We start from the raw sequence: 67,644 nt of genomic DNA, 5'->3' as shown, positions 1-67,644 counted from the left end.
TCCTCTAATCTTGTTAAAAACACTGTCAAATTTATAACCTTTGTCCTTTTCGATTTTTGATTGTGTTGCTTGTTACAACATTTAGATATTCGCAGGTTGTTTTTAAATCATGCTTAGAAACTCATGCATAACATGGTTGAGAAAGGAGTAGCCCTTTGGGGCCACTTCTAATTTTGAAGCTTACTAGAGGGTAGCCTTCATAGCTACAATTGACATTTTTTAGATATAGAAGGGTGCCATATAAAGGGGTCACTTAGATATTTAATAGAAAAGGGGTGCATTTTATTTTTATAAAATTCACAGATAAGGGTATTTTTAAATAGGCATTGAATGTGTATGATACAACATGTTTACATATAGTACCCCCCCCCCCCCCCCAACAAGACAAGAAAGTACTTATTCTACATCAACAATACTAGCTTGCATTGCAATTTGCATTTAAGCAACCTTTTGTATGCACTACATCTTGTGTGAACATCAAACACCATTGTGAAACAAAATTTGGGGGAATTAACATATCAATACCTCAATTCTTGCTAATGTAACAACCTCAAATATTGATTTTTGGGCAAAAAGAATGTTTATTAACCATCCATAGAAATACCTAGCACCATTATGGTTCCTAAGAATGCCATTGCATGCAGGATAGTTGTTTAATTGGTGATATAACCCTTTTAGGTCTATTTAAAATGTCTTGGCATCATCAAATCAGTTTTGAAGGTTACCATTATCTTGACCAAAGTACGCTTATGAAATAGGATGTGCATTATGGAACACCTATGGCTTATGGACCACCCATAATAAGTCTACAAAAAAGTAGTAGAAAGGACGAAAAATATGTTAGACACATCTAGATTGCTATCATGATCACATTGACTAAATGGTTATATCATATAGAATGCCACATTAGAGAAAAAAAAACAATACAAGATGCAATCCTTGCTATCACTCTTTATGTGGGATATATCTTAGGGACACATACTATTCAATACCATGCAAATGAGCATATTTTATGGTAAAATGTACAAGTCTAGGTATTCAAATGGATCACCTCCGTTGGCCTTTAGTTTTACCTTGATTGCCCTTTACCTTTATTGACTCACCACCTTAACTGACATACATTACCTATGTTTCTAGGAGGCATAAAAAATAGGAATGATGCCCTTAAATAATTCTTATTTATGCATTGAGGTATGTTCTCAAGGGGATAATGGCCTTAGATGTCTCTTTTGGGTGGTAAAAGGAAAGTAACATTTTTCCTTTCCAAGCGTGAGACTCAATCTTTTGTACAACTCTAATTCCATCAGTACAAAAATCCAAAACATATGGACCACCTTATATGTAAATAGTCCTTGCTTGCAATCTTTTTCATAATTCTACATGTTATTAGAGTAAGATGATGTTTAGAGGTGGGTGTTGGATATTCTCATAGTGTTAGACTAAGCATTCCACATATTTTGTGAGATATTATATTCATTTCTATTTATTTGAATGATCAAGTTTATTGGAATAGAGGCTCATGAATGGATTTAGTTAAATGTTTACAATGTTGATGGCTATTAGGTTAATGAGTGCCTTGGCATTGGACAATTAGTTTTATTTATCCTTAGAATTCAATTTCTTTTTTCAAAAATGAGGATTCATAAACCTCTGCTCAAATAAACAAGAAATTTTACTGAAAGCTTGTTTTACATTTGTAATGTTCTATTTCTAAACGAACATAACTTTAGTTAACTACATACATGCATTGAGGATAACCCTCTCTATGCATTGGGAGATATTGCACCTAATCTTGTGACATGCACTCTCTTGTTTCATGCTCTCTTAATTTTCTTATCTTTTCATCCAACTTTTTTTCTTTAATGGTTGAGCTATGGGAGAGAATTTATCAATCTTGCTAGAGCACCACTACTATACCACATAGACCATCAATGTGCTATACATTTCACTCTAGGCAATCCATCACCTTACATAGAAGCACTCAGGGTTTTATATAAGGTGGTTCTCATATTTACCAATTTTCCAACCAACTCAAGGTGGTCCTTTACTTTTACCAATTTTGCAACCAACTCAACTATGCACCACCTTGACTCAATCTATTTTGTGCTTAAGGTGAACAAGCACAACTATACTCAACATGTTTCCTAACGTTAACTACATCCATTTAGAATATATATTATCCAATTTCCATTGTGCTACATCTAATGAAGGCCATCCCAAAGGTGATCACCATCTTAACTGCATCATGTCTACCACATCCAATTACCCCGATCAAGGTGATCCATACACCCTTGTTGATACATCTAAGAAAGGAGGTAGTCTGAAGCTACTTTAACAAAAATTCCATTGGAGATACTATTCACTTTTGAATCTCACTCTAGTATTGTGATGCCACACATTCATGCTTGAAAAACCTAGGTTGCACTTGCTAAATAAATAGAAGTACAAGATGGTTTATGCTAGGATGAAGCAAAGTTTAAGTTGCAATGCTTGACATAAGGAAGTGAGGAACTTATGAGATGGTCAAGCTAAGACATGGATATATTAGTATTGGCACCAAGCGCAACTTCCTTATGGTGGCATTATTATATACACCGTTATACCTAATGAAGTGGGAGCAAAAATAAGTCTCTCTACTAAGTATTACTTACACTGCTAGCTTTAGGCTAGCTTTTTGTCATGCCTTGGATGTGATTGCTAGAAAGGTTAAAAGGCAAACATGCTTTTTGAGAAAGAGATTGTGCTTTGGGAAAATACCATGCATGCACTATTATGAAAGGTAGTTATGTAGTTCTTGGAGGGAAAAATAAAACATGCATTATTGAATGTGGGAAAGCTTTTGGCTCTTCACCACCTTTAGCACAAATAAATGAAGCATTGCCTCAGAAAGAAAAGAAACGAGGAGGCTATTGTTATCCTTGGGCCGGTGACAGCTGTCTGGGTGGTTGCCTATGGTTTGGTTGCACTCTCTTATCATTCATATAGAAAAAAAAAGCATGGAGGCTTAAGAAAAAAAAATTAATGCATTCAACAAGTCATTATCAATGTAGGTGGAAGATCGATGTGATTCCATCAACTTAGAAGGAATTGTAACATGAAGTTTGTTTACTTGAGAGCCTCAAATGGTGGAGTTATTCTTATAGGTAGTGGTGGATCCAATGATATAAGCACAGCTAAGAGATAGATGTGGAAGTCTTGGCTACAGAACGACATTGTGACACCCATGATCCCTCCTACTATATCATGCCTTTTTCCACTCCACTTGTACCTCCAGTCTCTCTACCTACACCCACTCATGTTCCTTCTCTTTCCATGCATGTAACTCCTATGCCTATGGTTGTTCTTCATGCACCTTATGTGCCTCCTTCAACTCCAATGCCTACACCTGCTTCTACCTCTATGTCTATGCATGTTCCTATACCTTCGACTACATCACTAGCTTTTGATGCACTGCCATTAAATATCGATATTGAGTTAATTAAAATTTTTGAAAGATCTAAGAATTGATTTTCCTAAATTTGTAGGGCAACAAAAGCAAGCACCTTTGCCTCTTAGAGATCCAATAAGAAATAATAACCGGTGATGTATTTGGTGTGATAATCCTAAGCATTATTACAAGGAGTGTGAATCTTTCAAGGAATCAAGACAAAAGAATTTGGTACTTTGGGGACTTGAAAAAAAAAATTGTTTGAAAGAGACTAGATTACCTTTCCATCCTAATTCTGGCAAAGGAGGAATGAAGTAGGTTCCTAAAGAGATGACTACTTGAAATTCTTATGTGGCTAGAAGTCATGCTTCTGCTATGGTATGAAAGTTGAGAAGAGTTCATTGAATAAGTATGATTTATGTTCTTTAGCCTTGGATATAGCTCATAGGGGAAAGATGTAGCAATTAGAGTAGCTACTATAAGTCACAAAATAAAGAGAGAGATTCGTTGGGATGCACTAGTCGACACTTACTTGATTTATATCTTTTTGGAAAAGACCCAAGGAATTGAATTATAGGTGGAGGAGAAGAGAAGACGAGAAGATAAGGCTCCTTGTACATCCAATAATACTAGAGGGGGTGAAACGTCCACTCTCCCTTCTAGGCTAGTTTCAAAGTAGGTTATGGATGATGTTTAGCCCAAGGAGAAAAAGTAGAATACACAATCTAAAAAGAACCTAGCTATGGATTCTTTTTTGACATTGAGAATGCTAAAATACACAATCTAAAAAGAAACCTAGCTATGGATTCTTTTTTGACATTGAGAATATTATAGACCTCAAGAAGGTGTTTAGGATCGGATTTTAAATAGCAAATTGGAGTTTACTCCTGGTAAGATGTTGGGCATTGCAAAGAGGGAATTTCATGAAGAGATTATCAACATCATAAAGCAAAAGAGACAAATTGTGAAAACTCTTGAAGGACAAGGAATTGAAATAGAGTTGTTTGACAAGAGCAGTGATGAGTTACCTGAGGAGAGTATTCATGTATACTCATCACATGTTGTTTAGTAGTCACAACCAATTATTTACGACGAGAGTGACACACCTATCCTTGTCTCTCATAGTCACTTTTCTAAGTATCATTGGGCTCAGACTACTACAAAGACTATGGTAAAAATTGGCAAGAAGGCTTGAGAGAGTGTGCACAAGAGGGAGAGAGAGAGAGCTCAAGTAACATGATCTTGTTTAGTCAGTTGCTCAAAGTACAACTAGTACACTCTCCTCTACATTGAGTGTGTACTTTAGGCTGTTTATATAGCCACTGGAAGAGTTAGGGTTAGGCTTCCCCTGTCCTCCAGCCCTTTTACACCTAGCTACCCTTATCCTCTCTAGTGTAAGGAGAGTTCCTATGCTTATCTTTCAACACCCCCCCTCAATGCTAGCTGGCATTGGATAAAAACATAATAGGATGCCTCCCCTTAATTCTCAATGAGATGCCTTTATAAATCAGGCTACAAGAAAAGGTTATAGGTAGAGAGTGTTAAAAGACTCAAAAGAGTCACTCACATGTGGATTGGGAGGCAAAGTTGACCTCCAAGTCCTTAGGTACTTTTGGAATACTAGGACACTTACTACTGATATGCCCGATCTTTTAGCATTTATTGCACCTCATTTTGTCAAGATATTTCTTCTAGCAGTTGCTCATTATATGCCCCTTTTTGTGACAGAAGGAGCACTTAGTAGAAGTTGTATGAACTAAAACTTGCTCATGGGAAGTAAATGTTGAAGACCCTTTAGTATGGTTTCTCTTATCTTCATATAGGCATGACTGGATGGTACTTGCTAAAGTTGGGTTCGGGATATTAGTTAGGGTAGTCACAAGGGTTGGAAAAACCTTTTTCACAAACTTTAGCAAGATGGCAATGGCATCTTCATCATGGATAGGTGCCTAAACGGAGGCAAGCTGTGCCATAAGCCTCTTCATATGTGAAATGAAATTGCTTAGATCTTCTCCCTGTTTGTATTCCAAGCTAAAAAGCTCAATCTTGAGAAATATCTTGGAGTTCTTCCCTATAGCACCGTAGAGCCTTTTGAGCTCTTCCCATTTTTCTTTTGCAGTTAAGAGCTAGTCAATGTGATGAATTAAGGATTCATCTAAATGAAGCATTTTGATGGCCTGAGCCCGTTCATAATCTTCTACATCAAGGGGATTAGATGGGTCAATTACTTTGGTTCCTTTATGAAGAGCCAATATCCTCTTTCCATCATTTTGTATTTGATCAAAACCTACCAAGGATGGAAATCGTTTCCATTAAATTTCCGAATTTGAGGATGGACATCAGCATATGTTGTTGCCATTGGGAAGGTCTTACCACTTGTTAGAATAAGGGCAGTGTCTAGTCCCTTGCCACTGAATGTGGAAGCAAATTAAACAATTGATATCAAAGTTGTAATGAGGAAAAAGGCTGAAAATCATACATATGTAATATTTCAAAATATGACTTGGATGGTGCTTTCTTATATGCAGTCTTCTTCTAAGGTTTAATGGTCTTTTTAGGCTTCAATGATGTGACCTATACTAGACTTCGGGCTCCTTGTGGTATGGCTTAGTTGATGAACCTTGTGTTGGACAAGGATGGTCTATCATTTCATGCTTGTTGTTGATGAGTCCCGAGGAGAGTCCAATGACACTAATCCCTCTGATTTCATTGACCAATGTACTTGAAAAAAGCCACACAAGACATGCAATACAAGTTTAGGGTATGACAGTCTATGTGTTTATGATTGTACACATAGCCTTACAACATGAAGTAAAGCACTCAGTTGTTTTAATTTTTCGATAAAAACAGTTAGATTGTGTAAGTACTAGCAGCAATGTTGATTAAGCAATGTGCCTTAGTGCTTACAAGCACTCATCTATAGCTCATGTTGCTAGAGATGGTAGATGTCAGTCTTGATGAGCTTGATGATGACCTTCCAAGTACAATAACCTCTGAGATAAAGTTCCCAGATCCGTAATTGACTCAGAAAGAGTTGACTCAGTGATTAAAATCACCGTTAATGACCAAACATTGAAAAAATGAACACTCTCCTCTACATTGAGTGTGCACTTTAGGCTGTTTATATAGATACTGGAGGAGTTAGGGTTAGAGTTTCCCCTGTCCACCAACCCTTTTACACCTAGCTACCCTTATCCTCCCTAGGAGGGTTCCTGTGCTTATCTTTCAACATAATACAATCTTGAGCAAAATTCCCACAAGATGCTTATTAGTACTCTCTATCTATCCATTTTCTTTGACATTATAAGGTGTCGTTTTATTATGTTTAATCTTTAGAGTTTTATTCAATGCTTGTATGGCATATGTCATTATTCAAGAACTATGTTCCTCAATCAAACACAAGCTCTTTGGGTGAACCAAACTGATAAGTGATTTTCTCTGGGATGAAACTCACTATTTTCTTGGCATCATCCTCTTCATCATAGCATGAGCTTCCAACTACTTCGTAAAGTAGTCTATCACCACAATAATATATTGATTTTGTTTTGTAGACAAAGAATGCATAGATCCAACAAAATCAATGTCCTACAAAGGACAAGATCACTAGAATGGAGTTAATACGAGTTTTTCTAGCGTCATACCTCTGACAAATATCACAATGCTTTACATATTTAAAGGCATCTTGGAAAACTACGGAGCACCAATATTCTACATGCAAAGCCTTCTAGGCAATGAGATATCTAGAAAAATGACCCCCACATAGTGAATCATGGCACTCTTTGAAAATAGATGGCACATCATCATGCATCATGCAACGATGTTATACCTCATCCACTCCCTTTTTGTACAAGACACTAGCTATTAGAGAAAAGAAAAATGCTTGTTTCTTGATCTTCCTTTTTTGAAACTTGGAAAGATTTTCTACCAAGTTTCCTATGGAAAGATAATATAATGGAATCATAGCACGATAGGATTGAGGCTCCATCAATCTTACAAGGATTCTTACAATCAATGATATCAGCCCACTCCTCCTTAGGCTCACCAAAATCTACTAAACATTCAACAATTCCATGTAAATTTGGAGGCTTGCTCCGAATCAAATAATCAAACTCTTGCAAAGATATTAGCCACTTGGCTAGGAAATCAAGACGTTGAAGTTTATTCAACAATAGGCATAACTCTCAGTCTTGGTGAAAAACACCACCTTCTTTAAAAAATGTAATGTCTAAACTTCTTAATGGTGAATACCATAGCCAAAAAAACCTTCCCTAAATAATTGTATCAAAGCTTTGAAATACCAAACTCATAGCTTACAAAAGTGATAGCATGGTATAGTCACAGCTTCCAAATGTTGGATAGGCAACAAATATATATCATGTCTTGTTGCAAACATGAAGATATATAAAACTTCACTCCTTTTTGAAGCCTTTACACTAATTTTTAGATAATTCCATCTTCACATCCTCAAGCACCACTTTTCATGGTTCAATCCACTCAAAACTATAGCTTTGTGACAAAAGATTTGTCAAGGGTAATGAGCACTCAACCAATGCATTGATAAGCCTCCCATAATAACCCATAGATGAAACCAAATTGTGGACTTCTCTAGGACTAGCGAGTGGACGCATTGTGACAATAATAGCTACATTTTAAGATCAATAATAGTTCCAAATCCACTCATAATATGACCCAATAGTAACCACAAGAAACCCCAAATACATACTTTGAAGGATTCAATGCTATATAATAATCATGGTGTTAGAGCATGTAGCGTGTTAGAAGTATAGCATTAGAACCCTATGTAAGCAATGGTGTATGAGGGAAGGTGAGGTGTGAATAGACTAGAGGACAAGATAAATCCTAAACCTAACTTCAAGTGGCCATATAAACAACCCTAAGGGTCACTCTCAGTGTAGAAGAGAGAGTGTACTAGTTGTACTTCACGAGCAACTAAATAAGAAATATATTCTTATTGTCCTTTGTGAGCTCTCTTCTCCCTCTTGTGCACACTGCTCTATGTTGCAACTCTAACATTCCACCATGATATCATAGCTATCTGTGATCCATTTAGCTTCGCTTAACCTCATCTCACCCTAAGAGCACATGAGAGTTCTATTTTTCATCTTACCTTCTAACCTCCATAGGTAGTTCTAGAACTACAAATCTTGGAAGAGTTGGTGTGGCCAAAGGAGGGCATTTCAACTCATGGTCTTTTCTAGATACTTGTATTTGTCACTTTAATCCACCACATTGTGCACTCTCTGGGCTGGCATTGTAAAATAACCCAAATCTGGTGCTATTTTTGCTACTAAAAAAATGACCTACTAAAACTCTCTCTAGGAGCTTCATTGAATGGGATTTCATAAGGCATTTGGAGCCCCCTAAGAAGGTTATCTCCCTCTAAGAGGGCCTACAAAAATTCATTCTCTATTGGCCACTATGGACTAACCCTTATTATCACCCTATGTAGCAACCATAGCCAAAAGCTTGAAGCTTAAGTTTTTTGTTTTTCTTCTTAATGAAGTCATTAACAATGATTCTAGTCACTAAGTGAGAAAAATTCAAGTTCATTGCAAATCTAGAGACTCAATACTTAGATCTTCTTGTCCCAAATGTGACTCTCAAGCTTGCCATTTAATCAAAATTCGAGCGCAAGCATTTTACTAAGCTTAGATATTAGTGTTTTTAAACACTACTCATCATCAATCTGGCTATCATTGCTTGCTAGTTATTCATAGTAATCTAAAGGTTTTTAGATCTTAAGCATATTCACTAAGCTCTTAACTATAATCTTCTCTCTCTCTCTTGACCATTGTAAGGTTATGTGTTTTATATAAACACATAGACCAGTTTACCTCCTCTCCATAAGTGGTCTTGCTGATTTCTTAATCACTTTTAGCCTATTCCTCATTTGATTTAAACATCATTTCATTTTCTTCCACTCTTATTGCCCACATTGTAAAGGGTTAGACACTTCCATTTCCCTGTGCAATCGGTAAGACCTTCCTATCATGGCCTATGTTGATGTAAAACCTCAAATATGTAAGTTCATTGGGAGAGACTTTCACCCATGGCAAGTATTAGTGAAATATAAAATGATGGAGAGGTGTTACTAGCTCTTCATCAAAGGGACCAAGGCCATTAATCTATCCATTCATATAGACATAGAAGATTATGAAAGAGCTCAAACAGTAATAATGTTGCACCTACACGAATCCCGAATCCACCACATTGATCAACTTACAACTTCAAAGGAGAACTGGGATGAGCTCAAGGAATTGTATGGCGCAAGAGGAAATAACTCCAAAATCTCCCTCGAAATAGAGTTTTTCAACTTAGAATACAAGGGGAAGACTTGGGAAAGTTCATTTCCCACATGAAGGGACTAATGGCCTTCAGTCAAGCTCTAATGTACTAGTTCTACAAATTAGTAGCTCATCCTAAGAGTGTTTAGTTACTAATCTCCAGTAAATGTTTTATGTAAATTGATAGAAGGCATACTATTATGCTTAAATTTCAATAAAGGTAGTGTTTCAAATTCTCATACATTTCTATCCTTTCTATGAAGGTGTGATTGTAAGTATGACAATTGAGCTCCTCAAAAGATCAAAAGTATAAGTTATTCTCTTATCCTTAGAAGTGGATGAATTCTCAATGTTATGTTAACTCAAAAAATCATGGCCATAAAGAACGTGCTCAAATTCATGAGACAAGTATTCCAAAAAGCCCTTGCGTTTATTTTTCAAACCATAGAAATGATATATATCAACATGAATAGAAAGTATCAAAATCGTATACAATTTCACTTTTAGAGTACACTCACTATTTAAACTAGTTGAAGTTAAGGGATTATTCTTTTTGACAATGCCTTAAAAAAGAAAGATTTGTATTCAAGGTCCATTTCTCTTACTATTCTTTCTATTGTAGGTAGACAAAAATATTTTCATGGAAGCACAATGTATCATAACATCAACCAAGATTGTCATGACATCTTTCTATTTTATTTTTCTCGTGAAATAAAAATATATTGTCATGCCATCTTTCTAACCATCTCATTTTTTCTTTCTGATCTGAAAATTTTCTAAAAGATTTATGGCATCTTTGTAGATCGTTGGTTGGAATTTCATATGAGCTTCAAGCAAGTCTGGATACACATGATTAAAATTGGTAGGTGCATTTGGTCCTCTCAAGATTATGCTTGCTTTGTCATATGCTTTTGCAGCTTCTTCTGGAGTTTCTGTAGAACATTTGAAAAGGTAAAAGTTTCATTCATGTCTAAGTTTCAAAATTGTCAATATTAAAAAGAACCTATTTTCTTTCACAAACAAACAAAATGCTTACCATTTTTATAGTAAGGAGGCTTTATAAAATTATCACAACTAAGAAAATAAAGGCAAGTGTGTTACCATAGCATCCTAGGTGGATATCTTTGTTCTCAAATTTTCCTATTTTAGCACACCATCTGTTGTTAGAACGTCTGTCATGTGACCATATGGAATATGAGTAATGGTTCCAAACCCACAAATGTCTGATTCTACGACTTTAATATATTTCAATAATACATTGCAAAGCTACTAGTGTGTGTAGATATATGTTTCTTCTATGATTTTCAACAATATGTGTCATTGACTCGTTTATTAATACTTTGCTCTATACACAACACCTTGAGAATGGAAAACAAATGTTTTCTACCTAGGCTATACACTTTTATTGTCTCTATTATTCTAGTAAAAGGAGCATTGGTTGAAGTAACAAAATTAGCAATGCATAATTACTTATAATATGCAATGCAACACAAATTTTTTTGTAAGTACTACTTCTACCACACTAGTATCATCACCACTACCACTACCACTACCACTACCACCACAAGCATGATGACAAGAACCACAATTATCAATAAAATAATTATGAACACAATTGCTATGATTATGACCATCACCATGGTGACAAGCATGCCCACATCCATTTCTACTAAAATTTTAACTATGCTTACTACTACCACTACCACTATTACTAACAATCCTATATTTACTAGTACAATGCTACCACTACCATTGTACCATCCTCATACCATCCCTTTTACAATAGAGTCATCAGTGTCACCACCACTACTATTTGCAACAATGATTACAATTTTTCTTACTATAATTACAACTAATAGTACCACTCTCAAGCCTACATCATCACCGCCTTCTACCTTGTAAACTAACCCCTCTCTACATCTATCCCAAGGTACAATATAGAGGATACTTTCAGCACAATGGCTATGTTTTGGAGACTTTTTGAGTGGAAGGCCTAAGTTTCCAACTAGAAAATTAAATATATAGTCCTATGTATAATACTTGATACATTTTAGCTTGATAGTCACCCAAAACACTCCAAGATAAGGTTTTTCTAGAATATTTGCTAAAATTTCTAAACTTTTGACTTTGACTAACAAAAGGTTTTCCCACCTATTTAAAATCAAAAATCATGGGGGGTCCCTTGATTTTTACCTATTCCGTTTGCTCCATTGACCTCATCCACTTTTTCCACTCACTATTGAATATATCAGTTTCCATCGCAGAACTAAAAGAGAAATAGAGTCTAACACTACCCAAGACCTAAGCAACTAATAGAAACTCCAATCTATTGGAAATCCTATACACCCAAGAGTAAGGCAATGGTCAATGCTCACATATTAAATCTAAAAAGAACCATATCCTCTTGCAGCTCAGAAGGGCACAATATCACAAGCTTTATGCTCATGTTACAACTTATAAGGGTGTTCATAATGCTTCTTTATTTGTAAGAATTTGTACTATCGATCACAATCGCAAGATACCTCACTCCTAAAATATACGGGGCGATTCAGAGGTTGTCAAATTTAGTGCAATGGATCTCATAGACGGAGATCAAGACATCCTCTATTGAATTCGCAAGGTAGGTAGCCATGGAGATCGTCTGTCTCTTTGAGAAGTACCTGACCACTAGCATGCTCACAATACAAACCCACCTCTTGGTGTATCTTATAGATGAAGTGTAGTTTGCGGGATCCGTCCATACGCGATGTATATTTTTCTTGGAGCGCTTCATGAAAACCTTGAAAGGCTTTGTGCGACAACGAGCTTGGTCAGAAGGTAGCATTATTGAAGGTTGGCTGGTATCAGAGGCATTAGTGCATATTTCATAATTGCTACCAATGGTGGATTCAGACAATAGTATGCTATGGTCTCGCTGAAGGATGATGATAAACTGACCTTAGATGTGGTGGTTGGAAATGGGGTAGGAAAAAGGATGGATGTTGCAATGGAGGAAAAAGTGAATCGTTTTTGTATATTGCACCATGCATCCATGGAGACATGGCTCGCTAGGTACGAGCAAGCCAGGAAAGATTGGGACGAAGTGCTATTGGAATTTTATCGTAATACACATCATCGACTGATTTGATATCTCGATGGCATGGAGGAGATGCCATGGTTTATGTCTATGCAATGGTTACATGAAGCTTTGATTGTAGCTTATCGCGAAGGGGTGGAGGTCTCTACTGAGGAGTGGGAACCCTCAAGGGGATATTGTAGTCTGAAGGTGACCGTATGTTTTATAAGCTATCGTATCTGGATTTTATATGTGACAACTAATCTAACCGTTTGAATGTACAATATAGAATCTACAGTGTAGTGTGGTCATGAACGCGACATTCATTAGGAGAAATATGGACTCTCTTTTTTGCCCCTTAAGGAGTGAATAAACAAATATAGGCCTAACCAATGAGAGAGCTGGGATTCCAGATTCATGTAACATGAATCTTCTAGCCATATCTTGGACCAAATCTTCCCTCAGCAATAAAATAAGGGAAAAGGGGAGTACAAAGTTGTCACTTCTTGGAAGTTTGTGCCTCGAATTTTCATTTTCTTATTTTTTATGTTTGACTTTTCTTTTCTCCCCTTTTCAGTTTCCCCCTCTTTTTTAGGCGGAACTCAAATTTGTCATATCTCTTTCCCCACTTCTTCTTTCCTGACGAAATTTTACAGCCTCACTATTTCTTGCCATGTCTGTAACCTTGTAAAATTTCATTTGCTTTGCACAAGCACAGAGAGAGATTCATGTGTTTCATGAGAGCAGAGCTTGTTTTACCAAAGCCCTAAGATTCTCTTCACAAAACTCTACAGGTATATTTTTCTCTTCCATAGATGTTCTATGGTAAAGTTTTATCTCGTTTGGAGAAAACCTGTGCAAGTTATGTGCATTCTCTGACATGTAATTTCTTTTGTTTTGATGCTCTAGGAGTCTCTTACAGTCAATAATAGTGACATTTTGAATACTCAACTTCTTCTTCAACATCTTAGGGTTTCTCTGTAAACAAAGTTACAGGTATATTGTCTTGTTTTTTTGTTGCTCCACTATTAAATTTTATCTCGTTTAGACAAAATGTATACAAGTTACATGCATACTGAGTTTTCCTTTGTTTTTTTACTCCAAGAATCCCCGAGGGTGAAGAACAATGATTTATTAAGAACTCAACTTCTACAATATCTTTGGGATTTTGAACACTCAATTTCTTCTTCAACATCTTAGGGTTTCTCTGTAAACAAAGTTACAGGTATATTGTCTTGTTTTTTTGTTGCTCCACTGTTAAATTTTATCTCGTTTAGACAAAATGTATACAAGTTACATGCATACTGAGCTTTCCTTTGTTTTTTTACTCCAAGAATCTCCGAGGGTGAAAAACAATGATTTATTAAGAACTCAACTTCTACAACATCTTTGGGATTTTTTGCAGAGAAAGCCACAAGTATATTGCCATTTTTTACTACTGTTCCATGGTTAAATTTCAACGCATTTGGACAAAGCCTATATAAGTTATATGTATGTGTTGACCCAATATTTCTTTTGTTTTTGTACTACAGGAATCTGTCAGTGAAGGAACAATGGTCTTGCTATAAGTCAACTTCTTGTTCAACATATCTAGGGATCTTTGTGAAAGAAATTATAGGTACAATGTTTCTTTTTTAAATTGATCCATTTAAATTTAATTTCATTTGGAGATAACATTTGCAAATTATACACATGTTGATAGGTAACTTTTGTATTTGGTTGTTACAGATGTCTTCACGGAGGAAAAATATCAGTAGCATACTTGCAGTGGAGGTCTTCAACAGGAAAGATAATGGCGGTAATTGGATTTGTGATAAGTATTATAAGTTGGATTGGATTTTGATGCACCCAAGTACTCGAGGGAGTTTCAAGGTCAAGCGCAAGGATGTTGCAAACCCTAGCAAACATTGGAAAGGTAGAATTCTAGAGTTCAGAAAAGTGTTTAATGGCACAAGTGCAGTAACAGAAGTGTTGATTCAACATGTTTATACGCATAAACAAATCTCTGTACACGACGAGAACAACATTGCAAATTATAAACAAAACAGTAAGTTGTTAAATTTTATCATTGATTATTCTTTTGTATCAGAGTTGTTTTTAAAAGTCTTTGCAGTATTCTAATTCAGTCTTGTTTGATTGACAGCTCTATATCCATCGACTTTGCATGAATGGCAGAATGTGGAATGTTTAAGCGGCAAGATACATGTTTGGCATGAAGAGATAGGTTCTTTGATCTATGATAATACCTCTACAAGTCAACTTGCCACTCAAAATATCTTTTTTTATAATTCATTGTATGTGGTAGAAAGCCAGAGATTGCAGGATGTCCCATTGCCGCCACTGTCTAGTGGTGAATGGTTCATTGGTAGCTTGGAGTTGTCAGGAGCTTGCAAGTCGAAGATAAAATCTGACATCAATAGTGCTATGAAACCCACCACAGGCTCCAAAGATGTGCATCTTAATTGGTTTATTCCATTCTCATTGTTTGCACATTTGTTTGGTTCATGTGATGTTTTGAAGAAAACAAAGATTACTTATCAATGCAAGTGTCCATCCGAGGAATGGATGAGTCAGCTATTGGGTGAGTCTTGGGAAGTCAAAAGAACACATTTTGATGAGACGATTGAGTGCAGGGTCAACCAATCTGATATTACATTCAGGTAAAACTTTTTTACTACTTTGCATACCTTGATTTAATTGACATAGGTCTCGCTTAGATGAATTGTTATGTTAGTTGCATTGATCACTTACCATTATTTTTGTTTTTATTACAGGTATTTCATTGCTAGACAAACTCTGTGCGTTCGCTTTCGATATAGAAGATGGCGACTTTTGCGAGGGGAGTGGATCAGCTTGGATCAAGATATCCGAGATGACACACATACAGCGCTCGTAGATGTGGTAATCTTGTGGAGTGGTCATAATCCTTTCGTAGTCAGTGCAGAGAGTCATTGGCCCATTTATTTTCTAAGACAAGAAATCCAATTAATGTCTAGTGAGCCCCTCTACAACTTCTATTTCAAGTTAGATAATAGAAAAGTCAGGACTCGTAGTGAGCAATCCATGACATGTAAACAATGTGCTTCTCCACATATCCTTGAGATAGTGGAATCCTTGTAAAAAAACTTTATAAAGAGCGAATACATACCTTTTTTGAACTTCTGAGTACTTTAAATTTTAGTTTACTGTGATCCAAGCGTGCGATAATACATACTGTAATTACTCAATCGTGCAGTTAAAAATCATAATTAAATTGCAGGTTAGAGGTCTATAATCTAGAGAATATTGTCTTTGCACAATGATATATTGTAGCACATCTCTGCTGCTCGTTTATTACATTTTAATATTAAATTGGATCCAAAGGGAATTTCAAGGCCTTTTAGATTTATTTTCTTTAAAAATTTATATATTTTCTCTCGTTAGACTTGAATATACTCAGCGACCCAAACATATTCGAGGATATAATAATGTAGAACGAAGCGTTTGTCTGTATGAGTAATTTTAACAGTGACTTTAAAGTACTGAAATAAAGAAACTAAGGTAAGAGTTTTAATTTGAAACTTTAGAATTAATAACTTTATAAAGAACCTTTATTTAAAACCCTAGACACATAAAAGCTATAACTCCAAACTCATTTTCGCTTTCATTCTCCACTTCCCTACACTTGTGCTCTCATTCCTTCTCTCTTTGTGTGCCATGGCTACCACTCCCGCCTTCGCCGCATGGATCAGTTCCACATGCTACGCGCACATAGGGGACCAGATATACCCTAGGTTTTGCGTGACCTTGAGTCTAGAGAGCTCACTTTCCGCTGTAGACCCTGACTCTAGTATACTAGCATCATTTTGTGATGCAGTGAACCCTCTCACTTGCTCTATTCCCGACTCCACTCTTAGGTGGGTTCCCATGGATTTTTTGTATAGTTTGTGTGCCGGATCCAGCCATGCAAAGGTGATAAGTCGAGCCCTGGTGCATGTGGGGCAACATCTCCGTGCTAGAGCAGTGCCCACCTCGTCACAGGACCACGTCACGATGGATCTCATTGAGAGGGATGCCGCCTTTGCCATATATGTTATGTGCACTGAGGTGCAAGAGGACAGTGACGAGGACATCGATGCACCCTCTCGGCCACTATTAGAGTACTTTGAGAGGGAGCCTGAGGAGATCACTCTCGATCTGAGTGTTGAGGCAGCACAGAGCTTGGCCATTGTGCACCCACCTCCCTGCCCTGATGAGATGCCCACGAGCGAAGAGCCACCCCTCTCTTCTCTCCATGCTATCACCATCGAGGGGGTGGAATATCTACTCATGCAGGATGTGCTAGAGTTGTTGGAGCTTAGGGAAGAAGAACTATACTGTATCATGGTGCGTGATGCACCTAGTGATTTCATAGATTTTGATTTACAGGATGCCCCACCACATGTTGATGAGGTGGCTCGTTATGATGGCACGAGCATCGATGACATCTCTGCCATTGTGAGCATCCAGGAGCAGATTGAGGATGCGGCGCCACAGTATCAGATCTCTGATGAGGAGTTCGAGCGGTTGCAGGAAAGCCTTTTTGGTCCTCGACCCGACTATGTAGTGCCTACCCAGGAGAGAGACGAGGGCAGCCCAGTGGCAGGAGCAGACCTGGATGCTCCATTACAGCGGCAGATAGATGATGCAGAGAAGGTAATGTTCTCGGTTTCATATGAAACTTAACCAGTAGGGCCTCTAGGGCATCGGGAGCACACACATGTGTTTTTGTCGGGATCGGGCCCCCAGAAGTGCCCTGGCCGGAGGCTCGCGCCTGGGGGCCTGAATCTGCAGATTCAGGCCCCCAGGCGCGAGCCTCCGGCCAGGGCACTTCTGGGGGCCCGATCCCGACAAAAACACATGTGTGTGCTCCCGATGCCCTAGAGGTTCATATGAATATGATTTATATATCTTCAGCACACTCCATGCATAGTGAGTCTGATACTGAACTTGTGTGTTGCAGGAGATTGTCTATATAGATGAGTTTTCATCTAGGCAGGGTGGCCGATCTGGTAGCCAAGGAAGGGTGCAAGACTCGGCATTGAAGGAGTATGTTGGGCAGCTTGTCAACGACATTATTGTATTTCATAAGACATGCTCCCCTGCTTTTGCAGAGAACTTCTTGAAGTTGAGGGCACTAACAAAGGCTGGGCCCTTCAAGACCATCCTGACCAACTCCAGCCTGGAGAAAGTAGTGTTGCTTCGACGTTCGAAGCTTCTCTACTTATTCACGAGTACTAGGTCTGGCCCACTTTTCTCCATGGTGGCCCGTGGCATGGTTGCCGATGTTGAAGACCCCACTGTCATTAGACAGGAACTATTGGGGCAAAATGTATTGTTGCCTATGATCAAGAATAGCTCTGACCATGGGGAGCCTAGCTCCAAGAAGCCTAGGAGAGAATAGATGTACTTATTGCCTACTGATATCGCATCACTGATGTACTGCACTTTGTAATCTTCTCTTCAAGTAATGAAAATTGATGTTTGTTGGATTCGCGTGCAATGTAGTTTGTGATACGTGTCATTTACTGTTTTTTTAAACTTGAATGTTACATTTATTTATCGAATTTATACGTAACACAATTCGTACCCTAAATTTAATACACAGTGCTTTATCGAATTCGTGCGCAACATGTATTTGTTCGAACGCATGTAACGATAACTCAACGACGTAAATAAAATAAATATCAAGTGACTAAACAAAAATAAGACGCGCCAAAAACTTTGTATTTGTATTAATAACAATTTTACATGGGGTCCATTACAACCAAGGCTTTACAAAATGTCTTCAGAAGCTACATTCCATGTGCTTTTGAGTTTGTACACCTCTATCCTTGCTGACCTCCGCGAGGACTATCTTTCCATCGCCGAAAGAACCTGACTATTCGCAGATCCCTCTCGGTGACAGTGACCCTCCTTGCATGCACCGCTGCATAGACTGAGTCTCCAAATAAGTCGATGAGGTAGGCTTCAGCAGCTTCTTGTAGTGTGAGGAGGGCCTGGGCAGTCTAGCGATCCGGTTGTTTCGCGCGTGATGTGTTTGGAAACTGGTTCCTGTTGTTCATGATCACTATGCCCTCCATGATCTCCCGCACCAACTTCTGGAATGGAGCCTTCGGTATCAGGAGGTGAGTGGTCTTTTGGTAGTGGCGGATCTCGTGAAGAGCCACTGTGCCTGGCTTCCATCGACGCTTGCGATGCTGGCGTGGTGGTGGTGGTGGTGGAGCTGGAGGACGTGGCTGCCGTATGGAATTTCCAGGGGGGTATCTCCAGGCCGCTTGCTTGGTGCGTACCATGTCTTCTAGGAGAGAGAACTCAGAACTCAAAAGTGAAATGTGTAAAAGGAGGTGAAACTTTAAACTTATAGCCAAACTTTTCAAAAATCCTAAAATTTCAATTAATGAATCCACGCTTAGGAAAAATATCACCAGTGCTCCGATTCACATGAAATTTTACTTGTAGGCTCCTCAAGGACACATCAACCATCCAAAATTTTTTTGGCCCCAACAGAAGCCTCTGGATGGGGCCAAATTTTTAATATAAATGAGTTTGGATGGTTTATATGAGTTTATATCATTTATATAAATGATATAAACTTTTAATATAAATGAGTTTATATCAGAGGCTTCTGATGGAATCTGGGGACCCAGAGGCTTCTGATGGGGCCAAATTTTTAATATAAATGAGTTTTTCTAATGCCCAGCATGAGGGTGAAGTTTCACCAGATTCCGATTTATAAATTTGACGGTTCAATCTTTTTTTGAAAATGCGTTAACTGCATTATACTGCACTGATAATGTATTGTCAACCTCGCAACTGTAGATTAAATGTATTGATAATGAGTGTGTGCAACTGCAGATTAAATGTATTGTCAACCTCGCAATGCGAAACATTGGAAACTTAAAAATTGACAAAAAATAAATCATGGGTAAAATGGAATATCGCATCAGATATACTGTTGCCAAACCACTAAATATAGTAAGGATATAGTGCATCGGCCCATGTACAACTGATCACCGACGTGTACGTGGTTGCACATTGAATTTATCCTCAACAAAACTACTTACAAAATTGGAAACTTGAAAATTCACACAATGCGAAACATGGTCAAAATAGAATATCACATATTGGATTTAGCATTGCGAAACTATGAAATACACGGTAGATAGTGCATCGAACCAAGTACAATTAGAGCTAGGGAAAATTTAGCTCCATTTTGCAGGCCACTACTATCAAATACTTGAAGGTCTATTGGAAAGATAACCCAAAACTAAGATCCTTACAATCTACAACCAAACCTGAGCTTAAAACATAGATCCAATTACAAGGTAGCTTCTCAAAGCATATTGTTGACATTAAGATTAAATGCATCCTTGTTATTGCCGATCCTGCGAACAAGAACCAGATCTATGGGCTTAATAGTGATACGTCGGGCATGAATGGCTAAAAGTTGACCATCACTCATTAGATCAATCAAGTAGCTTTCAACTGCTTCTTGGAGAGCAAGCAAGGCTTGGCTTGACCATCGCCCCACATTCCTTGCCTGGTTCCTCGAAAAGAACTTGTGATGATGCCCTGACTGTAGATCTTGCAGTATTTCTCACACCAACCTGGAGAATGGTGCCTTAGGAATAATCAAGTCGGCACTCTTCTGGAATTTCCTTATCTCGCGTAGCGCAGCTGTGCCTGGTCTCCATCTTCGCTTTTTATGTGTTGGAGGGCGTGTATTACGAGTTGGAGCAGTAGTGGGAGGTGGAGTAGCTGGAGCATGTGGACCACCATTTCTGGACAATGGCGAACCATCATTATCGACCATACTAGGGCCACCATTGTTGGCCATAGTAGCGCCACCATTATTGGCTGCAGTAGGGCCACCGTTATCGGTCACCAGGGGATCTTTGTCACTCACAGTACGCTCACTAGATTCGGAAGAGTGTTGAGCTCTTGCTCTCGCAGGCGCCTTTTTGATAGGAAGCTTGGAACGTGCCATGGCTGTGATGATGAAGGATAGAAAGGTGGAGGGTAGAGTGGAGAGCAATGGGAAAAAATGAAAGGAGAGACGACTTAAATACGAAACTTTCAAACTTATTGTGGTGTAAATGAATTTTAAATTTATCATTTCATTTCATTTCTCCACCCCATCCCTACCTCTCTCTATCTCCTGACACCCCCCTCATGCCCCCCTCTCTCTCTAGGCCAATGAATGTTCCAATGTTTAGAATTTTCATATCTTTGTCTTAGGATTTCAAAATGGACTTTTCATAATTAAAAAACAAAGTTCGAAATCGACTTTGAAAAATATAGTGACAAACCTTTGAAATTTTAAAGAAAATTTATAAGACATCTCATGTTAGAGATATGAGTATTGATGTGTCATATCCTTGGGACTTGTGCTCTCTTGTGGACTCTAAATGCATCAAAATTATTATCTTTATCTAGGTCTCCATTTTTTGCCATCTCTCTCTTGGGTTGCCAACCATTCTGCATGCCGTTGTCTAGCTGTGCTGTTTTCATATCTTGCTTTTCTCACTTCATATATTGCCCTACTTATAGATTCTGCTTGAGATGTTTTGGACTTCTTTTCTTTTTCCTCGTATCGTATCTCTAGTCTCCTATACCACCATTGGAATAATTGCCTCATAGAATTGGAATCATTGATGCCACCTCCATGATCACTTGCCTTTTGAAAAGCACAGCGAGCTTGCCAGTGAGATCTTTCCATGCCTTGAGTTGACCATATTGCCAAACTTCCTTGATCTGCAAAGTATGGACCATGTGCTTCAAGTATATGCTGCACAAGAAAAGAGATTAGAAACACAAAGTAATTCGAAATGATGATTTTTTTTTGCAATGGTGATAATACTGACCATGTAGTGTGTTATGCTATTTCTAGTCCATGCCTCCACCATGGACTTATGAAATTTAGCAGCTGTCTCTTTAAATGCATTGGCATCACCATCCATAAACCCCAACTTCTGTAAGAGAGCTGCTAATCTATCTAGGTCTATCCACACTTCTGCCTTCGCAATCCTCGTTCGTCCCCCATTGCTCCAATCTGAAACAGCAAGGTGCAACTTTTTCCATGCTTCGTACTTCTCTGGTGTTTTACTAGTATATTGCCTTCCCCATCTCGAGGTGGAGATAAAAACTTCCTAGCCTTGGGTCCGCCAAAGCATGGTTTACAAGGAACATTTCCACTCTTCCCCGATTTTTTCTCGTCCTTTTTTATTTCTACTTGGCCTCCGTGCAATCCAACTTCAGAGAGGACTTGTTCTACCTTCTTGCATGTAGCATCAGATTCTGACACGGGCTGCATCTTGTATGCAAAGCATATATATTCATATACTAGCTTCTCAATTATTCTAACCAAACAGTGCAATGTGCAAAAGTGAACCCTTGTTAGTGGTATTTCCAAAATAGGGCGCCAGTTTGGATCCACTGGAATTAGCATTCCATTTCTCATGACTTTCTGATCACGTGTCGGAGCACCCTGTTGTCCTGCCTTGGCAAGCCATTCTTTCTTTCCATCTTTCCCTTTCTTCCTAGTTTGCATGCAGTATATGCACGGAAATTTTGCATTTGCTGCATTTGATAAACCAAACATACACTTCAATGTTTTTAAATCACCTGCAAGATGCCATTCAACTTGATAGTCTCCAAACCCCTCAACATGTAAAACTGCTCCATTATTTTGCTGTTGAATAACACAGGGTATATTAGTGAGGTTAAAAAAAACTTTAAGTACTTCATGGTCCTCCTTTGGTACTTCAAATGCTGCAAGCCACCATATTTCATTCTCCGATTGTACACTGAAGTATAAAGGATGTTTTTCATCGATGTTGGGATCCAATGCTCGATTCATAAGTGTTATACTCACACGCTCAAGTTTTTGCCCCTTGATAATCTCACTCTCATCAAGTTTGAGGACAAACTTAAGCTTGCCTCTACATTCTTCCATAGACATATTGTAAAACTTGACCATAGCAATCTGAACCCTACATATATCCAATACAAAGTTGTTGGATGCATTCAATACAAAGGCAACTTCTTTGGAACCATACTTCAATATGTGTGTGTGTTCCAGATGCGTAGGCTCACCAATTAGTTCTAAAACTTTCTCATTTAGTTGTTTTCGAGCCTTCTTCACGTGAAATGGTTTTGGCAGAGGCATTACTCGCTTAGTATTGAAGACTTGCTTAAAACCTGTATCCAATTGTTGATAGAGCATACTATATGACTCAGAACTCATTCCCACCTTGTCACATAATCCCTGAGCATCTGTAGCAGTAAACAAGTTGCTCACATCCCTAAGACATTCACTAGCAACACCATCCACAATGTCCCTGAATTTACGATTTTCCAATGCATTTTTGACCATATTCTTGCTAAGGACTTTGGCAATAGTATCATTCTCTGCATGAGGAAACATATTTCTCATTGTAGTAGATTGAGCATATATCCGTCTATGATATTATCCACTTCCTTTGGCTAATTGGCCAATTGGTTTAACGGATCGGATGCGCCGACGTGCCTCTTTGGTTTTTAAAGTGGGCCCAATCTCCAAAGTTTTTGTGAGCTTCCTCTCTATGTTTTGATTCTCCTTCTCCAAGTCATTGACTTTAGACTGTAACTCCATATTCTGCACGTGTGTAGCATGCATAGCATCTTCAATGACAGACATTGCTTGTTGTAGGTTCTGGTTCTCTCTATCCTTCTCAGCCAATAATCTATCCTTTTCCATCAAAGACTGCATATTCCCTTGTAATCTTGTCTGCATATTTGTCAAGGTTTGATGAGCCCCTGCTATTCCTTGTGTGACAAGTCTGCATGTGTATCCATACAATCCTTAATTGCCTTCACAAGCAAACTTTACAAATGATGTAAGCCCTTCAAATTGTGGTGGCCTTCGAGTGAGTGGATCGGGTGGATAAATGCACCCATCAACCCAAAGGTCCACATTTTTTTTCCCTGCATTTCTTTCTTGTTGCATCCTGCATCTTATTGCATCATCTCTTTCCACAGTTCTTTTGAACATTGGTGCATATTCATCCTCCAATTGAAAGTGAATATCTCTCTTTCTCTTGGTACATCCTGCACCTGCATTCTGCAAAAAAAAAAGTATGCAAACGTTAACTTGGATTAACATTCAAATAGCAGAACTACACCCCTTTGATTCACTATATCTGTGTTTTTTTAAAAACCCAGTTGGTTCTGCCTGTAATCTTGGCTTTTAATCTACCTCTAATTAGCATCAAATCTTATCTTCTGTTCTATCCAAAATATTCTCTCTCTCTCTCTCTCTGTTTCTCTCTCTCTCTCTCTCTCAACAAAAATTCATCAAGGAAACCCTAAACACATTCATACTGAAGCTTGGCTAGTGGAAAACAATAACATCATCTTATCTTCTACCCTAATTTACTATCTGTCACTCTATCACTTATTTTCTTTGTTCATCTCACACAGTCCTCTCTATCCCCCCCCTTCTCCCCTCCTCTCTCTCTCTCTCTCTCTCTCTCTCTTCCCCTCTCTCTCTCGCTCTATGAATTGATGCTTAAGGACTGAACAACAACTGCGAAGAATAATAACATCACAAAGATTTAAAAAATAAAGATACCTCCATTATCACTGGATTGCTTGTAGTATAGACTGTTGAAGACGAAGATTTCTTACTGCATATTTCTGAAGAGGAAGATGGCTTGTAGCAGGGTAGAGTGTGTTGTAGATAGAGATTCTTTGATTTCAACAAATGGTATCAAAACTACTCCTCAATGTTGCTTCAGAAGAACTCGTATGCAAGAAACCATATTCTGGAGGGAAAGAGAAGAATGCACAAAATTTGGGACAAAACTAGAGCTTTCTGAGGGAATGAAAAAATGCCCAGAAATAGGTATATACTTGTCCAAAAAAGATGAAAATTTACAAGGAAACTCTTGAGTCAAAAAGGTGTCTCTGGGTAAAAAATAATCTTAAAATATGATGTGTACGTCATTTTATATCGTTTTTTAACTTCCGCCCTTTTAAGAAGCGAGAATGAGAATGATTGAAAAGTCATGAGGGCACTAAAGAGGGCATTAAAGAGTCATGAGGGCATTAAAGAATGATTGGCTGCGTTTTTAGAAAAAATAGAATTGTATTTTTTTAGTTATGAGGATTTTGAGAAAAAGTGACCTTATCCTGCAGTTTGGGAATAAAATAATAGGTGAAATCTATTGAAAACACAAAAACGAGATTTTCTTGATTGTAGAAGATCTCTTTTTATAATATTATTTTGGAATCTCTTTTTAGAGAGAGAGAGGTGAGAGAAACCCCTTAAGGGGCAAAAAAGAGAGTCCATATTTCTCCTAATGTTCACGTTGAGCGCATCGACAAAATGTGCTCCACAATGGATTGTGGTGTTATGGCAAGGTCTCAGCAAGAGAGCTCATGGAAAGCCACGGATCCAAGTACCATTATAGATGAGATGAAGTATTTTGGAAACTTGCAAAGTGTTATCTCACTGGATTACTATAGCTTCTCCATGATCATATTTGATGTATAGTGATTCAAAGTGATACTGAAAGGAGCTGGGGCAATCGTTCAATGAGGTCCATTTGGATTTCTAGAAATAGATTCCAAGAACATGGACAAATCTGCGTGACACATTTGTCTTGCTACCCCATTGTGAATAGGTATATGAACTATTTTTTAAAATTTTTTCACGACATAGAACATCACAGATATTGAATCACTCTTATATATTATTTTGAACAAGTAATTTTCTATTCAAACCCTTGACAATCTCGATGGTGGTATATTGTGTCGTCATCCCCTCGGAGTGCAAGAATATATGATTATGTTCCCAACCTAGTTGAGGAAAGTATGCAGATGGAGGGGTCGATATTGTAGAGGGTGGAGATCGAAGAAGGCTTGGAGCATGTAGAGGAGGCAGATCTAGGTAACGATGACAGAATAACAATAGGCCAAAAATTCTTTGAGAATGAAGTGGACTTATCCTTCTATGCTGACCTATCTATAGACCTTCTAGTGTACATGGAGTTGTGCTAGGATATTGATATGGAACCATAAGCTAGGTCATACTTCTTGCATTCACCTACTCAATTCATTGATGAATGGCTTTTAAGGGTACTTTAGAATATGCATTTTAAGTAGCATTGTCTTTTTAAGAGTTATATTATTGCGATTTACTTAAATCTTTATATTAATTATACTAACATCATTTTCTATTTATGCAAGTTACCTTTGATGATATTTGGAGAGCAAGATGAGTCGAGGAATGAGCGATGAGGAGTTGTAGGAGATATTCACACATATGTCTCCAGATCAGATGGCTCGATACAGAGATATGGCAGACTACGAGCTGTCTTGAACACCATTAGGCCGTTCCGTGAGATCTACTTTGGCACACTTTGATGCTTCCATATCTAGTAAATGACATCCATGCTCTAGTCTGGGCGCACATGGAAGGAGTGGTTCTAGGGAGTGTTGTGGAGATGTGGATGTTGTGAGCCCATGGTCGGCTCTAGATAGGGATGCCACTCCTCACTCTCATACATGTTCTAGAGAGAATGGCTCAGATGGATGTTGTCGAGTCACTAATGCAGTGTCTCCATCTCGTTATTCTGGTGGAGGTATGTCATGTGTAGGATTTGTCACACTTGTGGAGATATCTACTCCAGTGACTCTTGCTTTTTCTCAGCCGGGTCCATAAGTGGCACCTCTATGGATGCTACTCCGAGAGATACTCTCCCCATGGATACACCAGATGTACAGGGGTCTCCTAGTTATGCTCAAGAGTGCGATCATAGGTGGGAGAGGACACACCTTAGACATATCCTAGAGGGGTATAGATACCTCATAGATAACATGATAGGTTCTATGATCATGAATGATGAGGAGAGAAGGGTGATGTCTCGCATGAGAGAGTTGTGTCAACAAGTTTTTTTGCACAATGTGTTGGACCATTGGAAGAGTATACTCGAGGGGAGCAAGGACTATATAGTAGCATCCTTACACGAGGAGTTTTCGGTCCCTACCATGGCAAAGAGGTTTCTCACTACGTGAATAATGGAGTGTATGTGTACATACATGTCACATAGACGATCAAACACACACAAGGCACTCAAGAGTTGCACCTCAAAGCTCGAGTGGCTAGACACAAATGATTGGTGGAGACTCAGGGAGGAGGCTACAAATTCTCTAGAACATTGGCGACAATAGTGGAAGTAGCAAGGTCACGATTAGAGACAGGCATCATGCATCATTTGGGGAGTGGCGATTACATGACTTATCTGGAGGACTTGCATTGACACTCATATTTCTAACAATTGTATTATGTTTTCTTTATAGCACTACATTACAAATCGTGATCCCATCGGCTCAGAGACTCGATATATGTAGAGAGACACGGTCTCACTACATTGATCAATAGACTATATGCATGCCGTGGCCCAGTAAGTAAATCATATTTCTTGTCCGTAGTTACTATGCTTTTAAAAATGCATTTTGTATGGTGGACTGATATGTAGTTGTTCACTTTGTAGAGTCTGCATTCAATGTTCCTTTGCATCCGGCGGACAAGCTTTCTAATGGCGAGGATATCTAGCTTGCACTTGGATTCGTGGAGTGCACACCCTCTTATTTTTTGGTCTTGTGATCTGTGCAAGCATCTTCCATGTACTATTCCTTAGATGTACTTATGATCCTCTGTATCTTGTGATAATTCCATGACTTTTCATCAGTGGTCTTGTACTTATTCTATGTATCAGTCTTATGGATTCAAGTATATTTTGTGCCCATCTTGACGACCATTGCGTACCCAACATGTAATGCATTTGTAGAATACTATATAGCACATGCTGCTATATGTGACAGGACAATAAGCTGCCCTGCCAAATCTTTTTTTCTGTATAACCATCACTAATTTCTTTGCATATATCGCTATTGGCGTCACAATATACATCACAAAGCGTCACTATATATGTTGCTATTTGTGTCGCAACAACGACAAAAATAGCGAGGCACATAGCAACGGTTTTATAGAGACACTTATACCGACACTTTTTAGCGATGATGGGGTAGTTTTTTTAATGAACATTTGCATCACTTTGAATGTCGGTATGAGCCTTGTATCTTGTAGAGTGAATGAGGTTAAGCAACCAACCTTGATAAGAGTTACGAGTAAAACTTGCAAACAAAGACTAACAACAACCAAGGAAAATCCCAATGAACAATAGTGAATCAAAGTTGAGATCTCAAAAAGGGGGACTTAGGAACAACCAATCCAACTAAAAACTAGGAGAAAACCCGATAAGATAGTGAGAGGATCAAGTTAGAAAGAATTACCTTTAAGTTAAGATCTTGCTCAATTGCATCTCTATTTGTGCTTGTAACAATGCATATAAGTTTAACTTGATGCACTTAGAAAATTGATTGAATAATAAAAAGTTCTAATACACTAAGTCAGAAAATGGATAAAAGAGAAAGTGCATTAGACCTCCCCCAAGGCTAATTGTAGGTCTCTTTTTCAAGGAGAAACAAATTGCCACCTCGGTGAGTTTTGGATTGATCCCAATGGCAAGAGGTCGCTTTGTAGGGGAATCCTTGGGCAAGAGGAGTTAAGGGTGCTAGGGGGGACTATGGTTGATAAACCCTTAGACTCCTAGACACCATCTAAGCTCCTATATGACTTAGGATGGATTCCTCAAGGCCTCGATACTAGTTAGGGGAAGAAATCTTGGAGAAATAATAGCCTTCGTGCTATTCTTCTATATGATGGGCAGCAGGTGAACACTTGTATAAGAAATTTCTATCAAGTAAAGAAGCTATCTTTCAAAAAGGGTTGTTTTCATTATTTGTGTGTTATGATTTTAAATTACATAAAGGAACACTATGATTAAAAGGGTTAATTAAAGAAATTGATTTTATATGTACAACTTAAATGTGTTAGACAAGTAAATAACTAAAACTACCCAATCAAGAGAAGCGGGAGGGTGTGATTCCTAACTGGATTCGCCATAAGGCAAGGTGGTCTCAATAATCTAAGAGCTTCTCACAAATTCGATGAATTAGAGTATAAAAGAATTTGACTCTTAGAATTAATTAGGACCTTGATTGCGTATTGTTTTAGGGGAACGGAGTGAGACTTTGCCTTATGGGTGGAGGGACTGACGTACTCGTATTCCTCCTCATTTCTCACTCTCCTTGAACCGAGTGCAATGCAAGTCCACTTTCATTCGAGCAATCAATTGTAAGCCATTGTTCGAAGACCAACACTATGCTTAGTCTCAAATAGCAGACCTTAACTTACCTAGAAGTTGAAATTTAGGTCAATTCTCATGGGAACAGGTAAGACCATCTATTGCAAAGTGTACTTGAGAGAGTCTAGGTAGCAAACCCAATGTTATTTGAAAGAGTACTAAGTATTGTTTCCTAGAGAAATCATCTTGATGGACCACTAAATCCTACCCCAAAGGATGTCTCGAACAAGTGATCATGTCACACGTGGTATTAGAGCAAATTAATGGAGCTAATGTATAGGAAGGATTTGTTTGTAACCTTGCTGAGAAAAGATTTTGATGGAAATAGCTATTCACCCTCTAACTTCAATGTAGTAAAGCAAAACAATTGAAGTTGATGGGTGAAGCCCAACTTTGGTTGAAACAATGGTGCAAGCACCAAGGGGTTGTGGAAGTGACCATTACTTGGGACAAGTTGAAGGAAGCTATACACAGGCAGTACCTCCCATAAGCGTACTCTCTACTTCTTCTTCACCACGTCTCCTCTTCCACCTTCTCTCTTCTTCTCCTTCTCTTCTATTCTTCTTCTTCCGTTCTCTTCTTGTCCACCTATTCACCTTTTGTAGCCGTAGCGAATGTCTTATTTAAGCGGTGAATAGTAGTGATCAAGGGATGCAAATAGCTTCTCAACATGATCGAGGGATGCATGTAGCATATTGGGATGATCGCGATGGAGAATGAGACTCCTAGACGGTGGCGGCACATCCAATTGATGAAAATTCATTGATGGATTTCATATCTTCCTTTTCCAAATTTTTTTTTTCGAAACCTTAGAATCTCCCTTCCCCCTTAATCATTCATGCCCAATTTAGTAAAAATGAAATTCCGCTTCACGTGGAAGCATTAGTTCATTACTGTACGTCTATTTCACGAGGATTTGAGGAACGTAAGCTTCTTATGGTTCCTAAACTATATTAAGAAGTGTGTTTTGTAAGGTTAGGCATTTATCTCCTTTTGATTGAGAAATTCCCAACACCACATCTAATGATATTCATGAAAGGCATGAAGAGTGTGGGAATCCTTAAGATCCTTCCACCTCCAGTAGCATAACATAACATTAATCATGAGTCATAGGGATCAATTTATAGTAAACTTATATGAGATTATAAGGAGTTATAGTGCTTAACTAATTTGCTATAATACATTGTCGTATTGCTGCGCATTCGAGGTGTGAAATCCACCCAAAAGTTGTGTGTGGGAGTTGATATTTTGTACATACTTAGTTGTTATGTTTGCATCTTTATTCTGCGTGGTAATATAGTAAGGAGGGGTTAGAATAAGATCTTTTTTGTTGGCAGCGCATTGGTTTGTATGTATGCCATGTGTGGTTTATTTGCAGAAGTAGAGGCTACTTTCAAACAGTTGCATCACCATGATACAGTGTCTTGGAACGCAATACTTTTAGCTTGTGTAGACCATAACAAAGTAGAAAAGGTCTGGCAGTTTTACAAGCAAATGGAGGTTGAAGAGCAAATTCTCTGGATATTGGTTGTATATTACATTTTGATGATGTGGAAGCCTACCAGAAGCAGAACTGGTCATGATGAGGTGTCATGGACAGCATTGCTTTCAGCATATGTTGAGCAGGGTAAATGTAACAATGCTTTAAAATTGTACAAGCAAATGCAAGAGGAAAGGGTTTGGCCAGTTCAGCTTGAGTTAATGATTGTTCCTACTCTTCAAGCATGTGGCCTCCTTGTCGATTCAGATGAAGCCCTATTTATGGAAAACAATCAAGCCAAATTATGGCTTTAGGAATTGGTGAAGGATTGCATGATGCTGATGCTTTAAGAAGGGGTCGGAAAAGAGGATAAAAGCAAAGAGGCTGAAAAAGGCGGCATAGTGTGTTCAAATTAGAAAAAACAAACGACATATGGGGAGAGGAGGTGCAAGATAATTGGAATCTACCAGGAGAGAGCATAAAAGTAGGGGAAGGAAGAGAAATCAGGGGAGCTTCGGCGAGCTTTGGAAGACAAGACAGAGGAAAAGATGTTCTGAACTTTGATGAAATAATCAGAGATATTGAAGATGAGGAAGACAATAAGCATCAAAAGTGGATGCATCGAACTATTGCAAAGCAGGAGAAATGTGCCCAAGGGCCTTCCTGGTTGGGAAAGCCTAGATTTCAACCAGATCCAGTGCAAGTCCTATTATCAGAGGAAGTAACAGGACCAGGCCGTGAGGAGGAAGATGACGAGAGTAACAACGAAGGGAGGAAGAAAGAAGATGATCACGAGGTGACAATGCGGAGGCAAACAAAGTGAAACAACAGTGTCTTCAACATCGTCGGCTTGCAGACGAAGGTAGAGGAGCCTGAAGATGATGACGAGGAAGGGACGAAGATGATGACGAGGAGAAGATTAGCGAGCTACTGCGACAACAAAGTGCCGGTGACGAAGCCTGCAGAAAACTACAACGATAACGAAGCAAGGAAGGGAAAAAGGAAATCTTGAACGAGTGAAAAATTGCCGCTGTTGGCCAGCAATAGTACTGGGGTCATCGTTCGTGTGGCTCATCATTGAAGAATTAAGGTGCGCAGAGGCGAGGGCTATTGGAGGAAGATCTTTGATACTTTCGTGAAAATCACAGGTGTGGATCCGAATTCCATCTCTAGAGATCGAGTGGCTGAGATATTTAGATGAAGATGCAACAAAGAAGAATCTGCAGAAGAGGACGGCTAGCCAAAGGGGATGAAGAAAACCTGCGCAGAGGTGAACAGGATCCTTTGGGCATTTGTGCGTACTTGGAGGCTATTTCTGTCCTTCCTCAGCTGCGGGTCATACAAAATGCCAAGGAATTGGATAATCGAGGATACTTGTTGACAGCACTGGGACATGGATTGCAGCCTTCAAATGGTACCTGTCTTATCAAAAGCTCCCATACTACCAATGCAAAGCTGTAAATATCTGCTTTCCTGGAACAAGGCGTATCACTGAACATTTTAGGTGCCATCCAGCGAGAAATTCCAATATCATCACTCCTTAAACAATATCACTCTGACTCAAAACAATCTACCTCAAAATCTGTGATCTTCACAGTCAGGTCCTCTGCCAAGAACAGATTCTGTGACTTCAAATTTCGATGCAGTATACCTTGAGAATACAGATACCTCATATCACGAGCTATATCAAGAGCCATGTTGAAAACCAATTTCAGTGAAATGAAAAATGTTGGCTGTTTATATTGCAAATAGGCCTTTTTTTTAGATCCAGAGAAAGGTACTCTGTAATGATGCAACATACTGGTGGCTTTCTCCATGCTCCAACAAACTTCACTATGATTCTGTGATGAACTCTCGAATTATTATAATGCCAAATTGAGAAGTTTGCTATTTAGAAAAGGGATCCTTGATTTTGGTCCAATGTTATTGGATTTTTGTATAAATCCTTTACAGTACTGGACATTATTATGATCTGCACTAAAACTGTTTCCTAAACCTCTTGTATACACCTCTAAAGATCTTCCGTACTCGTCCTTTATTGCTGCTGTAGCTATTCTGAAGACTGAGACATTCAAAATTGTTGTCTTAAATTGGATTCAGGATTCTCAAAGGCTGTGGATGTGAATATAGACAATAATTACCTGTGTGAATCAAAAGAATAAGCTGTTATAACAGAGTTCAGCTTCTCCGATGTAAAAGAGGAAATTGTTAAGCTAATAAGCTGTTTGTCTCATCAGTCTTCTGAAGAGTTGTTGAAATATAAATATGATTCTTTGTGGAGGTCGCCACTATTGACCTTCTATCCTGAAATTATTCAAAGTCCTCTGTGGTCTATAACAGAGTTCAGCTTCTTTGATGTAAAAGAGGGAGTTGTTAAGCTAATAATCTGTTTGTCTCATCAGTCTTCTGAAGAGTTGTTGAAATATAAATATGATTCTTTGTGGAGGCCGCCACTATTGACCTTCTATCCTGAAATTATTCAAAGTCCTCTGTGGTCGCGACTTTGCTTTTGAAAACCCTTCGATATCTTTGGTGAACCCGATGTGAAAGCGTCGCAGAAATTTCAGGATGGGAGATACTTCAGCATCATTTTCAGCCTCTTCTACGATTCTTGCTGCATCCTCTACTTCAGCTCCATCATTGTCTACTGCTTCAAGTACTTCAACAGATGATCTGAAGCAGATTTTACAAAATATATCCATGTATATGCAGCTTCAAAATCAGTAGACACAATTGTATATGCAGCAGCAGCAACAATTGCATCAACAACAGTTGTCTCAGCAAAGGCAACTATATTCAGAGCAGAAGAATGCAACTAGCGCGACTAAGGCGATTGAAGCAGTTGAGAATGAGAAGAAGCTATTTGATGGCCGTAATGTTTCAGCATACTTGAAGACATATGAGATCAAGATGGGGTTTTTTGGAGTTCCAGCTAGACTTATGAGTAAGTATTTCCTTCGTCTTGTCACACCCGCCTTGAGGGCGAAAGTGACTGATCTTTTTATTCAAAATTTGCATTGGAAAGATTTTAAGAAGGCCCTAAAAGAAGAGTCTTTCCTTGAGGACTTTGGGATGGCTACACGGCGATCATTCCGAGAGTGGGTCTACATGCCAAACAAAGGTCTAGCTGCTTCAGAGTTGATTCGAGAATTCTTCAGAGAGGTATAGTCAACTTGATGCCATTGAACAAAGAGCATTGGATGTTGAGAAAGTTGAGCTTTTCTTGCAAGCTGCAGATCCTGCTCTTCAGGAAGAATTAGGAGAGCTTCTTGAGGATCGCATGAAGCCTGTGGGTCTTAAAACAGATTGGCAAGATGCCCAGGATGCAGTCTCGACTTTGACCAAGAGGAGGATATGGAAGACCCGCCTACAGAATGGTTCTATGACACCGACACCGTCTTTTGCTCCTATGCCTGCTTCTATCCCTGTTATTTCTTCTCCTCCTCATCCAGTTTCTTGGCCTATGCCAGTGCCTACTGTTTCTACTCCTCCTATTCCTCCTGTTCCACAACCGGTGCCAGCACCTTCTACTCCAAAACCATCCACTCCATCGGTGCCTACCTCTCTTGATGACATAATCAAAGGCATAACGGATTTGACACTGGAGTCAGTTAAAGCGGAGTTGGTGGGAAAAATAAAAGAGCAGTTTGCTTCGACTGCGCCTACTATTTATTCTAGTGCTCCTACTGCACCTAGGAGTGCTCCTAGTGCACCTAGGAGAGATCGAAGATGTATTTGGTGTGATAGTACAGACCATCAGCATTGAAGGGATTGTGATTGTGAATATTTTCAGGATGCAAGGAGGAAGAATTTGGTATTTTGGGGACAAGATGGTAAGTTTTTGTTGACTGAAATAGGAGCTTCGCTTGCTACCAACTTTGGGAAAGGCGGAATGAAGAAGTTAGTGGATGACATGGCTGTGCGTACTTCTTATGTGACAGCTAGAGGAGATGCTTCTGCATATGGAGTCCAGATTGAGAAAGGATCAGAGAATCAGTCAGCATTATGGACTTATGCTATGGAGATGGCAAACAAGGGAAAAATTCAGCAAACTGTTTTGACTAGTGCAGGTTCTAGCATCAGATCTGAGACATGTTGGGATTTGCCTGTTGACAGGTACTCTATTTATTCCTACTTGGCTAAGTCTTAGGGAGCAGATGTACTTGTTGAGGAGAAGCGTAAGAGGGATGAAGAGAATCCAAGTGCAGCTAAAAAGACTAGAGGGGGTGAGTTTGTTACTCCATCTACTGTAGGACTGTCTTTGAGACCAGGGCCAGAACGACAGATGGAAGATGCTCAAAAGAGAGAAAAGAGGCAAGAGCCTAGAGAGAGAAAGCAGTCAGGGTTTAGATTGATGTTCGATATTGAGACATCCATAGACATGAAGAAAATCTTTAATGACAAGATACTTGGCAGTGAGGTGACTTTTACTATTTCTGAGGTTTTGGACATCTCGAAAAGAGAGTTTCAAGATCAGTTCCAAGAGGTCCTGAAGAGGAAAATACATGCATTGCCTACTACTGATACACAGGGAGTTTTGATTGGGGAGTTGGATGAGGATGAGGATGAGGTTATGGTTGAGAATGCTTCTGTTTTTCCACAGATAGAGAAGAGAGTTCAGCCTATGCACTATGCTGAAACTGATGAGCCTGCCTTGATACCACGTAGTCACTTTTCGCGGAGTCATTGGGCTAGGGAAACTACAGAAATGATGGTAAAAATTGGAGAGAAACATGTGCCTTATGTTGCTTTGGTGGATCATGGTTCAGAGATTAATCTCATAGTTCGTGGAGTTTATGAGAGTAACAGATGGCCTATGGATGTAGAGCATGGGTGGCCTATGAGAGCCGCCAACAACACTGCAGGTGATTTGTATGCTGCCTGTCCCAGTGTCAGGGTTTCTTTTGGAGATGTAGAGGAGGATTTCCATTTCTTTGTGCAGGATTCATGCTCTTATCCCATAATTCTTGGACAGCCATTCATCACAGAGATGCGCATGGAAACAAAGGTAATGGATGATGGATCTACTTATGCACGGATTCGCAGTAAAGATGGCATGAGAGAAGTTCAGTTTATGACTGTGTGTGTGAACCATGTTAGAAACAGGGATACTCTTAGAGATGCACCTTTGCCCACTGTGAGGGATTTGGGTTTTCATTAGGTACCGCCATTTCGCGAGACGACGGTGGTACAGAGCAGAGGAGATTGGAGTTCTCGCCTCCTGGCAGTAGTGTTTTCTCCTCCAGTTTTGTTGGGATTTTAGCAAACAGTTCGATGAGCTATCAGAAGACTTCTAAGTTGCCTAAAGCTGCCAGACATTACATATGCAGGAAGGAGAAAATTTTGAAAAATGCAAGAATTTTAGAGGATGATGAGCATATAGATGGGATGTATGACAGTATGATTTGTGTAGATACGATGATAGAGATGGAAAATATGCTGAAAACTGATATGTAGAGTTGTCACAGTAATGTATTAGTGCAATCCCTGGACATGTTTCATGAAATTGCAAATTTTGTGTCACATATTGAGTCAGAGGCTGAGGTGATTCAGCAAAAAGTATTGAGTGCTGAAGAAATTCAGCAAACAGAGTTTTCGGCTGATTATGATCAGCTTATAGAGACACAGAGGGCTGAAAACTTTCAGCCAACAGAGTTTACTGCTGCTGAAATATTTCAGCATCCAGAGTTTAGGGCTGTTCCTATGCAGTCCACAGAGCAGAGGGCTGAGGATATTCAGCCATTGGAGTGCAGAATTGCTGAATTACAGCAAGATTTGAGTAATGCAGAGGAACATAATGAAGCCAGGGTTGACACAAAATACAAGACTGTGGATAAGAAGGTGAAGCCGGTAGCTGTACCGCTTCCACCTGACAGTGATCAGCAAATAGAGAGGGCTGCCAAATAGTCAATTTTGAGAAATCCAGAGCATATAGGCCATAAATTTTCAGCAGAGACTCTTGCTGAATTGAAAATTGGAAATGGTGATTTCTTGCTACCCACAGAGAAGCAATGCTTTCAGGAGATTCTTGAGCGACATGGAAGGGGGTTTGCTTTTTTCCCGCATGAGATTGGATGTGTGAATCCAGATATTTTTGCTCCTATGGTAATCTTTACTATTCCTCATATTCCATGGAACCTCCGACCTATTCCAATGCCTAAGGCACACCTGCCAAAGCTGATTGATCTGTTGAATGAGAAAATCAGGATGGGAATCCTAGAGCCTTCATCTGCACCATACTCAAATAGGTGGTTTACGATTCCAAAGAAGAATGGTACTCTCCGATTTATACAGGACATGCAGCCAGTAAACAGAGTTACTATCAAGAATGTTGGTATAGGTCCAGTTGTGGATGAGTTTGCAGAAGCATTTGCTGGACATGCCATCTATTATTTAGGTGATTTGTATTCGGGATATGATCAGTTTCAGTTGGCTTTGGAAAGCAGGGACATAACCACTATGAGAACTCCTATTGGGCTTGTCAGGATGTGTACCTTGCCTCAAGGTGCCACTAATTCTGTTGCGCATATGATGAATGCCATGCATAAGGTTCTTCGTGATTATATACCTCAACTTACCATGCCTTTCTTGGATGATGTGCCCATTAAGGGGTGTGCAGAAGAAGAGAAGAATGAGAGTCTAAATGAGCAGGGATGCAGATACTTTGTGGCTGATCATATTTCAGCTTATGAGAAGATCTTGACCAGGTTAGAAGAAGTGAACTTGACACTATCAGGGCAAAAATCTATTTTTGGAGTGAATGAGGTTGTCATTGTTGGACATATGTGTGGATATTATGGCAGGAAACCCTCACCTGATAAGGTGAATGCTATAGGCAAGATTACGGAGTATTGTTCTACCACTTCAGAGGTACAGAGATTCATTGGAGCTTGTGTGTTTTATATGATTTGGATACCCCATTTTGCACACATAGCAGATTGTTTATATCAGTTGCTTCGAAAGGGGCAGAAATTCTATTGGGATGAGAGCCACACTAGAGCCATGCAGAAATTGAAGAAGCTATTGCAGATTGCTCCTACTCTCAGGAAAGCGGATTATAATTGTGGAAGGCCTATTGTATTGACAGTTGACACTAGTCCAATTGGCATAGGTTGGGCTGTGGGTCAAGATGATGCAGATGGAAACAGGTGTGCTATTCGGTTTGGGGCGAAATTCCTAAACGAGAGACAGAGGAGATATCCGCAAATCAAGAGGGAGTTACTGGGGATTGTTACGGATCTCAAATGTGACAAGGAGTACTTTATTGGAGCCTCAGTTGTGGTAGAGACAGATTGCTTGCCATTGATTGGTATGATTACGAGTTTCTCTACTCTGGATATAGCTATGTTGAGATGGATTACATACATCAAGTCATTAAATCCAGAATTTAAACACATAGCTGGGAAGGATAATCCAGTGGCAGATATGCTGTCTAGAGCCAGATATGATGATGAGAAAATACTACTTGTAGAAGAGGATGATGCAGAAATTTCAGCCACTATGGTTGATCATGTTTGCAATGTCTATGATATTGTGGCTTTCATAGAAGAACTCTATGTTGGAGATTGGTGGCAGATTGGCAAGTACCTTAGTACACTAAGCAAAAGAGATGAATAGACAAATGAAGAGTTCAAGAAGATCAGAAGGAAAGCCTATGGTTATTTTCTCAAGGAGGGATTTCTTTGAAAGCATTCGAAGAAAAGAGGTGGATTACCTTTGCGGGTTGTCTGCGATAGAGAGACACAGTTACAGGTGATGAGGGAGTTTCATGAGAGTCCTTGGGCTGGTCATAGAGGAGTGTGGGCTACTTATGAGAAAATCAAGGAGAAATATTGGTGGAAAGGCATGTATAGAGATGTTTCTCACTTTGTAGAGACTTGTAGAGACTGCCAGATGTATTCGGTAGTGCGTCATCGAGATGAACTTCATCCAACCTATCCGCTATGCATTCATTATAAGTGGGTAGTTGACTTGGTTACTATCCCTATGTGTCTATGGCAGATGAGATATATTGTTTTGGCTAGAGAGGATGTTACCAATCATGTTGAGGGTAGATCTTTGAGAACGAAGACCACTAGTGCAGTGTATAAGTTCTTATTGGAAGAAATTTTCTACAGGTATGGCTGTGTGGGTAAGATCACTGCGGATCGCGATGAATTGGATGCAGATGAAGCTAGGGAGTTTTTCTCTCAACTAGGAATCAAGTTGGCTCTAACCACAGCATACAATCCAGAGGGAAATGGGAAGAGTGAAAGAGGGAATCCGCCGATAGTGAAAGCATTAGCCAAAGCATGCAGAGGACGGATTGGAGAATGGCCGAGACTTCTACCATTTGCTTTGTGGGCTGATCGTACGACTCACAGTGTTACCACAAGATATATGCCCATAGAGTTGATGTATGGTCAGAAACCGGTTATGCCGACTGAGACTTGTGCCTTGACTTGGTCAGTTTTACCTTGGCAGGAGGATTTGACGAGAGAGGAGCTTTTAGCTCTTCGGATTCGACAGTTGGAGAGAAGACGAGAAGATATTCAGCTAGCTATTGACAGGTTGAAGGTTGCTAGACTAAGAAATAAGGACAGGTTTGACAGCAGGCATCGCTTGCGGCCTACAGCAATAGAAGAGGGAGACTAGGTATTAGTCTTTGATAGCAGCCTCGAAAATCAACATACTCCACTTCGGAAGATGGTGAAAAGATGGTTTGGGCCGTACATAGTCAGACATGTCTTTGATAATGCAACATATGAGTTGACAGAATTGGATGGGACAGTGCTTAGAGTGCCTATTGCGGGAAAAAGAATCAAGATTTTCAAGAAAAGAGATGATGAAGATTATGCATTGGAAGAATTTTCAAGAGAAGAGCAACGAGAAGAAACTCCAATGGAAGAGACAGATGATATGACAGATAATCTTGTTGATATACCAGAAATGCACAATGAAGAGATTAATCTATTTGTGGATCTTGATGATAACGATCATGGGTAGTTGGCCCATCTGGAGGATGCGCAGGATTAGAGGGGGTGGATGTCGTATTGCTGCGCATTCGAGGTGTGAAATCCACCCAAAAGTTGTGTATGGGAGTTGATATTTTGTACATACTTAGTTGTTATGTTTGCATCTTTATTCTGCGTGGTAATATAGTAAGGAGGGGTTTGAATAAGATCTTTTTTGTTGGCAGCACATTGGTTTGTATGTATGCCATGTGTGGTTTATTTGCAGAAGCAGAGGCTACTTTCAAAGAGTTGCATCACCATGATACAGTGTCTTGGAACGCAATGCTTTTAGCCTGAGTAGACCATAACAAAGTAGAAAAGGTCTGGCAATTTTACAAGCAAATGGAGGTTGAAGAGCAAATTCTCTGGATATTGGTCGTATATTACATTCTGATGCTGTGGAAGCCTACCAGAAGCAGAACTGGTCATGATGAGGTGTCATGGACAACATTCCTTTCAGCATATGTTGAGCAGGGTAAATGTAACAATGCTTTAAAATTGTACAAGCAAATGCAAGAGGAAAGGGTTTGGCCAGTTCAGCTGGAGTTAATGATTGTTCCTACTCTTCAAGCATGTGGCCTCCTTGTGGATTCAGATGAAGCCCTATTTATGGAAAACAATCAAGCCAAATTATGGCTTTAGGAATTGGTGAAGGATTGCATGATGCCGATGCTTTAAGAAGGGGTCGGAAAAGAGGATAAAAGCAAAGAGGCTGAAAAAGGCGGCATAGTGTGTTCAAATTAGAAAAAACAAATGACATATGGGGAGAGGAGGTGCAAGATAATTGGAATCTACCAGGAGAGAGCATAAAAGCAGGGGAAGGAAGAGAAATCAGGGGAGCTTCGGCGAGCTTTGGAAGACAAGACAGAGGAAAAGATGTTCTAAACTTTGATGAAATAATCAGAGATATTGAAGATGAGGAAGACAATAAGCATCAAAAGTGGATGTGTCGAACTATTGCAAAGCAGGAGAAATGTGCCCAAGGGCCTCCTTGGTTGGGAAAGTGTAGATTTCAACCAGATCCAGTGCAAGTCCTATTATCAGAGGAAGTAACAGGACCAGGCCGTGAGGAGGAAGATGACGAAAGTAACAACAAAGGGAGGAAGAAAGAAGATGATCACGAGGTGACAATGCGGAGGCGAACAAAGTGAAACAACAGTGCCTTCAACATCGTCGGCTTGCAGATGAAGGTAGAGGAGTCTGAAGATGATGACGAGGAAGGGACGAAGATGATGACGAGGAGAAGATTAGCGAGCTACTGCGACAACAAAGTGCTGGTGACGAAGCCTGCAGAAAACTACAACGATAACGAAGCGAGGAAGGGAAAAAGGCAATCTTGAACGAGTGAAAAACTGCCACTGTGGGCCGTCAACAGTGCTGGGGTCATCGTTTGTGTGGTTCATCATTGAGGAATTAAGGTGCGCAAAGGCGAGGGCTATTGGAGGAAGATCTTTGATACTTTTGTGAAAATCACAGGTGTGGATCCAAATTCCATCTCTGGAGATCAAGTGGCTGAGATATTTAGATGAAGATGCAACAAAGAAGAATCTGCAGAAGAGGACGGCTAGGCAAAGGGGATGAAGAAAACCTGCGCAAAGGTGAACAGGATCCTTTGGGCATTTGTGTGTACTTGGAGGCTATTTCTGTCCTTCCTCAGCTGCGGGTCATGCAAAATGCCAAGGAATTGGATAATCGAGGATACTTGTTGACAGCACTGGGACATGGATTGTAGCCTTCAAATGGTACTTGTCTTATCAAAAGCTCCCATACTACCAATCCAAAGCTGTAAATATCTGCTTTCCTGGAACAAGGCGTATCATTGAACATTTCAGGTGCCATCCAGCGAGAAATTCCAATATCCTCACTCCTTAAACAATATCACTCTGACTCAAAACAATCTACCTCAAAATCTGTGATCTTCACAGTCAGGTCCTCTGCCAAGAATAGATTCTGTCACTTCAAATTCCGATGCAGTATACCTTGAGAATACAGATACCTCATATCACGAGCTATATCAAGAGCCATGTTGAAAACCAATTTCAGTGAAATGAAAAATGTTGGCTGTTTATATTGCAAATAGGCCTTTTGTTTTAGATCCAGAGGAAGGTACTCTGTAATGATGCAGCATACTGGTGGCTTTCTCCATGCTCCAACAAACTTCACTATGATTCTGTGATGAACTCTCGAACTATGATAATGCCAAATTGAGAAGTTTGCTATTCAGAAAAGGGATCCTTGATTTTGGTCCAATGTTATTGGATTTTTGTATAAATCCTTTACAGTACTGGACATTATTATGATCTGCACTAAAACTGTTTCCTAAACCTCTTGTATACACCTCTGAAGATCTTTCGTACTCGTCCTTTATTGCTGCTGTAGCTATTCTGAAAACTGAGACATACAAAATTGTTGTCTTAAATTGGATTTAGGATTCTCAAAGGTTGTAGATGTGAATATAGACAATAATTACCTGTCTGAATCAAAAGAATAAGCTGTTATAACAGAGTTCAGCTTCTCTGATGTAAAAGAGGGAGTTGTTAAGCTAATAAGATGTTTGTCTCATCAGTCTTCTGAAGAGTTGTTGAAATATAAATATTATTCTTTGTGGAGGCCGCCACTATTGACCTTCTATCCTGAAATTATTCAAAGTCCTCTGTGGTCGCGACTTTGCTTTTGAAAACCCTTCGACAACGTGGATAAAAATGGATACTCTACATGAGTGCTCCTGGGAAATCCCATACATAATGTGCTGTAAGTGGCTAAATGAAGAACTAGTTGTATTGACATATTTTCTCTCCTCTTACTTTTATAGTTGTGGATATTTCTAGTCCCTAATGCATTTGCTTGGTTTCATTTAACCACCCTTTTGAGACATATAATTAAGGAACAAGAAATATGCCGCCAACACAAATGAGAGAATTAATCCATACTACTATCTTGGAAATATCGTCATCTACTTCTCCTTTGAGAATGGACCCCACATAGTGTCAAGTAGCATCCCCCTTCCCCCATATTATAGCAAGCATTGTCACAAAACTTGGATAAAAAGAATAGTGCCACTAGCTTAATCTCATGTACGCATGATGTAGTAGATGTTGGCTAGTAGGTATTGGACTTCTTCATGATTGATTGACACAAAACAATTGATTGTCTTACTTATTTCCCTCAAAATGCACATCATCATGTTTTGATGCACACATTTGCCATGAGAGATCTAGCCAAGCATAGTTAGAATTTGGTCAATAGTACCCTCTTTGAGTTGAGGTTTAAGGCTCATCAATGTATTAAGGAATAATTGCAAAGATGGGAAAATTTTTATTTCAACTCTCCTCCCCCCAAAAAAAAAACCAGAATCTTGATGGAAACAAGGTTCACACTTTTGAGGAATAATAAGGACATGGCAAATTGTCCTAAATTCTATCTTAATTATGACATACTATGCCACTATACCTCTATCTTAATTATGATATACGACGCCTCATTACAAAGTATATTCAACCTTCCATGTGAAACCTTAAACTCCCGTGAAGACTGGGAATCATGCTTCAAAATGGAATTCTAAACGATTCGAGACTTCCAATAGCTAAGACCAAGGACGCCATGATATCATAAGATGCGAGTTGCTATGAGGGAAGGTGTGCATGTACCCAATTTGTGGAGATAGTACGCAACATAATCTCTTATCAAGATCGCTCCAGAACTTTGATATAACTGGTTTATGATTAGCATGCTTTGAAAAGAAAGTCAGACGTTTCTTTATAAGACAAGACTAGTTCAAAACTGCAGACTCGGGAGTGCATGCAGTTGGAATTCCCTACCTCGATACGCCGCGAAAATTAGCTTCGCCCTTCGCGAATGCTTTAGTCTGCCTGTGTCATTGAATTGGGCGCTCAATATTATTACAAATGTGGACATGAGACTTTCCAGAAGGTTGAGCTTTTAGTGTGTTAGGAAAACCTTTGATCATAATGTATCAGGAATCTCACCTTCTCAAAGACTTGATATAGTCTTCATCGCTCATCTGATGCATCGTCACGATGTCCAATGCATAGGTCTTCAGCTACATACAAGAACATAATCGCAGCAACACGACACAACACTGATATCTATAGTGATTCTAGGTTACCAAATAAAGCAATGAATCTATCCAAGTAAGCTTGCTTAAGAAACGAAATGGATGGAGCTCACAGGAAAGTTAAGCTTAAATCCGGCACCCTTGCACTTGAGAATCGCAAGGTCGTGAGCCTTTGCTGCCGCTTCCTCATCCTCGTAACACCCTGCACCAGGCGTTATATTATAAATCGTCTTCGTTATAACACCAGACTGTTGAAATTGCGTAAGCAGAGGATTCAGGTAGAGTGAACATTATATACCTAGATATACTGTAGCACAGGAATATTTTCCATCGGGAGCACAGTTGTGTCACAGACGTTCAAAATCAAAGGAGGATATGAATTAAGCCCATCGTATAAGATCACAACGTAATATAATGCGGTCGTATCAGGAGGATATTTAGCTTGCCGTGCAATTAACGTAATTAGTAGTGAGCACGTTATTCGAGTTTGATGGGTTACCTTGCTTCCCCTTCTGCTTGACGCCGTTCTTCTCTGGTGGATTAACCCAAATGTGGGCCTCGTAGAGTCCAGACTTTCGATGCCTATAAAATGTGCAGTTAAACATGCAAAACAAATGATGAGTATAAACTCCATTCTTGCGATCATCAACGTGAGATCCGTCGATACAAATTAGTAGATCCTTCCTACGACTAGGCCAGATCATATTGAGATCATCAGTTCCATAACATCAGTTCCATAACCACGCACTGCTTATGAGTACAATATATCTACTAGCTCATCACGACTGCAACTGCAAAAGTATTATCGTCTGTCAAGGCTACAGGTAGCTCAAGATCCATGCCACAGATGTACTCTACTCTGTAGCTCAAACATACAATAGTAGCTATTATAAAAAACGAGTTACCCCTTACTTGTTTACGCCCTTGTATATGCTGGATGGAGCAACCGAGTCGAATTGACGATCGCAATCTGAATATGACATAAGAACAAGGCCCGATCAGATCAGACGGCATCCGCATGGTTGCAGGTCCAATGATGACATAGTTGATAGATATACCGACTAACTGTATACGTAGGTGTGTGTGCAAATGAGCGGCTAGATTGATAATCGATATCACCTAATTTTTGGAACAAAGATATCTATTATCAAACGACAATAAGTACGATATTGTTGTTATGTGGCTCTACTACAAGAGATCAGATTCCGTAAACCAAGCTTCACATACACCACTTTCGCGTATAGAAGTGAGATTGCTAAACTTGAGAAAGAGGCCAACGTTTGAGCCTACCTGCTTAATAGACTCTGCGCCCTGCGTGTATAATATGTACAATAATTAGTTACTCTCGTTCTTAATTGTATGTGCCATTTTGAGCTCAACATTTTTCTTCCGACTCAACTGTTGCTTATACGAGAGAGTGAGAATAAGAGAGGATGAGAAAGAGAGAGAGAGAGAGAGAGCTACTAGGATAGTTAAGCTTCTCTTGCTTCCATCCTTATTCTCCTCTTTTTCTCTTTCCCCTTTGGATACCACACAGTATTTTTACAACCTCCATATTCTTTATTTACAACTTAGTGCCGCTATTATGCATGTTATTTCATTCACTTGTGTAGAATGATAAATTATATAGGCTAGAGCCTTTACAATCTACTTTGTATTGCGTTACATAGCATTGATCGGTTTTATGCATATTCTACTCTATACAACCAAGCTTTGCAACAACTGTAGTAAATGGAGATGGTTGGCAATAATAATGTTCTCCTTACATTAACTAGTAAGGACATATTGGATGGAAAAAGTATTCATTGTGGGCTATTATGATATATTACATCTTAGTTACATGAGGATTTGGAACATTATGCTAAAGTGAACTATGACTTGGTGGTGTTTTGAAAGCTGCAAGTGTAATAGAAATAAGTGTTGTCGAGGGTGTTGCAAGTTCTAGTTGTACTCCAATTAATATTGAAGCACAACCACTATCTACTCTTAAAAAGATTCATTGGGATGACAAATATACATTTAAGGTTCATACACTACAACAGAAACGAGGCATAGACGCGTAAAGTCGGGCGCATCTATAAGTGCATGTAAACGTGCGTGTAAATAGATGCGAATTTTACGTCTATATATCCACGTAAATAGACGCGCATATACACACAAAAATAGACGCACATGTCAAAATTCAAATCATACTTAAATCATTTCTTTTCAAACTACGCCTTTCCTTTCTTGCATTTTTTGCGGTTCTGAAGCTTGAGTTTAGCCGACATGCAGTCTCTTCATGCCTCACCTCCTCATGACTCACCTCTTCTTTCATTTCAAACACACAAGAAGGGAAAAAGGAAAGCCAAGGAGAGGAAGAAAGAGAGAATAAGAGAGAGAAGAATAAGAAGAAGCAGCAAGCAAGCATCAAGGGAGGGTAACTTACCAAGGAGAGGAAGAAGGAGAGGAAGAAGTGAGTCTCTCTCTCTCTCTCTCTCTTTGTTTCTCTCTTCCTCTCTCTGCTCTTTCTGTGTATTTAGGATTTTGTGATTCCATTATGTATTGCATTTTGTAAATCATCAATGGCGGTCGTCGGCCTAAAATCAACCGACCGAGCATGTCTGTTAGCGCGTCTACATCTCAGTGTAGACGCAGATATAGACACGAAAAATGTTTCTTTGAAGGCACGTCTTTGAGCGCGTGTGCTGGTGCGTGTGCTCTGCAATGTACATGCGATGAGTGTGCACGTCTATACCTGCGTCTGGGACACCTATCACATCTTTGCCTACACAGGGATCAGCTGAGGTACATGGATCGGCCGAAGCACGTACATCTGTAGAAGAACGTGTATCGAGTGAGATAGAGGATAGTGCACGTCGAGGGAGGAGGGAGAGTGGTGCGGGAGGACGAGGAGGTCGAGGGCTTTGTGGGGGTTGCCTAGGTGGTGGCTCTCAATCACCCTCACCGGAAAATGAGAGAGGTGAGCCTCCAAAAATGTACTACTCTATCACTGATGTTGGTGGTATCTTCCATGACTTTGAGGGGAGGGAAGTGATAGCCTACTTGAGGAGTGTCGTGCATGCCACATACAAAGATTGCATGATTCCCTTCAAGCACCAAAAAAATGGTTTGTGGCAAGAGGTGCTGCGGGCAGTGCATAAAAGGTACCCTAATCCCGAGAATTCACGATTCTTAGATGATTGGGGACGGTCAAAGGTGAGAGACGTGCTTCATAACAAGAGGTCTCACCTTATGATGCGCGCCAACAAGTCATTGCGGAGACAAGAGCAGGGGCGCCCTGGATATGGCCAACCACCCAATTGCCACCGCAAGGAGTGGAAAGAGGCCAAGAAGAGAGTAGCGGAGAAAATGACAATTCGCCAGCATGCAGAGGCTCGACGTATCCAAATGGCAACCATGGAATCGTTGCATTATGGATTGGGTGGCAGGGAGTCATGGAAGGCTGAGTTTGTAAGTATTATTTGATTTCTTTTTTGAAATTAAATTTTGTAAGTTGTTTCACTTCATTATACGTTGTAGTGTGTCCACTTGGCAGCATTTCTATGAGAAGGGACTCATCATGGAGGAGCAATATAATCGTGCCATGAGGATTCCACCACCAGAAGATGTATGTTTTATTTTTTACATGAAAAGTATAGATAACTCTAATTTATTATTTGTAATGGTATTTATATACCTTAATCCTTTGTGTAGGCAAACCCTGATGCAGTTGAGGATAGCGAAGGGGGGACTAGCAGTAGCGGTGGCGGCAACGGCAGCAGCACAGGCAGCGGTGGTGGTAGCGATGATGATGCCTCTTCTAAGGAGATATAGAGGAGCCCCATGCATGCTTGCCTCCCCTTGGCTTGTAATTTTCATTTTTGATATGTATTACTTTCAACTAGTGCTTGCGACCATGACGTCACAAGCACTAAAACTCATAATGTAAAAACGTTTCATCTATATATATGAAATTTCGTGTGCTATATACATTGTTTGTTTTTAGTATCCAATCTTCGAAATAATCTTTCTCCGTTTTCCCTAATCATACAATTTGATGTTGATGGGGGGAAAAAAACCAGAGAGCATGTGGCTTGCAAAAGCCACATGCTCTCTGGTTTTTTTTTCATACCTTTGTTTTGCACGTCTATCAGTGCGTCTAAATTGCAGGATAAATGCGTGTTTATTCTAGTCAAAAACTTTCAGAGTAAACGCGGTTTTAGACACGTAGATACACGCTTGTATAGACGCACAATATGAATATGTTCACTTTTTTATAAATATGATTATATATTTACGTAGCGCGTTTATACGCGTGTCTATAGGCACGTCTAAGTGTGCGTGTAACTCTGATCATAAGCACGCTTTTAGATGCGATTTTGTAGACGCGCAAATAGACGCATTTATAAATGCACCCGACATTTTTTTTCACAATTCAAATATTGCATCTACAAGTGCGTCTATGAACCCTTTTTGTTGTAGCGATACCTTGATTTTATTGTTTGTTTAACATATTTTGATCCCACAAATTTGCTCATGTAAGACAACTACAATTGCTTGGGGATTAACTTGTACATTTGTATCAAGGAAGAAAAGAGACTCATATTTATTACTTGCATAAGAAATAAAAGAGTGAATATATTGATGAAGATGACTCTATGGACAATATTTCAATAAAGATCAGAGATCTTAAGAAGTAGTTCATTGTTATAAATGACATTTTTCAGGACATTTCACTTGTGCAAACTATCCTCAATGGCCTTCTTGACTCTTATCAAATCTCTCGTGTCATTTGATGAACTAGTTTCTATGTTTTTGCAAGAATAACACTCTCAGAGAAATAGGTCCAATGTGTGTGTTAAAGATTAAGCTTTCATGACTACTCATAAAATTAAAGGAAAATCTATGTTTTAAGCTACTATGAAAATAATTGCAAATGTTATTTAAACAAATAAGATTAATAAGGATGAAATGAATATGAGAGTATGATGTACTACATATATTGTAAGGTAAAATATCATGCCATTAATGGTATCTTGAAATTGCCCTATAGAAGAGGCTACTATGATGTTGCAAGTGCCTCTTCTTATAAATCTAAATTTGAAATGTTATGATACAATGTGTAGTGCAATTTAGCTTTGACCCTTCTTTATATAATACTTTCATGTCTACTATGAATTCAAATTGTAGTATTGAGATAATAATGCCATTAAATATATCTATTCTCCAAATTGTGTGTCACCTCTTTTGAGTCTTCCCCTAAGGGAAATATTGTCACTTATACCAGGAATTCCTCTTATCTTGTTAAAAACGTTGTCAAAATTATAACCTTTGTCCTTTTCCATTTTTTATTGTGTTTGATGCCAGGAGGCATATTTCACGGTGGATTCCGTGCCACGGTGGATTCCGTGATGTTTTACAGTGGATTCCGTAAACTTTGATGACTGGGGCTTATACACAAAGTGGATTCTTTGTGCGAGACGTTGATGGGGACACCTGTCCTTTTCGGCCGTTTCATTAATTTAGTGTGTACATGGGTGATTCCGCAAAATGCATATTAAATTAATAAACGTTTATGAGTTTAGAGTGCGCACTCGTAATATATTAAGGTTAGGATTTATTTCTAACCAGTTGATTTATTTATGTAGCTGAAGACTGCTAGGTATTCACTTTTGTCAATTTAATTGTATTATTTTTCTAACGATTGTAAATGCTTCAGTTGATGTGTAGAGATAGCAGCAGTGGCGGAGGAAAGCATTGGAGAATAGCAAGTATTCGATTTATTGATTATATTTTGATGGGCGCATATTTTGTCGCGCCGATTTATTGAGGCGTTGGATATTTATTATTATTTTGTATGCCCATGGGCGCACGATTATGTTATTTATACTTGGACATTGTATTGGGCATGCCAGACTCTTTGGGCACCGCCCATTAGCTTTATTCCTATTTTGTACTAAAGCAAACTCAAAAGCTAAAAGCTTACTATTTTGTAATTTGGGCTATTATTTGATCTTGAAGATGAATAATACATAAAATACATGCTTTGTGGAGCGCTCACACAAGGCATGGGGAGAGATTGCACCCAATTGGTCTCTTGTTCATGTCATTCATGCTTTTTACCTTGTAATTTGTGCAAAAAGTAGAGTTCTATTGTTCTTGGGGACCTTCCAGCATTCACTATGCGAGCGTACAGCATCCGATCTGCGCACCAGTGGTATTAGAGCGAAGCTGAGATCAAGAGCTTCCAATCGCTACCTATCTTGTGCGAAGGTGGAGCTCCTGGAACGATCGGGCTCTACAGTCAATCTCGTCGCGAACGGTCGATACAGGCAGATTCCTGGCAATCAAGAACCCGTGTTTCCATCATCAGACTGCAAAGGACCGGTCTACAGAGGCAGAGGACCACTTCTACATCCTCACATACAAGTCGTCAAGAACAGAGAGATAAGTCATAAATTCCATATCTCAAAGCTTTAAAAATTAAAGCTTAGGAAGCTTAAAAGAAGCTTAAAGCTTCAAAACGTCATCATGTAGTATCTCAGGAGCTTCGGAATTTTGCGCCGCCTTTCAAAAACGGCCCCCCCCACGATTTCAACGATTTGCTGCCCTTTACTTAAGCTTAATCACCTAACCTAAGTCATAAGCCACAGGTCACACACAATCAATCAGATTTTGCAAGTTTTTCAAGTCAAGTTCTGCAAGTTCCATAAAGCAAGCAAGTTCTGTAAGTCTACAAACTCTGCAAGTCACATTAGTCTGGTACTCTGCAAGTCAGACAAGTCAACTGGAGTCAAAACTGACTTCTGTTCAAAACTCATAGAAGGATTGTTCCTGCGCAGAAACTCCGAACAGCAAAGTTGTTCATTGGAAGGTACTCTACCCATATGCAGGTTTGTTGAAGCATTTTCAGCATACGAAGAAGGATAAAACACAGATTTTTCGAAGATTGTGAAAGCCACACCCAAAAATATATAAGCCTTGTATTCCCGAACTTGAGCAACGCTCATCATGCTAGCTTGATTTTGAGAGTGAGAGGTCTTTTGAATTTTGCAGGATGACGGAACCACATATGGATGATTTAATGGCTGAAGTCGACCTACCTGAACCTATGATGGAGCAAAAGCTAGATTTAATTATGATGCAATTGGATGAAGAACAACGGGCTAGGCAAGCATTGCAAGTTCAATTGGCAAATTTACAAAGATCGTCTATCGATAAAGAAGAACCTCAGTCTGAAGATCTTATCCAAGATACCGTTGACGCGACTCTCGAAGCTCAAACCATCCGCAAGGAATCAAAGATAAGTAAAAGAAATTTGAAATTCCGTACTTTCAATGGCACTCAAGAGGGAAAAACTGTTCTTGCATTCATTAGTCAGTTTGACGACTACTTTCATGAGGAAACCTATACAGAAAAAGATAAAATCAAGTGTGTCACTAATCATTTAGTGGATAGAGCATCTCTTTGGTGGACTGTAGTACGCAAGAGTATAGATTTTCCCACTACCTCGGAGAATTTCAAGAAGAAGTTTATGCAGAATTTCCTTCCTCCACAATTTCATGAGAAAGCCATAAAGCAATGGGATCTTCTTCAGCAACGGGATCGTGAGCCTATTTCTCAGTACACAGAGCATTTTTGGAATGCATTACTCCAGTTACGCATGCTTGAAGACGTACCTAAAGCGACACACAAGCGCAAGTATATGTCTGGACTCCTTGGGCATTACTACGCTGAAGTTAACATGTTCAAGCCTGCTACTCTTGAAGACGCAATTTCACTAGCTCACGACACTGAAGACAAGTTGCGAGGTAGAGACAGACATCCACAGCAATTCCAAGCCAATGGTAACTATGGATCTAAGCAATTCAACTCAAATTTTAGAAGATTTAATGAAGGTCGTTTCTCTTCATCATCTTTCCGTAAGAATTGGGCAAAACCACCTGCTTTACCATCCAATGTTAATCAAAACCCCAAGCCTATTCCACAGCCAAATCCTAATGTACCTAGACTTCTTGCCATTGCAAACAATGTAACCAAAGCCAAACCTATAGTCTGTTATAAATGCCACCAGCCTAGACATTTAGCAGCAAATTGCCATTCGAAGAAGCCACCTACCCATATCAACTACCTTGGAGCAATGGAAGATGAAGAACATGAAGATATGACTGATTTCACTGAAGATGAGGACAACAATACTACTCCTACGGATACTTTACCAGATATGCAAACTCCACATTCTTTATTGACTATGAAATCTTTAGTGCATGGAAAGGAAAAGATTATTTTGCACGATGACAGTAGCACTCATGATTTTATTTCAGCAAAGCTAGTAAAAGAATTGAAGTTACAGACTGTACCTACGCATTATCGCATCAAAGCAGCATTCTTAGGCACTAGGTATAATGGTACACAGGAAGTGCATGACTTAGAGATTCAAATTGGTCAATACACTGAAAGAAGAAATTTTCTAGTTGTTCCATTACAGTCGAGTGACATTATTTTAGGTATGCCTTAGCATCATCAGCATAATCCAGATATAGATTATTCCACACATTCAATTAATATTCAATTTCAAGGAAAACATATTACATTGTATGGTATGCATGCATCTAATGCTTTTCCACTGCTTTCGCATACTCAAGCTAAACGTGCATTACGCAAAAGTAGTAAATCTTATCTCATTTGGGTGAATGAACTACAAGTTAAAGAAAATCATATGCACCCTAGGCATAAAGAATTTCTTGCACATTTTAAAGACTGTATTGCTGAAGATCTACCACCTGGTTAACCTCCTTCACGTCCAAAAGACCATAAAATAGATTTGATTCCTGGCACACAACCACCTTGCAAAGAACCATATAGGCATAACCAGATAGAGCAAAAAGAAATTCAAAGTCAAGTTGAGGAATTACTAAATAGAGGATTGATTAGACCTAGTAGTTCTCCATTTGGTGCACCTGTTCTATTAGTCAAGAAAAAGAATAATACCTATCGTATGTGCATTGACTATTGAGCTTTAAATAAGATCACTGTAAAGAATAGGTATCCCATTCCTAAAGTTGATGACCTTATGGATAAACTGCAAGGATCTGCTATATTTAGTAAAATAGACCTTAAGTCTGGTTATCATCAGGTGAGACTAGATAAGTCAGACATATTCAAGACTGCATTTAGGACACAGTTTGGTCATTATGAATTTTTAGTGATGCCATTTGGATTGACTAATGCACCTGCTACATTTAGTAGAATGATGAACCGTATATTTTTAAAATATCAATATTGTGTAATTGTCTTCTTTGATGATATTTTGGTGTTTAGTCAAAATGAGAAAGAACATTATGAGCATTTGTCATTGGTTTTCCAATTATTAAAAGATAATCAAATGTATGCAAATCCTTAAAAGAGTGAATTCTTTAAAACAGAAATTGAGTATTTAGGTCATATTGTATCATCTGATGGAATTAAAGTTGATCCTAAGAAAATAGATGCAATATTGAATTGGCCTGTACCTAAAAATGTGCATGAGTTACGATCATTCCTTGATCTTGCTAGTTTCTATAGGAAGTTTGTGCGTAATTTTTCATTACTTGCTTTACCATTAACCAAACTTCTGAAGAAAGGTATTGTCTATCATTGGTCCGAAAATCAACAGAAATCCTTTGACTTATTGAAACATGCATTAACCCATGCCCCTGTCCTACAGTTGCCTGATTTTAATAGACCATTCTTTCTAGTAGTGACTGATGCTAGTGGATCAGGAATAGGAGCCGTACTTATGCAAGACAATCATCCTATAGCCTATTCTAGTTGTAAGCTGAAACCCTCTGAACTGAAATATTCCACATATGACAAAGAATTATTAGCTGTTGTACAAGCATTAAGATAGTGGAAACACTACTTAATGGGTTCAAAATTTATGATTAAGACCGATCAGCAAAGTATTAGACATTTACTTAGCCAACCTCAAATATCTGACCGACATATCAAATGGGAATCCTTTATTTAGAGTTTTCATCCTATCATTCAATATCAACCCGGTAAAGAAAATGTAGTGGCTGATGCATTAAGTAGAAGACCTGCCATTCATAATATTTATGTTATATCTTTTGATTCTTTGATTGCTATGAAATATACTTATCATCAGGATATTACTTTTCATGCTGATTGGAATAAATTAGTTCAAAATAACTTGATTCCTATTGATTCATTATCATATAATGATGGATTTATGTTTTATTAAAAGAGATTATGTGTTACAGTTCCATTCCGATCTTTTGTTTTGAATGAGATTCATTGTCCCCCATATCAAGGTCATAGAGGTATCATATCTACTTTACGTACATTAACTGAAGATTTTTATTGGCCGCATATGGACACTGATGTATCTAACTTTGTTTCTAAATGTTTGATTTGTCAAAGAGTTAAGAGACATCATGGTAAATAGTATGGATTACTTATGCCTTTGTCTATTCCATCTAGACCATGGGAACAAATTTCTACGGATTTTATTACTGGTTTACCTAATACTAAATCTAACCATAATATGATTTGGACAGTAGTGTATAGGTTTAGTAAACAAGCATATTTCATTCCATGTAAGAAAACTTTAACAACATCACAGGCAGCACAATTGTTTTTGAAAACTGTTTTCACTAACCATGGATTACCAAAAGTTATTATTTCTGATCGTGATTCTAGATTTTGTAACAACTTTTGGATTACTCTGTTTTCTAACCTAGGCACAAAAATTGATTTCTCATCTGCATTTCATCCTGAAACTAATGGACAAACAAAAGCCACTAATAGCACTATTCTAGATCTTTTACGTGCTTATACTATTTCTAAACCAGAGACATGGAACACACATTTGCATTTATTACAGTTTGCATATAACAATACACCACACACATTTACAAAGAAAGCACCGTTTGAAGTGATTTATGGTTATAGATTATCTACACCTGTTGCACCTTTGTCAAATAGAATTCAGAGTGCTGATGATATTGCTAGTATGCATAATACTATTTTTGATGAGGTTAAAGACATGATTGCCAAAGCCCAGCAATCATATACCAAACAAGCCAATAAGAAAAGACAAGCAATGAATTTCAAAGTTGATGACTATGTTTGGTTGAGAATAGAAAAACCTAGACTACAAAGTGTAGATAGACACCCTGTTGTGAAATTAGCCCCTAGATTCTATGGACCATTTAGGATCATTCATAAAATTAATGACAATGCATTCAAGTTAGAATTACCATCTCACTGGAAAATTCACAACACATTTCACATTAGTTTATTAAGACCCTTTAGAGGCCAATTACCTGTACACCCTGTTCATGAAAACCCACCTTTGTTAGAGGAAGAGACTGAAATACTTGAACCTGAATCTATCATAGATACAGATTTTATGACCACTAGAATTGGCCGAAGATATTCTAGATATCTAGTTAAATTTAAGAACCATCCTGTAGAGGAAGCACAATGGATGCACGCTAGAGACTTAAATGCTTTTCCCACTCTATTAGCTCCACATTGAGCTAATAGCAATTGAGGTCAATTGCTATCCCACCTGGGGGTTATGATGCCAGGAGGCATATTTCATGGTGGATTCCGTGCCACGGTGGATTTCGTGAGGTTTTACGATGGATTCCGTAAACTTTGATGACCGGGGCTCACGTTGATGGGGACACCTATCCTTTTCGGGCGTTTCATTAATTTAGTGTGTACATGGGTGATTCCATAACGGGTGATTCCGCAAAATGCATATTAAATTAATAAATATTTATGAGTTTAGAGTGCGCACTCGTAATAAATTAAGGTTAGGATTTATTTCTAACCAGTTGATTTATTTATGTAGCAGAAGACTGCTAGGTATTCACTTTTGTCGGTTTAATGGTATTATTTTACTAACGATTGTGAATGCTTCAGTTGATGTGTAGAGATAGCAGCAGTGGTGGAGGAAAGCATTGGAGGATAGCGAGTATTCGATCTATTGATTATATTTTGATGGGCGCATACCTTACACATGGCGCCTATATTTTGTCGTACCTATTTATTGAGGCGTTGGATATTTATTATTATTTTGTATGCGCATGGGCACACGATTATGTTATTTATACTTGGACATTGTATTGGGCATGCCAGACTCTTTGGGCACCGCCCATTAGCTTTATTCCTATTTTGTGCTAAAGAAAACTCAAAAGCTAAAAGCTTTCTATTTTGTAATTTGGGCTATTATTTGAGCTTGAAGATGAATAATACATAAAATACATGCTTTGTGGAGCGCTCACACAAGGCATGGGGGGAGATTGCACCCAATTGGTCTCTTGTTCATGTCGTTCATGCTTTTTACCTTGTAATTTGTGCAAAAAGTAGAGTTCTATTGTTCTTGGGGACCTTTCGGCATTCACTACGTGAGCGTATAGCATTCGATCTGCGCACCAGTGTTGCTTGTTACAACATTTATATCTTCACGGGTTGTTTTTAAATCATGCTTAGAAACTCATGCATAACATGGTTGAGAAAGGAGTAGCCCTTTAGGGCCAATTCTAATTTTGAAGCTTACTAGAGGGTAGCCTTCATAGCTACAATTTACATTTTTTAGATATAGAAGGGTGCCATATAAAGGGGTTACTTAGATATTTAATAGAAAAGGGGTGCATTTTATTTTTGTGAAATTCAGATAAGGGTATGTTTAAATAGGCATTGAATGTGCATGATACAACATGTTTACACATAGTGACCCCCCCCCCCCCCCCCGAAAAGACAAGAAAGTACTTATTCTACATCAACAATACTAGCTTGCATTGCAATTTGCATTTAAGCAACCTTTTGTATGCACTACATCTTATGTGAGTATCAAATACCATTGTGAAACAAAATTTGGGGGAGTTTACATATCAATATCTCAATTCTTGCTAATGTCACAACCTCAAATATTTCTTTTTGGGTAAAAAGAATGTTTATTTACCATCCATACAAATACCTAGCACCATTATGGTTCCTAAGAATGCCATTACATGCACGATAGTTGTTTAATTGGTGATATAACCCTTTTAGGTCTATTTAAAATGTCTTGGCATCATCAAATCAGTTTTGAAGATTACCATTATCTTGACCAACGTACGCTTATGAAATAGGACATGCATTAAGAAACACCTATGGCTTATGGACCACCCATAATAAGTCTACAAATAAGTAGTAGAAAGGACACAAAATATGTTAGACATATCTAGATTTCTATCATGATCACATTGACTAAATGGGTATATCATATAGAATGCCACATTAGAGAAAAAAAAACATTAGAAAAAAAAAACAATACGAGAATTTTTTTTACTAAAAGCTTGTTTTACATTTGTAATGTTCTATTTCTAAACAAACATAACTTTAGTTAACTACATACATGCATTGAGGAGAGCCCTCTTAATGCATGGGGAGATAATGCACCGAATCTTGTGACATGAGCTCTCTTGTTTCATGCTCTCTTATTTTTTTAATCTTTTCATCCAACTTTGTTGCTTTAATGGTTGAGCTATGGGAGAGAATTTACCAATCTTGCTAGAGCACCACCACTATACCACATAGACCATCAATGTGCTATACATTTCACTCTAGGCAACCCATCACCTTACACAGAAGCACTCAAGGTTTTCTATAAGGTGGTTCTCATATTTACCAATTTTCCAACCAACTCAAGGTGGTCCTTCACTTTTACCAATTTTGCAACCAACTCAACTATGCACCACCTTGACTCAATCCATTTTGTGCTTAAGGTGAACAAGCACAACTATACTCAACATGTTTTCTAATGTTAACTGCATCCATTTAGAATATATATTATCCAATTTCCATTGTACTACATATAATGAGGCCATCCCAAAGGTGATCACCAGCTTAACTACATAATGCAGTCTACCACATCCAATTGCCCCAATCAAGGCGATCCATACACCCTTGTAGATACATCTAAGCAAGGAGGTAGTCTAAAGCTACTTTAACAAAAATTCCGTTGGAGATACTATTCACTTTTGAATCTCACACTGGTATCGTGATGCCACACATTCACGCTTGAAAAACCTAGGTGAGCAATTAGAATAATGTGGTGGTGTCACTCTTGTGTAGTTGCCACTTCATTGCATTTTCTTTACTAATCTATCAATTAAATGAATAGAAGTACAAGATGGTTTATGCTAGGATGAAACAGAGTTTAAGTTGCAATGCTTGACGTAAGGAAGTGAGGAACTTATGAGATGATCAAGCTAAGACATGGATATATTAGTATTGGCACCAAGTGCAACTTCCTTATGGTGGCATTATTATCTACACCCTTATACCTAATGAAATGGGAGCAAAAAAAAGTCTCTCTCCTAAGTATTACTTACAGTGCTAGCTTTAGGCTAGCTTTTTGTCATGCCTTGGATGTGATTGCTAGAAAGGATAAAAGGAAAACATGCTTTTTGGGAAAGAGATTGTGCTTTGGGAAAATACCATGCATGCACTATTATGAAAGGTAGTTATGTAGTTCTCGGAGGGAAAAAGAAAACGTGCATTATGGGATGTGGGAAAGCTTTTGGCTCTTCACCACCTTTAGCACAAATTAATGAATCATTGCCTTGGAAAGAAATGAAACGAGGAGGCTATTGTTATCCTTGTGGGGGTGATAGTTGTATGGGTGGTTGTGTATGGTTTGGTTGCACTCTTTTAACATTCATATAGAAAAAAAAAAGCATGGAGGCTTAAGAAAAAAAATTTAATGCATTCAATAGGTCATTATCAATGTAGGTGGAAGACCGATGTGATTCCATCAACTTAAAAGGAATTGCAATATGGATTTTATTTGCTTAAGAAGAGTGGATCCATGCATGAATAGGAAGGTGGTCATAACTAGGAGAAAAGAAGAGGTTAAGGGCGTTCAAGGTGGCATGATTTTCTGCAACACAAGTGGCTAGAGGAAGCACAATGACTGGGAATAAACATTGTTTTATGATTATTGCACATGTGCAGAAGTAGGATTAGTGTACTTTGGGAGCCATGATTGTCTCTAGTACAAAAGGAGTCAATGTCAACAGCAAGGCAACCATTATGAGTAGAATAGGAGACTGGAATTACTTCTACCATGCATGCAATATCTATCATGTTGTATCCACCACCATATTTGAGAACAATATTATTACATGAGGAGATTGGTAGAAGAGGTGCTTGTTGGGATACCAGAAACATCCATAATGATCATGTATGATCATAACTCAACTAGGGCTCTAATCAAGCTTAATGAATGTGCAATATTTGATCTTGAATCCAACTCTATAATGTTAGATTGAGCGCAGATTGCTTTTTTATTTAATAAAGGTGTCGATATGGACTTGTAGTCATCCTAACCACAAGCTGTTGTTCATTAATAAGTGACGAAAAGGAAAGGACTGGTATGATTGTAGTTTAATGAAGTTGGATTGAATGTATTTTTGCTTTATTGCCTTTTCATCTTCTTTATAAACTTTATCTTCATTATTCACACAAAGTCTACCTTATCTTTTTCATTCGAAATCATGAAGTTAAAGTGTTGAGAGTTGAAAAAAACTCAAATTTGGACTGATTTTTGTTGTTTTTGAGGTCTGAATGATTGATTTTTGATGGATTTTGAGTGATGTTTAGTTGTTTTAGGAAATATTTGAGAGTGTTTTGGATGATATTGATTATGATTTGGAAGCTCATGATGATTCTTATTGGAAATATGAAGCTTTGTGATGTTCTGATTGGTTCTGATACCTTTTGTTTAGCTTCTATTTTGTTTTGATTTTCTTCTGTATGAAGTATGGATTGATGGTTGATGAAGGTTGAGGTCTTCTTAAAGCTTATTGAATAGTTTTTTATAGTTTAGAATGGTTTTAGTATAAATTATCAGGATCTGATGCTCTCTAATGACCTATTGTAACCCTCTATAGACGTTCTGTAGAGCCTCTGTCTCTGCTCTATCTCTGCTCTGTTCCTGTTCTGTTCTGTTCTGTTCTGTTCTGTAGATCTTCTATTTGTAGAATGTATGTGTGGCTTTTGAAAAAATTTCTAACTTTTGAAAGGGATGAATCTAAGTTCAAAAGAGCTAAAACAAATGGAAGAAGCAGCTGCTAAAGACTGAAGAGAAGACTGAAGTAACAGTGACAGTAGTGAGCTATGAAGAGACAATGTAGTGGCTCTGGTGCCCTTTCATACCTCCCATACCTCTTGGGAGGTGAATCCACGAACTAAGAAGGATTATTAAGTGCCATTCTTGAGTATTGTAGTGAGGAGATGATGTATTATTGATAGAGAGAGAGAGAGAGAGAGAGTCAGAGATAGCCAATTCTATCAATATAATGTAACTTTTTATGAGAAATTGAGAGAGAAAACTATGAAGACATTGAAATGAGTTCTATGTGATTGATTTCCATTCAAAAATGGTGTATTCTTTTGTTTTCCTTTTTCTATTGATGGATTCTGTGAGGATGTTGAAGATTATGGTTGATTCTATCAAATCCGCGGGAGATATCTACTATGATGCTGCATAAAGATTTGTTGTTTTCCTTGTTTTGGTCATCAAAAGAATGAAATAAAAACTTGTTGATATTACAAGATAGATTTTCCTACAATAGAATCCCCTTTTCCTTGGTGTTCCTCTTGGGGCTCCATGTTTTTGGTGCACAGCCAGGGAAACTTGCCATCAACAAGCATCATAAGAGGCTGAAAATGAAGGAAATGGCATTGCCAAGAAGAGAAGAATTCAATGGATGTTCACAAAGTTCCTTCTTCCACTGAAGAGTTGGAGATTCTTCCACAAGAAGTTCATCCCACAATGGCAGAAAAATATTACTATCATGATGCAAGCTCGATGTGGTGGACTATTTCCTCTTCCTATTGAAGCAACAGAGACATGTATCTTGGTGGCAAATTGTTTGGGAAAAAATTGAAGAGTAGAAATAGAGAGAATGACCATTCATGGAAGATTTGGCATTCATTGAGAAGTTTCCAAGCATCATTAAGTGGGAGATCGTAAAGAAGCTTCAGGAGCCATGGTCGGTGAAAGTTCACGAAAACAAGAAGGAAAAGAGTTGGAATTTGTTCGTGGATGCTCAACAGCAAGATACGTGGGATGCTTGGTGTTCTGACAATCTTCTGTTTGTCCAATTAGCAACCCACTGGAAGTTCGTAGACAGAGTGTTTTCACAACATACATTATTGAAACCATGAGAAGAAGCTGGCATTATTATGATGATGGCACAACAACAATCCTAAGAAGAATGAGTTTTGATATTTTCAGAACGGAATATCTCCCCCTCTGTAGTGGTTTGAAAGTTGAATTCAGAGATGTTGAAAAGAAGGAAGTAGAAGAGATGTTGGCTAGAGAATCCTCCCGAGACTCAATCCTCTCTTTGATTCTATTCTGTTGAGTCCAGACCAACTGGTTGGAGCCAACCCCCTGATGAATGACACAATCAAGAGGTAAGCGTTAGAACGAGTCTAGAGGTACGTGAGAAGAGAGAATACAAGAATCGAGGCTGAGAACGAGCTTGCAGTAGAAGCTTCCTTTGATGCCCTAAGAGCACTCTTTAGAGAAGTCCCCATGGCAACTCAAGGTCCCCTTCCTAGTCAGATTCATCCTGGAAACATTGTTGATAGGCCAGCAAATGTAGTCCCATTGCCAATTTTTAAGGGAGAGTACAATGAAGACCCCGATCTTCATGTAGCAGAATTTATGGTAGCGTGTGTGGCTAACAATGCTAGAACCCCTGAGCATTGGTTAGCAATATTCCCCGCCACTTTCAAGGGCGCAGCGTTTCAATGGTATGAGAGACAAGCAATAGGAACTTTTGGCACATGGGACGACCTGAAGTTGGCCTTCCTCACTAAATTCAAGCATGAAGGTTTTGAAGAGGGGATGCGAGAGGAGTTCATGAACCTAAGTCAATCCTCTCAAGAAAGATTAGAAGCTTATGTCTAGCGAATGGAATCCATCCTGAAAAGATGGACTAACCATCATTTGGATGAAGGTATCCAAAAAGGAGTGTTCCTCAGAGGCCTATAGCCAAAAGTTTGCAAGTTTGTGGAATTAAGAAGACCAGTCAATCTACAAGCTATAGTGGAAGGTGCAAGATTGTATGACAAAGTTGAAGCAAGGTTGTCAATGACTCCAGGAGGAGGAGTCTTACCTCCTCCCATGTGAAGAATGGTATACCCACCAAATGCAGTCCCAGGGACAATTCCCTACCACTATCCCCAGATGCAAATAGTGCCGCAGTACAGTGCACCTAATCAACAGTGGTCACCGCAGACGAGAATGCCTCAAATGATGGTTCAACCACAACATCAATGTCCTCAAACAGTTCCTCCAATGGTGACGCAACAACAGTGGAACCCTACCAACTGGAATCAACAACCCCAAGTCTCAACAGGAGCTCTGAATCAGAACCAGAATAGAGGACCCTCTGGATCAACTCAACTAGTGTATGTAGTAATAACGGAAGCTTCTCAAAACCCTACTACTAGTACTCTAGGAAGTGAAAATCTGAAGGACTACTTATCCAACTCAGTCGTCGCAAGTACCAAGAAATAGCTTATGGATGTGATTACAGAGCAACTACAGATGTTGAAGGTGAATACTACCAATATATCCACTCATGCAAGACCTGGGAGAGATGTGATGTGTTCTAATACATGATGTGTAAAGTGCCATCAAGCGGGACATTTAGCCATTGAATGTACCCGAAAACCAACCATTCTTGGAGCCTTCTGTTTATCATGTTTGAGGAAGAACTATACAAATGATATTTCTCTCTGAAAGAGATGCATGAAAGAAGACAGAAAGATGAAAATGCAAGATTCAACTTGCTAGAATCCAAAATGACAATGCAGGACATTGGACCAAAGCCTAGGGATTTTGGTCTTAATTTTGGTCCAAGGAGGTTTCCCTCTCAAAGTTATAGAGGATGACAGTCTGCAGAGATCAAAGGTGGCATATTACAGATGTGGAGAAAAGGGTCATATCTCCCTGAATTGTCTAAACCTTAGAAGATCTATGGATTACAAGCCCTTATGTAGCTGATACAAAGGAGAAGGCCACACTACAAAGGACTATCCAAGTTCACTCCTGTCAAGGCCAATGCCACTGGAATAGCTAGCGGAAGGCACAAGAGCCTGCCTCCAATTCGGTAGAGTTGGAAGTTGCCTCTATCACGTGCGCCAAGAAGAACGAACTAGTTGTCCAGAAAGAGAACAACTCCCCTGCCAAGACTGTGATGTTCAATCTGCCAATAAAGGGACAAAGTACAAGACAGAACAGTGCAGTATAAAGCACTACAGTGCCATAAGGAGTCATAGAGACAGTCCCTGAAACAGGACCAGAGGTCCAAGAGATAGACGATACGAAAGCACCTCCAGAAACAGAGAAAGTGCCAATACTGCCATTGCTAGAAGAAAAAAAAAAGATGAAAATGGGTATAGCTCCATTCCCCAACAGGCTAGAGAAGCCCGTGGATCTTATCAAAGAATATGACTTGGTCAAAGACCTAGACACTTTTAAACCAAGCCTGACCTTCTGACAGTTTTTATCTCCCAGTTGGCGAAAAAGATTCAAAAGCATCCTCACAAGAAGAAGCGGCCTAAGGATTGCTCCCCCAACAACAACAAAGTCCAATAGAGCCTCAGAACCTATGAAAGAAGTAGATGTGGCTAATGCCTTCCTAGATCCTGGAACCCCAAAGACTAGTGCATGGATAGAAGGATGCTTTATCTCAAATGCATTGATTGATGGAGGCTCATCAATAAACATAATGACGGATGTGACAATGAAGGATCTAGGTTTGCAAGTTATTTAACCTACATAGTGGCTTATTAGATTGGCAAACCAAAGTAGAATTAAACCATTAGGCATCCTCCCATACGTAAAAACAACCCTTGTAGGAAGAGACTATTGGTGGCTGATAGATTTGGTGGTCAAAACAAATTCTTATGGAACCTCATACCCTCTGCTGTTGGGAAAACCTTGGCTTTTTGAAGCAAAAGCCAGGACGAACTCATTCAAAGGAACCCTAACCCTAGGCAAAGGCCCCATAAAGTGGTATTGAAATTGAATGGATCACAAAAAGGCAATGGATCCATATCGATAAAAGTCATAATGGACTCCTCCAACGAAGTAACAGATGGTACATCAGGAGACGAAGAGGCTGTTAAACAGATATTTTCCAAGAAAATAGAGGCACAGTTCCTAACAGTGGCCACTGTAAGCCAACGATCGAAGGAAACAAACTCCTTGTCCATGGGAAAATACATCCTGCCTCAACCCCAAATTGACTTATGAAATCACCTCTGACAGTGAAATAGAAGAATGGATATACTATTCTCCCTATTACATGGTAGTTGCAGAGTCAGAAACAGAGACAAAAGCAGAGCTATAGCTAGATACAGAGGCAGAAGCAGAAGCAGACACAGAGGCGGAGGATCTGTTTTTCTCCTACATAGCCTCTATAGAAGCAGAGATAGAGCCTCCAGAGGAAGAGGATGAAAATGATGAGGAAAAAAATGTAGGTTATGAAAGTGCAAATGAAGATGTTTCTCTGATAGCGAATGATCTTGTTGATGTTCCTACAAAGACCTCAGAGGTCGAAGATCTCGGGGTGTTAGATGGAATGACCATGGTTCCATATGGGTTGACCAATGGACCAAAAAATATGCAGAATCTGCATAAGCAATGGATCAAAGGTATAAAAACTAAATTCACAAGTGGATCTTTTGGCCCTGACCAGTCATTCTGGAGAAAAGATGATGATGATGCACCTTTTTAATAGAAGCCAGAACCATCAGAGCCATGGCTTCTAGAAGGTCCGTGCTATGTGACATTCCTAGATGCATCCTTTGAAGATGAATCCCTAAGTTCAAACGAAATCACTACTCACACATAAATAAACAAATCTCTGATATCCTTCTAGCAATCTCAACAAACAAATGAGTCATCTATTCAAAAGGAAGACACTGGTTCTGGTGGAACATCAGACGATGACACTACTCCCTTGAAGGAGTCACACCTCTATCCAGAAGCAATCCGTGGGACATTTATCCACAAAGTGAAAGGTGAAAGGCAAGTGACGTTCTTGGATGCTGACAGTACTAAATGTCACCTGAAAGTGGGTCTCAATATTCTAGAAGAAGGACTAGTGGTCCCGCGAGACTTACTAAAGGAGAACATAGACATGTTTGCTTGGTTGTACAAAGACCTAAAGGGGATTGACCCCACAGTATGTCAACATCACATTGACCTAGACCCTAATGCCAAACCTGTGAGGTAGAGACAAAGGCATATGAATCCCAATTATTCAGCTTTGGTAAAGGCTGAATTATTGAAGCTTCTTGAATCCGAGTTCATTCATCCCGTGGCTAACAGTGAATGGGTTTCACCCATTGTGATAGTACCCAAGAAGAATGGGAAACTTCGAATATGTGTGGACTTTCATAAGCTGAACTTGAAGACGAAGAAGGATCATTTCCCTATCACTTTCACAGACCAACTGTTGGACACAGTGGCAAGCCATGAGATCTATTCCCTCTTGGATGGATTTAACAAATATAACCAAGTCCAAATCGTAGAAGAGGACCAATCCAAAACAACCTTCACAACAAAATGGAAAACCTATACCTATAGAGTGATGCCATTTGGGCTATGTAATGCTCCTGCCACCTTCCGATGAGTAATGATGGCTACCTTCCCAAACCATCTGCGTGATTTCATTGAGGTGTATCTCGATGACTTTTCTGTCTGTATAGCCTAATCCGTGAGCATTGAGGACACCTAGAGCAATGTTTTGACAGATGCCGAGAGTATGGGATTTCTCTCAACCCCGACAAATGTGTCATTGGAGTTTCATTAGGAGTCCTTTTGGGCCATATTTTCTCAGCACAAGGGATTGCAACATACCCAACAAAGATTGAGAAGATTGCTGCCTTGATCGCACCAACAACCCTCAAGCAACTAAGAGGATTTCTTGGCCATGTGGGCTACTATAGAAGATTTATTGCACATTTTGCAACCAAGGCAGCCCCTCTGCACAAGCTCCTAAGAAAATATGTGGATTTCCTTTGGACGGATGACTGCAAAGAATCCTTTAATACCCTTAAACAGTGCCTTATCCAAGCACCTATCTTGCAGCCTCCTGACTAGACGAAGGAGTTCCATGTGCACACAGATGCATCAGGTTGAAGGGCTAGGTGTTGTCCTATGTCAAAAGGGCCCCTCTAAATTAGATCAACCAATATATTTTCCAAGCCAAAATGTCACTGATAGAGAATGGAACTACATAGTGACAGAGCTTGAGTGCTTGGCAATGGTGTTTGCACTGGAGAAGTTTCGATACTATCTATTGTCAATGCATTTCAAGTTCTATGTGGATCATGAAGCCCTGTCCTTCCTGAAGAACAAAGCAGATGTCAAAGGGCAGCTGATGAGATGGTTTCTCTTGTTCCAAGAGTTCAATTTTGAAGTGCTCACTAAGCCTAGCCATTCCCATGTCCTAGCCGATCATCTATCACGGATCCCTCAAATTGTAGAAGAGGAACAAGATGATCTAGACCTTCCTGATACTTCCTTGTTTCTAGTCAAAACAGTTACTCCCTGATATGCAGACATAGCCAACCTCCTAGCAACTCAACAATATCCTCCTGGCATCTCAAGCCATAAGAAGAAGAAGCTTCGATTAGAATCGGCCCCCTACACCTTGCTAGGCAGTGCACTATATAATAGAGGCAAAGATGAAGTATTGCGAAGATGTGTTGCAGGAGACAAAATCAGCATAATATTGAAAGCATGCCATAAGGAACCATGTGGTGGACACTTCATAGGAAGAGCAACAACCAAGAAGGCTCTGTTAGTGGGATACTAGTGGCCGACCCTCCACAAGGATGCATATGACTACTGTAAGAGATGCGATGCTTGTCAATGAATGTGGAAACCCACCAAAACAAGTGCCATGCCACTGCAACCTATTCTTCCCCTAAAGTCATTCGAGAAGTGGGGGATTGATTTCATGGGTCCCATTGATCCACCTACCAAACAAAAGCAGAACAAATACATCCTGGTATGTACAGATTATGTCACAAAGTGGTGTGAAGCTAAAGCTCTGAAGCAGGACGATGGTAATAGCGTAGCCCTGTTCATGTACGAGAATATTATCATCCACTTTGACAATCCCCTCAAATTGTAAGTGATAGAGATACTCATTTTCTTAACAAGATTATGGAAGAGTTAATGGAATTGTATAAGATCCGCCATCGCAAGTCCACTTCTTACTACCCCCCCAGAGCCAATGGCCAAGTTGAAGTCACCAATTGCATCCTCTACTCGATCTTGACAAGAACAATTGCTGCACATCGTCGTGTTTGGGACGATTGACTTACAGAGGCCCTATGGGCATACAGAACCTCCCATAAGGCTGCTACAGGACAAACTATTTTCCAACTGGTGTATGGTACAAACCAATTTTTTCGGTTGAACTGGAATTTCTCTCTTTGCGAGTGGCAATTAAAGAATGCTTGGGAGATGATGAGTCACTACAATGCCATCTCCTGCACTTTGAATGTTTAGACGAGATTCAGCGGATGGCTCTACAATGCATGGAAACCATTCAAGCATGACGCAAGGCCTATCATGACAGCTTCATCAAGCACAAGGAGTTCAAAGAAGGTGATCTTGTCGTGGTTTATGATTCCAATTTTGCAATTTTCCAGACAAGCTTCAACAACGCTGGTGGATGGGTCCCTACAATGTACTTGCTGTCAACCCAAATGACTCTGTCCAAGTGCAAGCTATCGACACTTCTGAGGATCCCTTTCTGATAAATGGCTATCGCTTGAAGAAGTACTTCCCTCCCTAGGGATCTTGACAATCACAATCGACCCACCCTTTCCCTTTTGGGCGTCGCACTATCCTTCTCTTCGTACTCTTGATAGCTCTTATAATCTTCCTCATGAGGCGGCCTCATTCTACTGGCCCCTCACAGATACCTCTCAACCCTATCTTATTCTCTTCT

General features: G+C 39.2%; 1 protein-coding gene and 1 long non-coding RNA gene across 2 annotated transcripts; one reads left to right on the top strand and one right to left on the bottom strand.

Annotated features, from left to right (window-relative positions):
* Positions 1-10,479: 10,479 nt before the first annotated feature.
* LOC148022532 (ethylene-responsive transcription factor WRI1-like) lies at positions 10,480-44,592 on the bottom strand. Its single transcript, XM_087696559.1, has 7 exons — positions 44,522-44,592; positions 44,109-44,191; positions 43,723-43,811; positions 43,521-43,594; positions 43,353-43,403; positions 10,834-10,904; positions 10,480-10,664 (listed from the first exon to the last, which is right to left on the bottom strand). The coding sequence occupies exons 1-7, from the start codon at positions 44,590-44,592 to the stop codon at positions 10,480-10,482; spliced, it is 624 nt and encodes a 207-aa protein (XP_087552685.1).
* Positions 14,316-15,063, top strand: LOC148022533 (uncharacterized). Its single transcript, XR_015693478.1, has 3 exons — positions 14,316-14,405; positions 14,516-14,834; positions 14,931-15,063. It is a non-coding gene; the product is annotated as an uncharacterized LOC148022533 (long non-coding RNA).
* Positions 44,593-67,644: the final 23,052 nt, after the last annotated feature.

Source organism: Lygodium microphyllum, chromosome 16 (assembly GCF_053477565.2).
Source record: "Lygodium microphyllum isolate KBCC chromosome 16, Lygodium_microphyllum_v1.1.10, whole genome shotgun sequence".
NCBI lineage: Eukaryota > Viridiplantae > Streptophyta > Polypodiopsida > Schizaeales > Lygodiaceae > Lygodium > Lygodium microphyllum.
The sequence above is the reverse complement of the archived record's forward strand: the minus strand, read 5'-3'. Positions and strand labels throughout refer to the sequence as shown.

What these genes read in the sequence shown, in the direction of transcription:
- LOC148022532 (XM_087696559.1), bottom strand. Translation starts at nt 44,592, where the DNA reads ATGTCATATTCAGATTGCGATCGTCAATTCGACTCGGTTGCTCCATCC. An exon ending in CAAGCAGAAGGGGAAGCAAG is followed by an intron (nt 43,812 to 44,108) that starts GTAACCCATCAA and finishes CGCCTGGTGCAG; the next exon opens with GGTGTTACGAGGATGAGGAA. An exon ending in AATTTTCGCGGCGTATCGAG is followed by an intron (nt 10,905 to 43,352) that starts GTAGGGAATTCC and finishes GTCACATGACAG; the next exon opens with ACGTTCTAACAACAGATGGT.